The 68,915-nt window shown below is 55.0% G+C and overlaps 2 protein-coding genes across 5 annotated transcripts; both read right to left on the bottom strand.

The window, feature by feature from the left end:
• Positions 1 to 17,922: 17,922 nt before the first annotated feature.
• Positions 17,923 to 31,860, bottom strand: SLC35C2 (solute carrier family 35 member C2). The gene is made up of 10 exons (XM_054573654.1): positions 31,803 to 31,860; positions 26,821 to 27,209; positions 26,044 to 26,194; positions 24,778 to 24,841; positions 24,004 to 24,076; positions 23,283 to 23,451; positions 23,115 to 23,198; positions 20,463 to 20,638; positions 19,186 to 19,315; positions 17,923 to 18,842 (listed from the first exon to the last, which is right to left on the bottom strand). Exons 2-10 carry the CDS (start codon positions 26,938 to 26,940, stop codon positions 18,709 to 18,711), a joined length of 1,101 nt encoding a protein of 366 aa, XP_054429629.1. The 5' UTR covers positions 26,941 to 27,209; positions 31,803 to 31,860; the 3' UTR covers positions 17,923 to 18,708.
• Positions 31,861 to 33,472: 1,612 nt separating this feature from the next.
• Positions 33,473 to 68,171, bottom strand: ELMO2 (engulfment and cell motility 2). Of its 4 annotated transcripts, XM_054573653.1 has the most exons (22): positions 59,028 to 59,143; positions 57,736 to 57,863; positions 57,410 to 57,450; positions 56,874 to 56,946; positions 56,447 to 56,497; positions 53,139 to 53,320; positions 51,465 to 51,564; positions 50,217 to 50,368; positions 49,534 to 49,612; positions 48,341 to 48,376; positions 46,371 to 46,421; positions 41,741 to 41,863; positions 41,275 to 41,409; positions 40,622 to 40,726; positions 40,402 to 40,510; positions 39,831 to 39,967; positions 39,168 to 39,331; positions 38,898 to 39,010; positions 38,642 to 38,749; positions 37,820 to 37,902; positions 36,143 to 36,220; positions 33,473 to 34,997 (listed from the first exon to the last, which is right to left on the bottom strand). In XM_054573653.1, the coding sequence occupies exons 2-22, from the start codon at positions 57,811 to 57,813 to the stop codon at positions 34,797 to 34,799; spliced, it is 2,199 nt and encodes a 732-aa protein (XP_054429628.1). In that variant the 5' UTR covers positions 57,814 to 57,863; positions 59,028 to 59,143; the 3' UTR covers positions 33,473 to 34,796. The 4 variants fall into 4 exon arrangements, with proteins under 4 accessions (XP_054429628.1, XP_054429624.1, XP_054429623.1 ...); XM_054573649.1 differs by lacking the exons at positions 48,341 to 48,376; positions 59,028 to 59,143 and adding an exon at positions 68,096 to 68,171; XM_054573648.1 differs by lacking the exon at positions 48,341 to 48,376.
• Positions 68,172 to 68,915: the final 744 nt, after the last annotated feature.

Below are 68,915 nucleotides of genomic sequence, written 5' to 3'. Positions count from 1 at the left end.
GCTCCAGCCCAGGTCGCCAGCATCCCCTCCCCGAGTTAGGGCTTCCCTGACCACCCTCCCCTCCTTGCCCCGCCTACCCCCCCCACCCCCACCTTGCCCAGGAGTGAGAGGGGATCCAAATCCAATTAGCCTGGGAGCCAACTGTGGAGCATTGGCCCTTTAATGTCGCTGGAGAAGCTGCAGAGAAAAATGGGACATTAGAATTCTGCTGGGGTCTTCGAGACCAGCCTGCCGGCCTGCCCTGAGCTGGGGCTGCAGCAGTTCTCCTGGGGACAGGCAGGGCTGTCTGAGCCATAATGGAGAGGCTGGCCCTTGAGAGGTGCCGGCGGGGGTTCTGGTCCACGCCCAGCATCTCCCACTACCCACCTTCTCACCAGACCACCCACCCTCCCCACTGCCTAATCCATCCCCTCACTCCCCCCTGCACAGAATTAACCTCTCCCCTCTTGATCCCCGCCCCGTCCAGCATCTGGGGACGGGGCGTTTGGGGAGAGTTGGGGAGGGCGTCAGGCAGGGGCTAACCCTCCGTCCCTGGTGTCCCTCTGTCCCTGGCATCCCCTTCCCCTCCCCCTCCCCACAGCCAGGAGCTTCCCATCCTTGCCTTTCCCGGACCCTGGGAGGGGCAGGGCCTGGGCCGGGGCTCACGCTGGGACTGTGGGCTTGGGCACTGGTGGGTTTGGGACTGGGCCTGCTGGGACCTCGCCAGCCATCCTCAAGGAAGAAAGGTCTGCAACAGGGGCTCCTTCTGAGGGTCTCAGAATGGGCACACAAGTGCGGCATCGTCAGCTCCTCCTCTAGAGGAAGTCCAAGGTCACCACCGTGGTCTCTGTGATTTCCCACAGCCCCCTGCCTGACCCAGGACTGACGGTACAGCAGGGAAGACGTTGACATCTAGTAGGGACCTGCGAGGCGCCAGGACACCTCAGGCCCAGCCCCCGGGAGGTAAGCCGGCCCCCCCAGCATCAACCCAGCCCTGCCCCTGCCTCCCTAACTTCCTCGGGGGACACATTTGCTGCTGGGAAAGTTAATCCATTACAGTTTAAAGGCTCCCTTCCTGGCTGGCAGTAAATTACCTGCTTTGCATTTTGCAACAACAACTTAACGGTATTAATTTATTGTGCTCTGTCTTTAACAAACATCATTATCATATTGCCAGCCAGGATTATGCAAATGGGAGGGACAAGGGAAAAAGAGGCCAATTCTTGTCCCTAAAGTCACCTTGATTTATTAACTTTGGGGCCTTGTGATTGGCCAGGTCCGGGCGGCACAGGTGAGCGGGGCGGCCAGGAGAACCTGGAAAGCCTGGGAAGAGTCTTGAAGCCAGTTGGGGCTCCGGCGGGAGGTCCCCCTGGGAGGGAAGGACTGGCTGGGCTTAGAGGCACTTCCTCTCAAGCGACTTTGGACAAGTCCATTTCCTCCCTGGACCTCGGTTTCCCCATCTGGAAAATGGGGGTTGGATTAAGAGGTCTCCGGAGCTGATAATATGTGAACCTGAGATTCACCGACACATTCTGAATGATCCAAAAGAAGGTGGGGTGTGTGTGCGTGAGCCTGTGTGTGTGCGCGAGCCTGTGTGTGTGTTTGAGGAGATGTGGGCTGGGTGGAGAAACGTCTGGAGCCACGATAGGGTCCTGAGCCAAGGTCCTCCCCCTGGGTCCCCTGGGTCCCCTGGCTCCTGTGACTGACTGCCCACCCCAAGATTGCACTAGGCTAGTGATGGGCAGATACAAGGAGGGGAGATGGGTGAGCAGGGGCTGAGGAGAGCGGGGTGTAAGGGCAGGGGCTACTGCTTGGTTAGGGGCCAGGTGCCAGTTCACCACAGAGTCCTAGACTTTCAGGCTAGAGATGGAGATGCTGGCTGGGGAAGGGGGAGCCCGGACCAGCTCCGCCTGGAAAGCTGCAGCATTTAGCTTATTCTATCAGACCTGGGGGCTGGGCTGGGCTGCACCAGGGGCCGCAGCCTCAGTCTCCTGCTACTCCTGCTACTCCTGCAGCCCCTCCTGAGTCTGCTGGGTGATGAGCCTCATGTCTGCATGGGGAGCTGCAGGCAGGTGGGGCCTGGCCCTCCCTCTCTCACCCCGCCCCTACGCGTCCGCGGACTGGGACTGGCCGAGGCAGGAGCTGCCTGATTACACAGCCGGCTGCCCCTGACCGCCCGAGGCCCATTCCTCACCACCTGCAGCCCGGCTCTGCCAGGAACTCGCTGGGGCTGCTTCCAAGCACCCGTGGGCTCCAGCCCAGGTTTCTGCCCCAGCCATCAGGGCCCGGCCCGGGCCCTGCAGAGGCGCCAAGGTGGGGGCTGGAGAAGGGCCAGCAGGGAGAAGGCACCAACTGGCCAGCTGGGTGCAGGGGCAGGTGGGGAACAAGCAAGGAAGGGGCATCCTCCTTTCTGCTGAAGCCTCATGTCACCCAGGTGTCCCCCATCCCTGCCTTGTTTCTACCTTCGACTCCTGGTCTCCCGCTCCGCTCTCTACCTTGCTTGTCTCCTACATCTCAGTCTCCTGGTCTCTCCGAGCAGGGCTTTCAGAGAGGGGGCTGAGGGCTGGGGTGGGGGGGAACTAGGAGCAGAGGGAAGGGGGCAGTGGAGGGCAGGCAGGAGGGCAGGAGACAATTCAATTTCCAGAGTTGGTCCTGGCAGTTCGGGTCGTGCGGTGATAAGAAAGCCATTTCTGTGATGGGCTTCTAATCCACACCCTCCTGCCTTCGCATTCTAAGGCTCTCTCCTCCCCCTGCCCACCTCCTTCCACCTGCCCCACCGCCCCTGCCCGGGCCCAAAGTTCCCCGGGCGTGGGCGGGGCGGGTAGGGCCGGGGCTGGGACCAGGACCTCCGTGCTGAGGGAGCTCAGCGGAAGGAACAGCTGGTGGCGGCACAGGGCTGTGGGTGGCGGGGAGTGGGGACTTGCTTTAGCAGGCAAGCTAATCTCATTTGGTTGCTGCAGCCTGCACAACCGGGCTGCATGCTAAGTGGCCCGAGGCAGCAACAGGACTCAGGACAGACCAGAGAGAGAGGACTGAGCCCATGTGCACCCTGAGAGCCCAGGCACCGGCCCTGACTTTGCTGAGGGGCCACCCTGGGCAGTGGCAGGGGGACACTAAGGGGACCAGGCACCTTTAGGGTCAGAGGTTACTCCTGAGGGGAGGGGTGGCTGCCAGGAGATTCGGGCAACGATGTTACCCAGCTCCTTTGTCCGTTCCCCGTCCTCCCCACAACCAGCCCTTCTCCTGTGGGGTCCCCAGGGTGGGGTCGGTGGAGATCCGCGAGCGCACGCCACGGGGCAGGAGACATCTAAGGGCCAACTGTATCCAGCTCTTGGAGGTCAGGGGAGGGGGGCCCACGGAGCTGATGAGGTGGGCAGCATAGGGAAAGTGCTGGAACAGAGGAGGAAAAGCGACACTGGGGCGGGTGGGAGGGAGGCGTTGGGCCACAGGGCTCTGCTCAGTCAGCTACTGCCCTGAGCCTCCGGGGTATTGTTTGGAGGAAGGCCCAGTGAGGTCTGCAGAGAGCCCCGGCTGTTAAAAGATGACTGAGGTCACAGCCCTTGGGAAGTGGTCTGAAACCATCTCTAGCTCAGGCCGGAGGATGGAAGTGCTGGGGATGCAGGGCCTGGGCTGGCGCCAGGCTGCGAGTCAGGACCTCCTGACGACATCCTCCCTCCCTCCCTCCGCCCGCCAGCCGCCACCCCTGGGGGGCGGCCAGCTCCCTCTGCAGCCTGGGAGCCTCCCAGGCTCACACAGGTAGCGCCAGCCTTTGGGCAGAGATCTGCAGCTCTTTCGTGGGGGGGGGCACCCACTTTGCATCCCCGTGAGAGATGGAGACAGGTTGAGGAGCAAACCCTGCCACTCGCAAGCTGGAGAGTAGGGGGCCATTCATGGAATGCTCTGTGACTCGGTTTCCCCATGTGCGCCCAAGGGGTTGCTGAGGAAATGAGATGATGCATGTCCAGAGTCTGGCCCAGTGTCCAGTGTTGAGGAAGCTGTTCCCGTTTTTCCGCATCACGTCCAGCTCAGTGCTGGGCGCCCAGAAGGCGCCCGAAAGTACTCAGAGCACCACGATGCTCCGTCATTGAGGTCTGATGGGCCTCTAAAGACAGCTCTGTCCTCACTTGCTGTGTGGCTGTGGGCAAACCGCTTTGCCTCTCTGACGCTCAGAGTTGCCATCTGGAAATGGGAACAAAAATACTTACCTTACAGAAATGTTTTGAGGAGCTAAATAGGAACATAAACATATACATGAATAAGACAAAAAACGTAAATGGAGACAGTGTCCAACATGCAATAGGTGCTCAAAAAACATTCGTCCACTCCCGGAGAAGCCCCCTGTCTAACTCACTCTCAGGAGATACACTGGGTTCAGAGGTGTCAAGGGCTTTTCCCCCGATCCAGGGCTGGAACAAAGGTCCCCCGACACCTGCCAGGGGCACAAGGGAGACAAAACCGCTGGCCCTCTAGATTGCCACCTATAAAAGGAGAGGGCTGGGTGGATCTCTGGTTTACAGCTTGGCTCTGGGTTCTCGGGGGGCCGCCATTGGGGTCACTGCCACGCCCACAGGGCTCCAGGGTCGCTTTTTCTAAGTCCCCCAGACCGCCTCCCTTGTGCTCATCGAGGGCTACAGAAGACTTGAGTGGAAAGCGTCTTAGCTGCTGTGAAGGCTCAGAGCGGCGACAGCCCCTGACTTGTTTACGTTCCAGGGTCCTGGCAGTGGAGACAGCGTGGGATGGGGCCCCTCACCACACCCCTGCCCGTGTGGACCCTCCTTGTCCCTGCCTGGGTCCGCGTTGGTGGGCCTGCCCAGCGGGGCTGAGCGAACTGAGGAGCGACCCCACCCACCCCCAGCCAGCTGGAGCCGGAGCCTCGGATGCCAGCTCCATTGGCAGTTAAAGTCCCCCTGGTCGTCTAATTTAATCACAGCTGTGTGCACCGTGACTCTATAAATAATTTTTAGTGCGACATAACCATTATTTCACTAATTGCTTCACGCACACCCCTGGCCTGTGAGATAAATTAAAGTTTGCTGAGTCAGCACCTCTGGCCGGTGCCGCTTGGGGGCTTGGGAGGTGCAGTCCCACAACTGGGCTTTTCCCAGGCCAGCTCTGCCCGGGACCCCGAGGGGAGGTGCCACTCCTGTGATGGGGATGGGGATGGAAGGAGCGAGGAGGAAGGAGGAGAAGCGGGTTAGGAGGGGTTGCCATGCACAGTTGCACAAGTCGTATTCTGCACACGGAGGCTTGGCCAAGGGGCCAAGGCCCGGGGGCCGGAGCCAGCCCATGCTTTACCCACCTGTGTGCCCTGCCAAGGGGTTTGTTGACCCAGGAAAAGGAGGCACCTTGCTGTAATCTGCTCAAAGATGCTGTGCAAAGGGTGCCTCTCACATCAAAGGGGAAGCAAAGGGTGCCTCTCACATCAACAATAGCGTGGAGACCTGGGTTCTAGGCCTGAAGCTGAGTGACCTTGGGCAAGTCTCTTCCCCTGCTCTGGGTTATCATTTTTTTAAAGTTCTTACCTAAGGGTACGCATTTAAAAAATTTATTTGAGAGCGAGGGGAAGGGAGTGAGGGAGAGAAACATCAATGTGAGAGAGAAACATCGATTGGTTGCCTCCCGTATGCTCCCTGATCAGCAATCAAACCCACAACCTAGGTATGTGCCCCAAATGGGGATCAAACCTGCAACATTTTGGTGGAGGGACGACACTCCAGCAGGGCTGGGTTAGGATGTTTTGACAGTTTATCAAGTGAAAATCGCATCTAAGGCTGGGCTTCGAATCCAAGCCGCTGGCCCTCGGCCCTGTGTCCTTTCCACTGTGCCGACCCACTCTGCAGTCAGTAGATATGGCTTGAAACAAAGGTTCACGTGGTCAAGCACGTGTGGGAAGCATCAGGTGAAACAGGTGTCTTTCCTGCCCAACTCTCCACAGAGCCTGTCACATGTGCCAAAGCAGCGTGGCTCTCCAAGAGGGTGAGAGGTGGGGTAGCTTTTCCTGAATGCTTGTGACCACGGAATTCTTTATTTTAGGATACTTGTTCATGCTGGGATAGTGTCTGTCTCTGGATTTATTAATCATTTAACTCCAAGGGCAGAGGGCTTTTCTGTTCCTGACCTGCTTGCTGCCCAAGGTGGGACAGGGAGCGTGACTCTGAACTCAGGGCACTTCCTGATCTGCTACCCCGAGCAGACGTGGGCCTTCCTGTGATCAGTGCAGAGTGGGGAGAGGCCTCTGGGCTCTCAGTCCGCCAGCCTCCAAGTTCCTCGAGAGCAGCGTCATGCCTGCCCAGTTATTGCCATAGCCCTGGGGCTCAGCTCAGGGAATCCGTGCTGAATGAATGAATATCCAAGTGGCTGATCTGGAAAGAGCTGGCAGCTGAGATACCTGATACCTGGCTTCGTATCCCGCCTGAAATTTTACTGCCGTGTGATCTCTGAGCAGATTGCTTCTGTGAGTCCATCACCTCCTGAGCTCCCATGTCTGGTTGTCACACGCAAATCAAACTCTCCGTCCCGTCCATCCTGAAGTGCGGCAGTGAGGTTCCAGCATAATGATGGATGTGAGGGAGGGCTTTCTAGAGTGTGAACTGCTGGGTAAAACGGGGACATCAGTACCATTCCCTCCTCCTCCTCCCTGGCTCGCTGCCCAGGGCTGGGACTGCGACAACGTATTCACGGGATGAGTGACTGAGCACGTACCGAGGTCGGCCCCCTCCCTGCGGCCTTGCACACACCATTCCTGTTCAGTAATCCCCACGCCACCATGAGAAGAAGTCACCCTCCTTTTTCTGAAATGGGAAGCGGAGGTTCAGAGCAGTAACACAACTTACTCAAGGTCACACAGCTAGACTTGAACCCAGATCTGTCTCACTCCAGAGCTCGTTTTTTTTCTCTCTGCTCTGCTCTTACTGGCTCCTGTGCTACCACCCTCCCCTCCCATCTCCAGAGTGATGAAGTGGACTATTATTAGTGCCAGCTAGCAGTAGAGGGACTGTTGGCCCCAGTCATTTGCTATATGTTAACAGTGACAAGGGCAACCGTTTGTTGAGTGTCGACCACGCACCTGACATTGAGCTGGCTGCTTTAGATTCATTACGTTCCCCATTGAACCTTCACGCATCCTCACTCACGGATGTAGAGTCGGGTACGGAGCGGTTATGCGACCTGCTCAAGAGCATGCAATTAAAGAACAAGTGGCCGATCCGGAATTTCACCCAAGTCGGTCTGATTCCAAGAGTTTGCTATTTCCTCGGATTCCAGGTTCCTGTGAAACCCATGGCCCCAAATAGCCAGCCTCGGACTGGGAGGGGTGACCCATCTCCTCCCGGGCTTCAGGGTCTGACACCCCAGGTCCCTCTGCAGTAGCTGCCATTGAGATGTCCCCAAGGCGAGTCATGAGCCTCTGGGCCTCCCCTTCCCTTCCTGCCCCGGAGCCTGCCCCTGCAGCCGCGCGGCTGCTGTCCTCGCTGCCTGGCACACCGCTATTGCCTGGGAAACACCGACGGATGATGTCAGCGCTTTGGACCCGGCCTCTCCAAGGTCCCTGTTTAACACCCAGGGAGGCTGGAAGGAGGAGACGGGCCGGCAGGGAGTGAAGTGGTTGCGGACATTTCCGATGGACGCAGTTGTTGCCCAACACTCTCTTGGAACGCTGCCTCCGAAGACAGGCTCAGTCTCCTCACATCCCTGTCAGCCTCTCAGCCTGGCTGCCACAGGGCCCGTGACCTCCCCCAGGCCCATCCCCCTTCCCGGGGTCCCAGTCGCGCTCCTGAGTGCGGCATCAAGACCCTTCACATCCAGCTCCAGCCTCTGTGTCTCTCTAGGCTTATCTCTTGCTTGTTCATTAATTTAAAAAGAAAAATGTATTGATTGCTTATGTGCCTGGCAGTGTTCTAGGTCCTGAAGAGACAGCAGAGAACAGAACAGATCAAATCTCTGCTCTCCTGGGAAGATCTGACAGAAAGCAAGTTAACAAATAAATGTATAATGTCAGGCAAAGAAAGAGACTTTAAAAAAAATAACCCAGACTCCCCCCAGGGGATCTATACACAAAATTCAGGGAGTTGGTGAAATTAGAGGTGGGGTGGGGGGAGGAATTACCTCTTCATTTCATTAACCTCTAACTGAAATATAGCATTTCTCTCCAATGATAAACGTTGGCCACACACCTTGATCGTATTAACAATGCCTGTGACTGTCTCCAGCAGAAAGCAGATATTTCCTATCACGTTAGAGTTGTTGCAGATATTTCAAAATATCATTGGCACTCATCATTGCTTCAAAATTGCGGTAGTTAATAGGGCTGCCTCTACATCGTGTTATTTAGTGCATTAATAAAGAAGCACTGTAGTACTATATCACATTTGTTTTGCAAATATTTTGAAAACTGTATTTCAATATAATTGATTTCCTTTGTAATTCTACATATTTTCTTCTGCGCCGTCTGGGAAGGTGTCTCTAGGCTTCACCATTGGCCTGGGAGCCTGTGGCTGCAGGTGGGTTAAATGCAGGGGGAGGGACGGAGGGCGAGGAGCGGGTAGGTAGGATGGTCAGGGGGCCTCTCTGGGGAATTGACATTTGAGCAACGACATAGAGGAGACAGAGGAGTTTGAGACCACGTGAGGGTTTGAGTGACATTGATTCTGGGCGGCGGGAACAGCAAGTGTGAGGGCTCTAGAGCGGGAAGGAGCCAGAAGGCCAGTGTGGCTGGAGCAAAGTGACAGACGGGGACAGGAGGGAGGAAGCAAGGTTTCCATCAAGGCAGTCCATCAAGCGAGGACTCGGGGTCTCACTCTGAGTGATATGGACACTCCTGTGGGGTGCTGGGCAGGGAGACAGGCTTTCCGATATATCTATCGAGGGTCACTGTAAACACTGGGTGGAGAACAGGGCTAGAGCAGTGGGTCAGGAGGGGGCAGGGAAGCCAGGTCCCAGGCTGCTCCTAGGTCCAGGTGAAGATGATGGTAGCTTGGACCCGAGCAGGACAGGGAGAAGGGGTCCCATTCTGGAGATGCCTGGGAGCTGGGGCCGAAGGGTTGACTGTGCCGGCGGAATGCACCCTGCGCTCCCCTACCTCTGTGCCCCAGCGTATGCTCTTCCCTGGGTGCACCTTGCTGCCGTGTAGCTCCTCAGCCAGGTGAGTGATGAGTCCCCACTCTTGTGGCAGAGGCCACTGGTTGCCTACTCTTCATCCAGTTCCTCTTTCCTCCTTACTAATAGATCCCCAATATTATCTGTGGGAGTAAAGTCCCTACCTTTAAAGCCACATATCCCAGTCCCCTGTGCATCTAGGGGTTGCCAGGGAGATATAATGAAAAGCCACGGGTTAGGGCTTCCAAGAACAGGCTTTCCATAGGAGGCTGGCTCATCCTTTTGCCCCTCTTCTTCCCCTTTCTCCCTCCCTGGAACGTGCACATGATGGGTGAGGCTCCTTCCCCCAGCAGCTCTTTTGAGACCATGAAGGAAATGTCAAGGGCATCACAGTGACCTTAACCCTGATATCCTCGAGGGCTGTACCTCTACTGGAACTTCTCCTCATGAGAAAAATGAAACCTTTATGGATTCAAGCCTTTGGAGTTGGGTCTCTATTAGCAGCACAGTAAAACTCTTCCCTGATACAACCACAATCCAGCTGCCTTTTGGATGTCTCCACCTAAAAAACATAGGCCCTTGAGATTCAGCATGTCTAAAGCTGGGTCTGCCATCTTCCTCTGAAGGGATCTGTGATTGCAGAACACAGACATCTGGGAAAAAAAGAACTGGCACTTATGTGAGCTGCACCTATGTGCCCACCCACCTACACATCCTCTCATCAACACATCCATCCATCCACCCATCCACCCATCCATCCACCCATCCACCCATCCACCCATCCATCCACCCACCCACCCATCCATCCACCCATCCATCCACCCATCCACCCATCCATCCATCCACCCATCCACCCACCCATCCACCCATCCACCCACCACCCATCCATCCATCCATCCACCCACCCATCCACCCATCCATCCACCCATCCACCCACCCACCCATCCATCCATCCATCCACCCACCCATCCACCCATCCATCCACCCATCCACCCATCCACCCACCCACCCATCCATCCATCCATCCACCCACCCATCCACCCACCCATCCATCCACCCACCCATCCACCCACCCACCCATCCATCCACCCACCCATCCATCCATCCATCCACCCATCCACCCATCCATCCATCCATCCATCCATATATCCCCCAAACATCCATCTCTCTATCCACCATCCATCAATCCATCCAACATGTTTGTGTGTCCATCTATTTGACAGAGTTTTATAAAGTATCTACTACTCTGTGCTGGACCCTGTGCTAGATGCGGGAGCTGGAGATGTGACTAACGTATCTCATTTGAAGCCCATTTGCTTCTGTCTCAGCAGACTATCTCTGGAAGGATACACTGGAAGCTGGAAACCATGGCTATCATGGTTGGGCACCAGAAGTCACAGGTATTTATTCCTTTTAAACTCTGAATTTTGTATCATGTGTATGTATTCACTAAACATTTCTAAATTAAAAAATATATATATACATTTCACCTGGAGTTTCAGAATTTCCCTGGCTTCTAAGAAGATTTGAGGCAGCTGACAGGAACACGCGGAGACAAATAGACGCAGCCTGCTGGCAGGGGGTTGACGGTCTCCTGGGGAAAAGGAACGTGTAAGCAATTCCAATGCAGTGTCACCCGAGGGGCAGAGGGACACGGGATACTACTTGGCGAGGCCTTGAATGATCTCAGCAGTTGCACTCTGCCATTGCCCCTAAACAGCGACCATGCCACCTTCACCCCATTCCTGGCTGGGCTGAAAAACCAAGACGCCCTCCTCTAAATTATATGGCCAAGACTTCCCCTGTCCCCCCAGGTTCAGGTTCCTATGAGCTGATCCCTAAGTCACAGGGCCACACTGATGTCCATACGCCCAAGTCAGGGATGGCTGGAGAGGCAGCCCAGACCTCAGGGAGCACCGCGCGCCAGGCGTGTTGGTGGTGTGTTTATTCTGCATGAGCCCCGCTGGGCCTGGGGGTGAATGCGCAGCACGCAGGGAGGAGCTTCTCCGTGGCTCCCTGGTGCCCAGTGGGGCCGAGGGCTGAGGGAAAGCGGGGCCGGGAACGCGCAGTGGGCCGGGAGAGAGCGCGGCCCCGCCGGGCTGCTTGGACAATGCAGCCCTTTTCAGAACAGCCCTTTGAAATCGAGCAAGAATAACTTTAAACAATAAGATGCTCTCTCTCCCCCTCGGCTGTTGCCCAGGCAACACCAGAGTGCTTTACAACTGTTTAGTTTTTTAAGAAACCAAATCTCCCTTCCTTTGGTCAGCTACTGCCAAGAAGATGAAGAGACAGCCGAGGCGCCCCTCGGGGCCCATTGTGTGGGGACCCGGGTCAGCCGCCTGCAGCAGTGACATTTAAATCTGACGTTACATATTATATATGAACCCGGAATCGCACTCCTCAGCGACTTGTGCTCCCTCACAGGGGAGGCGTCAATCTCCCACCCCGGACTCCTCGCCCCAGCGCGGCGTGTGGCTCTGGCAGTTTGGGGGGACAGGGTGGTCACAGCAGAGAGGCTGACCTCGGCCTCGCTGGTGGCCGGTATGGGTGTCTGAAGGTGCTCTGTCCCCAACGCACCGCACCACCTGATGCAGGAGAGCCCTTGTCCAGGGGTTATTGTGTCCACCCATGGGCAGTGCTCACCCCCCGGGGGTCCCCGAAAATCCCTGCCTTTGAGGGGCCCTGGCCAGGAGCAGCGGCAGCTCGCCCGGGTTGCACTTCCCTGCTGGCCAGGCGGAGTGACCATTATCTCCGCAGGGACCCAACAGCCCAGCGAGGGAGGCTTTTATGTGTAATCCCCGGGTTACATACAAAGAAACCCAGGTGCAAGGTTCTGAAACAAGGCGCTAGATGTTGGGCACTTTCAAACAGAAGCCCTGTCATTGCGCAAGGAGGTGCGTGTTCCCAGGAGGCCACTTTGTCAGAGCGGCAGCTGAGGCTCCAGGGTGCATGTGACAGGTAGAGGCTGTGGTATTATTTGGGCTCTGCTGGACTGATCACCGACCACAGAGTCTGGGTAAACTGGCGTCTCACCCAAGGCTGCCGAGGTGAGGCTCGGTGACCTGGGGACAGAGGGCCGAGCTTTCCTGGGTCCTGGGACTTGGCCACCATGCTCTTCTGGAGGGGTGATCGACCCCCGATTTTGCCCCAGGGGAATAAAGTGATGAGCCTTGGCAACTGATATTCTGGGTTCTGTGCCCTTAGGCAAAAGGAGATATTTAAAACCTCATTTTGTTTATCTGTAAAATGGCAGCATGGCTGTGGAGATCGTGGCAGCTGCCACTTAAGGGGAACTTGAGGTGTGATAGGCACTGGCCCAAGCGCTTTACCTGGATTAATTCATTTAACCGTTGCCATTGCTCCACATACAGGCATCACTATTATCTCCCTTTCCAGGTGAGGAAGTGGCGCCCCGGGGCGGGGGGTCAGTGGCCCAAGATCACGCCGCTAAAAACGGGAGCTAATGACCATGAGCCAGAGGGACAGGTCCTGGCACACGGCCAGTCCGGGGCAGGTGCGGGTCCTCGTGTCCCAGGAAGATGAACAGAGGGGGCCCCTGTCTTCCAGGAAGCAAAACACAGGAGGAAGTTAAATTTAGAAAAGTCAGACCAGGTGAGAGCAAGTCCCTTCTCCAGCTCAGCTGCAAAAGAAATCAGGATGGGAGGGTGGTTTCAGCCACAACAAAACCCGGGGAGGGGACAGGGGATGGCTCAGCAGGGGCCAAATGAGAAAGGCCCTGGTAGCGGCGAGAGGCCTGAGGCTGCAGGCAGGGCGCCTTAGCTTTGCTGCTGTCCCCTGCGCTGAGGGAGGGAGCCCCCCACTTGAGACAGGTGGCCTTGCCCTGCGTGGGAAACCCCTGGAGGCCATGCTGGGTCCCTGGCCGTGAAAGGGAGCGCAGGCTGATGACAGGACGCAGGAATAACGTCTCCAGCCGACACTTCCGCTCTGCCTCTCGGGACCTTCCTTTCCCGCGAAGCTTGTGGTGTCCATTCCCTGCGTCCCAGCTCCACCCTGAGAAGGTGCCTGTCCCCTGTGCCCCCCCACCCCATCTCGTTTAGCGCTGCTAAATGGCAAGCTCAGAGACAGGCGGCGAGGAGGGGCTGGGGTAATGAACTCCCGTTGGCTTCCTTCACAAGATCACTGTCTTAATTTACGAGGCCTGAGTGAGTCTCATTTCCCCAGTGCGTGTTGAGTAATTAACTATTAATAAAAGCATTACTGAGCTAACCACGGGGGCATGTTTAATTCATGGGACAGCCCTACAACAGGACAGAGGCTCCGGCTCAACGGGGGATTCCTCCCAGAGCAAAATGTGGCCAGCGGGATGCTGCCCCTCGGCCCCCTGCGGGGGGCCATTCTTTATGTCCCTCACCAGAGGAGCCCAGTCCCGGAGGGTGTCCTGGCTGCAGGCACCCCAGCCGGAAGGCCACACTGCGGCGATGTGCAGTATGCGGGGCAGCACCGGAAGTGGGAGCCAGGGAGGTGAGTGACCTCGGGCCATCCACCCAGCCTCTCCAAGCCTCTGGACAGTGGGGCAGCTCACAGAACCAGCTTCCCAGGGCCAGGCTGCAGGAGTGAAGCCAAGGATGGGACAGGGTGTGGTGAACAACCTGATGCTCCCCACTTATGTGGCATTATATTTAGGGCCCCCGCTCTCCTCACCCGGAGACACAGGCAGTTGGTGAGTGTTGGGGAGAGAGGGAGAAGAGACCTGCTTGTTCAAGAGCCACCTGGGAGGACACCTCTTTGCAAAGGAGGGGCTTTGCGCTTTGCAAAGGAGGGGCCCCCTCCTCTTACCCGGTGAACTAATCCCTCCAGTACCCAACACGCCATCCTTGTGCCCCTGTGTCTTCACATCCGCCACCCTCCCCCGCCCCCCAACTGCTATGCCTTTACTCCTATGTCAGCTTGGCAACTCACATTCAGTCTTCAAGACTCAATTCAACATGGTCAGCTCCTCCTGAACATCTTTGCTCTCCTCCTTCCCTGGGGAGAATTGGTTGCTCCTTTGTCTGTGCCTCCCATCCATTCTTCTCAAATGGATCTATCCATCCATCCGCCTATCCACACACCATCCATCTACCCATCACCCATCCATCTGTCCATCACACATCCATCCATCATCCATATTGAGGACCTATAGTGTGATTCTCTGATCATGTTGTTTGGAAGTTTTCGCAAGTTTGGCTTTCCCTAGACCAGTGGTTCTTAATCTTTCAGGGACCAGGCACCTTTTCCCTGAACAAATGCCTATGTGCACGTCCTTGTCAGATGTTCTTTTCCGCTCTTTAGGGACCCCTGGTCATCCTGGAAGCCAGGCTGCGACCACTGGACGTGGTGGAGGCTGCGATGAGCGGCTCAGGTGCCCCTTTGGGAATGGAAGACTGATTCTCCAGCAGCCGGGAGTGGGGCGGGAGTCAGCCCCCTGGAGAGTCTCTGGGTTGGAAGAAAACAGCCTCCCCCAAAGTCAGACCTCCGTCCGGGGGTAGGTCCACTTCCAGTGACGGTTCAGTGTGGACGTGCCAAGGCCTTGGGAAGGTCTGAAGGGTGGTCTCACCTCAAGGGGTGGCTCCCCACGAGGTCCTGAGCCTGTGGTCGGGACTCAGCCTCTCCCACTCCCACAACCTGCGTCCTTCTGTGTCCTGTGTGTGCTTTCCCTACCACCCTTGCTAAACATTCTACACTCTAATCTCCATCCCTGAGGCCACTTCCCAGGGAACCTACTGGATTAAAAAGGTCCTGCAGAAGTTCCTCGAGGACAGCGACAGTGTTTTAATGACTTCTGTTATCTCCAGCGGCTCCCACGGGGCAGGGCGTGTGGTAGATGCGCCAGGAAAATTTATCAAATGCATGTTAATGCATTTCCCCCTGGTTCTCTGTTCCCTCGCTGTCGTCCGGGTGGGAGAGTGCTCATCAGATATCCAGGGGAAGGGGAGAGCCCTGCCAGCAGGGGACTGGCAGAACCACGGCTGCGGGTCTGTTTCCGGGAAATGAACTAGTTGCCAATGAAACTGCAGATAACCATGGGAACAGAAGTCAAGGTAACTGGTTACCACATGGCAGGGGCAAAGGGCCAGGTGGATGTCAGGGCTGTGTGGTGAGGGCCAAGGTTCAGGGTGTGGCTGGCGGGGTGAGGCCGGCAGAATGGGCGATGGTGCTGGCGAACAGTTCTTTCTTGCAGGGCCAGCCTTTTAGAGGTGAGGATGGTCCCTGAGACCGGGAAAATTCCCACATTAGTTCCCATGGTTGGCAATTCCTTCACAGAACAAATATCTAGTAAGTGTCTCCCCTGTGCCACCTACTGTAACAAGGAGGGTGGCCCTGAAAATCCCGGGACTGCAATGCTTGTCCTTCTCTCACTGGCTTTGTCACCTGGGCAAGGTGTGACTTATGCTCGTTGCTGTCACTGAATGGCTATTACTGCATGCCCAGCCCTGTGCTACTGCTCTACAGGTATTATTTGGTCTTTACAATAGCTTCATTAGGGGCTAAGTATCAGGATTCCTGCTTTACAGACAATGAAACAGGCTAAGGGGCGTCAGCAACATGCCTGAGACACACCCCTAATCACAGGGCAGAGCTGTGGACCCAAGTCTGGTGGAGTCCCTGAGACATGCCGTCGGCCACTATTGTGCTTAACCTCCATGGGCTCAGTCCACAGCTATGAGATGGGTGCCGTCAGCGCCTGCCGCACTGGGGTTTGGGGATTACGTAGCCTGCGTGAGAGGCCCCGAGAGTGTCCAGTGACCGGTCCATTCTGGTCTTCTTCCCCCTTCCCTGGTCCTCTGCCTCAACACATCCCTGGGCTAGAAGGAAGGATGAGCCCATTCGCCATCTCTCCAAGAACAGAGGTCTCTATCCCAAGTTCAGCACACTGTCTGGCATGAGATCGGCACTCACTGAATGTGGTCAGCCCCAACGGGTGATCGGAGGCCCCGCCCTCAGTTCTCTGCAAATCGGGGCCGGCTCAGGCCCTCATTAGTCTCTAAGGCAGAAAGCTGTGGCAAGTGCCATGAAGACCATTCTCTTGGACCATGTAACTCCACTCTCAAGCCCCTGGGATTTCCCTTTTTTCTCAGCAGAATGGAACAGAAACAGACGGGGGTGAGGCCCTGAGTGCTCGTGGCAGGAAAGGGCACTGGAGCGAGGATGAAGGTAAGGTGAAGGCATTCCTGGCCCTGCCTGCCGCTGCGCCTCTCCCACAGGCGACCCACAGCTTGTTCGCATCCCCACCACGACCTCAGCTGCAGGCATCCTCCTATATTGGGGGCAGGAACCTTCCTTCCATGGTAGGCTCCCGCGAGAGTCGGTGGGCATGTAAGCACTTAAAACTCGAGCCTGTAGGTCAGCCCTCATTCCCTCCTCCCTCCTCTGCAGAAGCCCTGGAGCTGTAGGCTTCGTGGGGACAGACACCACAGCCTTGGAGAGACAAGTCACATCCTCAGCCTCCTGAAACCTGTGCAAGCACCGAGTTACCATGGCAACACTGCAGCCCTGAGATGCAATGGCTGCAGACAACATAGGTGCTTCTAGGGCTCAAAGCTGAGGGTGAACACAGTCTGGCCTGGGAGGCCAGGCAATTGGGTGGGCAGGGAGGGGGAGGAGGGAAGAGAGCCCTCCTCTAGGATTGCTGGTAATTGCTGCTAAGTGAGGGGCTGTCACTGAACCCAACATGCGGGCGGCAGGGCCCCTGCTCTGTACCTTGTAATTACTGCACCAGACAGCAGCTCTTGCTCCCTGTGCGGGAAGATGGGGACAGTGTGGGGGGGAGGTGCAGGCAAGAAGCTCTCATCCACCTGAGCCAGAGGGGCTCTGGCAGGCTCTCCCGCAGGCCCAGTGCCCTGCGACCCGAGCTGCTTCTCATGCAGCGGCAAAGGTGTGGGGGTCCTGGCTCCACCTTTCTGCTGGCTCTCCCCACATCACCTCGCGTGGAGCCCAAACTTCCTTTAATCCTGGCCTCTGAGCTTGCAGACTCCAAGGGGCCCAGGGGTGTAGGGACCGGGTAAGGCACCACCCCGTCGCCAAGTCTGCACTGGGAAGCTGAACTCCTAAGCCTGGAGGCTCTGAGGACTTCCGGCTCGCCGCTGTGTCTTCACCCCCCACCTCAGTTTCCCTTGCTGTGAGGCTGGGAGGACTCAACAGTTCTTAAAGTTTCATATACAGCAGGGGTTGGCAAACTAGAGCCAACAAGTCAAATCCCGTTTCTGTAAATAAGGATTTAGTGGGACACAGCCACGCTGTCGGCTTCTGTCAGTGGCGGCTCTCCCACTGCAAGGTAGGCCCGAGTAGCTGCAACAGGGACCGTATGGCCCCCAAACGGGAAATATGTACTCCCTGGCCCTTTACAAAAAGTTGGCCGGCCCTGTGTCTGTAGCACTCATGTTCTCCTAGGCTTAACAATGAGCTTTCCTGATTAAAACAATGCATACCAAGCACGGTCCAAGTCACCACCTGGGGATGCCCACTGTCCTCTTCCAAGGACCCTCCCCTGGACCTGGTTAGTGGTGGTAGGTTGGGTAGTTCAGAGTCCCCTCGTGGTGCAACGGCGCCACCTGCTGTGAGTGCCTAAGAGCACTTCTGCTTAGGAGGACGTGGTCCCCGGGCCCCTCCAACCCAGGCAACCTGGTCCCTGGCCATTTTGTAAAGACTACAGCCTAGAGGGGCGGTGTGACTTGTCCTGGGTAGGGGACCAGAAGGCCCAGAGGCCTGCACACCCATCCACGCATGTTCTGCGGACACACATGCGGGCATGCAGGCCTGGCCGTGAACCCTAGGTCGGCCACTCACTCAGGGTCCTGGTCCAATGGTGGTCAAGAGGATTTTCAAAACAAACACACAACATTTAAACTGTTTCCAACCTCCAGACAACTCTCAATTATTCTCCCCATCTCACAGGTGAGAAAAGCGTGGTACAGAGCAGTTAAGTAATTGGTTAAGGTCACACAGCCAGTGACACAGTCAGGATTCGAATCCAGGCTGTGAAAGCGTGAAGGTCCCAGCATACGGTGCTCAGTGCACATCGTTGTTTCCCGCATGCAGGTGTGATCGGGCCACCAGAGGGTCCCGGGCTCCATCAGGAGCCCAAGTGATGGGGGGCCTGAGGCGTGGCCAGTTGCCCACAGGAGGCTCTGGGCAGAGAAGCTGCAAAGGCCAGGCCTGGACTGCCCCTCCCTGCCCCCACCCCTCTGAGCAACACCATGCAGCCAGAAGGCTGTAAACCCTTTATTTCCAAACTATAAATAGGTCTGCTCTCTGAGGAACGGCTGTCCAGGTGAGAAGTCCCCAGCCGCTCCATCTCCCCTTCCCAGCTGCTCTGCAGTCCAAATGAGTCTCCGCAAACGCCCCTGGAATCGCGATCCTGGCAGCCTGCGGAGAAAAAGCCCTCCCTTCCTCTGCAGCGACTCCAGCACAGCTTGGGCCCTGCTCCGGCCAGGCCTGAGGCTGGCCTGGTGCTCCACCCTGTCCGACCAGCTCCCTGACCAGCCCCACCACGTGGCCGTGTGCTATGGAGGCCCAGCCCGGGACACTCCTGGCCGCTCCCAGCTGCTGTGAGGGGCCACCGGGTCCCCGAGCCGCCGCAGTTTGGTGCGAAGGTTGGGCGAGGCCTGCTTCCAAGCTGCACCCTGCAGGCCGCTGCTATCCCTGGGCCACAAAGTACTCTTCCTCCTCCGCCTCCTCGTTGCCATCTTCTTCTGGCTGGCTGCTCCGAAGCAGCAGCTCGAGGTCAGGGTTGGAACCCAGCCCCTTGGAGGGTTTGGGGCCGCCATCCCCTGGGGACAGAGAGACAAGTTACAGACCCAGCGCTAGCTTCTTGGTGTGCCACAAAGTGACTGTGCACTTCGTCACCCAGGCCCCCCACCCCACCCCTTAGAAATGACTCTGGTGTCTTCCCAGTGGAGTGGCTGGTGGCAGCAGGGCCACCAGGCACATTTTGTGAATTACAGAGTATCAGGCAACGCAGAGGCGGCTGAACCGCACAGACCAGAGCTACTCCGGAGAAGCAGAGGGCCTCCTGCCTGTTCCCAGCAGGGCTGGGATGTGAAATCAGAGAGGCTGAGAGGTCACGGGGGACAGCGTCACCAGAACTCAGGCTTCCAAAGGGACTCTGGTTACCTCTGGAGGGCAGGGCCTTGAGGGCCACATGCAGGGATATTCCCGAGAGGCAGAGGGCAAAGCCCAGCCAGTTCAGGAGGCTGATCTGATCACCCAGCAGATGAGCTGCCAACAGCAAAGTGCAGACTTCCTGTGGGGAGAGACGCAGGAAGGGGAAGTGATCAGCAGGATGAGTCGGTCCCCTTGCACGGAGGGCCACGGCTCCGAGCACGCCCACAGAGCGCGCCAGACTTGCCCAAGCTCCCGGGCCAGGGCAGGCTGGCCTGCGGAGCCAAGGGCGTCTCCGCAGGGCTTGGCGGGCCAGGCCGGCAGGCAATGCTTTCTTCCTTTGTTACTGAGGCAACAGAAGCGGTGCTTTTCACAGAATTGCAGGATGAAAACAGACAAACCAAATGCCGCAGTGCTCGTGGGGATAATGGACAGCCACCCTTCCTGAGGCCACCTACACACAGGGCGCCCTTGGCCGCTACAGGAGAATGCTGTGTCATCCTGGGCTCCACGGGACCCTCACTGGTCCCGGAGTTCTTCATGTGCAGTGGCTGCAAATGGCACCGTGGCAGGATGCGTTCTGAGAACCAGTGTGCACCTCATCACTTGGCTGGCAACAGAAGACCCGCAGGGAGCCCTGCGTTTCTGCTTTTGCACAGCGCTCATCCACCTGAGCCAGTGGGCAGGGGTGTGGGAGGGGTTCAGCCCTCTCCAGGGTTCTGGGAGGAAGGAGGGAGATGGGTGGTGGAGGAAATGGGGAGAGGAGAGGGGAGAGTGCTGCCAGGCAGCAGTAAAGGCAGGCTCGGCCTGCACAGGGCACTCATGACGTCACTGTCCCTGTACGTGCCTGGGGAGACACCACCAACCAATCAGAATTGTTACTGATGAGTCTGGACAAGGGTTGGGGTCTTCTCAACCCGTGGCTCCAGCCCACTGCGGAACTGGCGACCGCCGCTGGCGTTCCTGGTGAGGTGCAAATGGGCCTCAAGCCTGGTGGAGCCCAACCTGGTTCTGCTCTGTGTCCCAGCCCGGCCACCCCGCTGTGCGGCTTGGGTAGCAGCCGCTCTTCCTGCCTGATGACCATCCCCACTCCCCGGGCTGCAGCATGGATGAGGGGTATAGATGGGGGCACGGCGCTCAGCGCCCAGAGGTACTTCTGTCCCTTCTCTGTAGGCTGGTGGCGGGGGAGGGGGGGCAGCAGGGGGAGGCAGGGACAGGCGCTGCTGGTGAGGATTGCCTTCAGGGGGCTCCTCTCTAAGACACGACTGGGGTCACCTTCAAGTCTGTACCTTAAAAATGCCTGCAATGGAGAGAGTGAGGCTGGAGGTTCTGGAAACCAGGAGGAACTCGGAGAAACCCAAACCAAAGGCAAGAATCCCGCCAAGGAAGAGGCTCCCAAGCACCCACAGGAGCAGCCCCGTGTCCTGGAAACGGAAGATTTTCTCAGATGTGGACAAATGGAGACCTGAAAGCAACGGGGGAGAGAGGGGCGACCAGGTCCTGGGTGAGCCTGCTGGGTGGCCTCAGCCTCCCCGCAGCCCGCTGTGAGGCCTGCCGCTGTCGCGGGGCCTGCTCCCTGAGCACCCAGGGCCCAGGCCGGGAGAAGCCTGCGCAGACGGCCGAGGCCTGGGGAGACCAGGGAAGCAGGGAAGGCTGCCAGTGCGTCCGGGCCAGTGGGAGCCGGAGACCCTCACAGGGCAAGGTGGGGAAGGCTCCGGGATCCCGGGCTAAGTGCAGGGACAGCGCCGCAGAGAGAACCCATGGGGCACCCTGCTCTTTCACAGGGCACTGCCCTCCCACCCGTGGAAGGGGCGGGAGGGTGGGCACTGCACGCGGCCTTTGCAGCCACAGTAGCTAATGGGCCAAAGAGAGGCGGGGCAGCCCTTCGGGCGAGGACTGCAGACATCCTCCCTGGTCCACTGGGGGGGCCCCTCGTTCTCAGTCTCAGGCAGGCCGTCTAAAACTGCGACAAAACCGTCCTTACCGATCTTGGCCATTTTAATCCAGGCCTCACTACTGCACAGCCGTGGGACTTGGCTGAGACACACGCCCTTTCTGGAGCCCATTTCCCCGCTAATAAAACAAAAGGGTTGGGACTAGACCAGGGTTTCTCAAACAGATGGTGTAATTTGATGAACAGTTCTCAAAAACCAAACACTGCATATAAATATACTACAAAAGCCATGGTCCCTCATTCCAGAGCCACCCACACAGGCATCCAGGCACGGAATTTTGCGTAGGCTTCCGGGGCTTGTCGGTCCTCCAACGCCGTCCCCAAGAGGGCGATTCCCGGGGTCCCTCCCAGAAGGAAGGCCCCTGGGAGCACTAGCAGGGTGGGTACAAGCCCAGAACTAGGCTCAAAGGACACACCTGTGGGAGCAGGAGGCTGGCCTGGGGCTTTGAGATTTGTGGAGAGAAGCAGCAAAGAAATGCAGAGTGACAGCCTCCCCCCTGCAGGCACACAGCCTGGCAACGTAGGACGTCTTGTCTGGGGCCGGGCTCAGCAGTACTGCAGAGGCATGGGCGAATTGAAGGAATTCGGGGAAAGCAACATAAGTAATGAAGGCGCTTGGGGGATTAATTTACAGAAAAGATTAAAGGAGCTAAATCCACGCAGCTTTGCTAAGTGACGACTACTAGGGGCTTTCGGATGAGGGTTTGCAGAGACGGAGAATGGTGTAAACATGCAGGGAGCGGGGAGAGCGTGGCGTTTGGTGCAGGGGGCGCAATGGAGGAATGCGGAGAGATTTGAAAAAGGAAGAGAAACGGGGCTGCAGGACAGAAGAGAAGTCTCCTGGGCAACAGGGCTGCAGGACAATTTTCTCAGGAGGTTCGAGATGCTTCACTGCTTGAAACTTAAATGGACCTAGGACAGAATTTTCTGTAATGACCCCGAAGACAGAAGGGACTCCGGGACAAAGAGTAATCCCAAGACATCAGAGGGAGGAGCATGGCGCTGGACCTCCTCCCTCCTCTGGGAGAAGACAGTGGAGGGGGCTGCTCACCTGCGCAGGCTCCGTGCACCGGACCCTGGCACCTTGCCCCGCCGCCCCCCGAAACCCACACTCCCCCAGCACACACGCCACTGCTCTGAACCTACTGTTCCCCCTTCCTGGGACGCGCCACCCCCATCAGCCTGTCCAAGTCCAGGTCATTCCCCCCAAATACACTGTCCGGGATGTCTTTTTGACTTGGCTTTCCACCCTGCCATCCCGAGACAACTCGGGACCCTGGCTTCTCTGAAGAGGCAGAACACAGCATGGCGGTTACGAGGAGGGACCCTGGAGGCAGCTCCAGGATCCACATTCAGGCTCGTGTATGAGCTGCGGGACTGGGACCAAGGCAAGGTTACCATTACGTCTCTCTGCCTCAGTTTCTTCACCAGCAAGAGGGGATATTAATAGTCCTGCCCCACAGGGATTTGGGGACTATTAAAAGCATTAACGTACAGAAAATGGTAAGAACAGCCCTGGCATACCTTTTGGGCTGGACACATTCACTGTCATCATTGTCCGCTGGATTTTGAACACTTTCTATGTTAACATTCATTGCGTTGGGCCCTGGCTGGTGTGGCTCAGTGGCCTGAGTGCCAGCCTGCAAACTGAACGGTTGCAGGTCACCTGGGCTGTGGGCTAGGTGTCCAGGTCGAGGTGTGCAAGAGGCAACAGGTCAACATACCTCTCGCACATTGACGTCTCTCTCTCTCTTTCTCCCTACCTTCCCCTCTCTCTCAAAATAAGTAAAATCTTAAAAACAAAACATTTGTCATACTGGACCCCAGCCACTTGGCTGAAGTGTCTGCCCAGACCAGGCACTGCTGGGGGGTGGGGTGGGGGGGCCCATCCTTGATCTCTGCATCCTCTCAGCTATCACAGTGCTGGGCTGGGAGCAGGGACAGTGACCTGCCATACCCAGGGACCTCTGGCGCTGGCCCGACCTACCTTCAAATATGGCAAAGAGAGGGAAGAGCCCGAGAAACATGAGCGGCTGCAGGTGGAACATGGTGTCAATGGGGTTCTGGAGCCCTACGGAACGGGGGCACGGGTGAGCCGCCAGGCCCGGCTGGCCTGCCTCTGCCCGGCCCGCCTGGTGCCCAGGCCCCCTCTCACCAAGTTCCGCCTTCTGCAGGAGTATCTGGGTGAGGGTCCAGCGAATGCCGCCGATGAATGAGGCCCCCAGCACCAAGGCAAAGCCCTCCATGTTGAACTGCGTGGACTTGTAGGTGAACATGAAGAGGCCCCCGGCGATGAGGATGACCACCAGGACCAGCGCCGCACGCTGTCAGGACGAAGAGCAGGCAGGTGGCGGCTGACCTGGGGGTCTCGAGGCCATCACACCTGGGTGTGGGGCCCGCAGCCGCCTTCACTGCCTCGCCCCTGCCGCGGCCCACTCCTTCCCGCGGGCGTGTACAGGGCTGAGGTTCAGCTGGCATGTCCCCAACACCCCTGCCTGCCCTCAAATGCTGACATGCTTTGCTACGGCTGTCCTAGACCCCCACGGGGCCTCACTCCTCCCCCGCACCAGGACACAGAGGGCTCCATCTCACACAGCAGGGAGCCTCTGACCCAGCTTGACCGGACCTGGACCCTCTTCCTTGAATCCTCCTGCCTCTGGCCAGCACCCCCTGCCATGCTTTCTAGCCATTTTCAGCAGTGCCCAGGCCCACGTCCTTCCTCAGCAATGGGGGTTCCTGCCGCCTGGCCAGGCTTGTCTCACCTTTCGCGTAGTGACAAGCCATAAGCCACAAGCCACTAGCTACTGCTCAGATCCCCCCTTTGATTCTTAGCATCTGCGGGGGCAGGAGGGATAGAAGGGGGGCTGGGATCTCACCAGCTCCTCCAGCTTGAAGATCAGAGAGAAGATCAAGATGAAGAGGACGGCTGAGGATTTGGTCATTGTGTACCTGGAAGCGAAATCACCACAATGCATGGATGGGGCCCAGGACGCAGACCCATTGAGAGCGGAGCTCACGGCACCATTGGTGGGTTGAAGCGGGGAGGGGGGACGGAGCTCCCTGACTCCCCTGAGGGCGACTGGCTCTGCTCCGGGGAGCAGTGCAATCTGGGTACAAAGACCGACAGACGGTGGCCTGAGTCATCTGGGCTGATACATGACCTTTAATTGAAAGAAACCTCTAGGAAGCCTCTCATTATCACCAGGGAGAAAAGGCTGCAGGTCTGACAAGGAGCTCACGAGGCCTATTATTACCTATCCCTCAGTGGAGACCGGGAGGAGGAAGAAAGGACGAGAGGAGAAGAGTCAAGGCAGCGACTGTGCTCCTGAAGCACAAAGTCGCAGACGAGAAGCCACCGTCGTGCCTCCCCGCGTGCGGCTCTGCACACCGCACACCATCACACCCCCTTCCCGCGCCACGCCTGCCCCGGTTCTGTCTGAGCCCCGGCCCCCCCAGACCAGGCAGGCGCCACGTCCTCTGTGTGCCCAGCTTAAGGGCGGGGCCGCGGAGCTGGGGTGTCAGGGAGCTGCTGCGAGAGGAGGGCTGGCCCCAGAGCGCGGGGGCTGGCTGGTCGGCCAAGCGTGCACACAGCCAGCCGGACAGAGAGGACCGGGGCCTGCGGGGAAGCGGCGGGTGTGGCAGGTACTCACAGTGAGACGGTGATGTAGAGGAAGCTCCAGTTGGACAAGCCCACGTCAAGTGCCGTTGCCAGTGCTGTGGAGACAAGGGGCGCCCATGGGGCACGTGGGGGAGAAGGGCAGGCGCAACGAGGGCACCAGTTATTAGAACATTTCCGCGAGGCACCTGAGTGCCCCCTGCTTTGCCCCACTCACGCTGGCTTTCTGGGGGGGCCCTTGGGCCTTCCTTTCTACCCAGCAACTACAAGGCTAACTCCTGGCCCTGGCCGCTGGGGTCCAGTGGGTTGGAGCTGGAGCGCAGTTATCTGGTAAACCCAAAGGTCAGGTCAAGGGCTCAGGGCACATACCTAGGCTGTTCTTTTGGTCTCCAGTAGGGGCTCATATGAGATGTTTCTTTCTTGCATTGATGTATTGATGTTCCCTTCCCTCCCTCTCCCTCCCTTCCTCTCTCTCTCTAAAATCAGTGAGCATTTCCTCAGGTGAAGATTCAAAAAAAAAAAAAGAAAGAAAGAAAGAAAGAAAGAAAGAAAGAAAGAAAGTAAAATGTGAAAAACTTAACTCCTGGCCAAAACCCAGGGGAACGGGTCTGCTCCAGCATTCAGGCTGGGCCCTCCCTGGCTGGCTGGGGCCTGCGTTCCCACTGCTCACCGCTCACTGTCCTGGATGCCCCCCGACAACAACTGTTAACCTGACCCTGAGCGCTCTGCAGAGTGGTCGCCGAGCAGGATCTGGCCCTCCAGGACCAGACCCCTCCAACCCTCTCATTTTTCCACTACCTCTCCCTAAGGCTGCTTCTCAGCATCCTGAGACACTGTTTCCTTTCAGACCGACATACACACCAACCCTCTCCCGGGCACACGGTGCCCTCCTCTCCCAGGACCGGCTGGTCCCGCTCACCCTCGAGGTCTCAGCCAACTCCTCCCTGCTCTGGGGAACCTGCCCCGCCCAGCCTTCCCCTCGGCTCAGATCCACGACTAGACTACACGCCCTAGCTCCAGGCCTGAGAACACAGCTCAGTGTGCGTGTACAAGGGCAAGGGAACTGGGAGGCTGCTGCTACACTGGGGCTTTTCCCGGGAGAGGAGGGGGAAGTGGGAGGGTGGGGAGCGTGTAAGAGGCAGAAGTGAGAGTGGGCAGGGCAGGAAGAGCAGAGTGAGGAAATATGGGGCAGGGCAGGGAATCCGGGGCCTAAGCCTCAAGCCTCTGGAAGGTGTCCTTTCCTTCTGGGTCTATGGCTTCCCAAGCAACTCTCCCTGGCCGGGTCCCCCCACAGGCACACCTGTCGGAGCCACTCTCTTGAGGTAGTCGGTCCAGCTCAGCACCACGCGGGCCCTGTGGCTGGAGCACTGAACCAGTGCCCGGGACAGGGCGGAGAACAGGAAGATCACAGCCAGGTGCAGCATCGTCATGAAGAGGGGGAAGTGGAAGCTCTGCAGGAGCCCAAGCACAGCGGGCAGCCCAGCTTAGCCAGCTGGCCCTCGCCTACCACCCCCCCCCCGCCCCCCTCCTGTCTTGGCCTGCTGGCCCTGGGGCCAATTTGGTGTTTCCTGGGGGCTTTTGCCTACATTACAATGGCTTGGCAAGCGAGGCTGAGCCTGTTTTGGAGGTCGCCCCAGAAGGGAGGTAGAAGAATAGGGCTCTACGTTAGCTCAGTGCTGTCGCCGCCCTTCACCCACCTGTTAGCTCCCCGCTCCTGCCCCTCTCAGGCCCGCACACAGGCAGCAGCCAGGGTGGGCCGGGATGGCGGTGCCAATTATCAGAGTATTGAATGACTTTTCTACCTGTTGGTCAGCAGCTGCTGCCTGATTCCCCCAAGTCTCCCCAGCTCATCCCTGTGCACCACCCCCAGCCCAATTTGCCCTCGATACAAACATTTTGGGGGACCCTTGGGTGGCAGGGCTGGGGGTTGGACCCTGTCCCACCACCAGTGCGACTGGCCTCCGGTCTGACTGGCTGAAGCCCACACCTTCCTGTTGTTAAATATTAGGGAAACTGTGGCCCAGGCTCCTCCTCCCAGCCCCACTCCCCCCGTTCCACAGGCCTTCCTCCAAGATACCTTGGTCAGCCATTTGTTGTAGAAAGTGATGCCGATGGAGAAGCAGTAGTAGAGAAGGACCAGCCCCAGAGTCAACACCGCCTTCCACACAAAGGCCACGTCGAGGGCCCACCTCCCCATCCGTGGAAGTGGCAACTCCCTAGCCGGGTGGGTGGGGGCCGGCACCTCTCCCGAACACAGGCTGCAGGAAGAGCCGCTCGGTCGGGGCCACGACTTCACCAAGAAGGACTTTCAACAAGAATGTCACCTGATTAGAGTTCTCTTCACCTCCATCATTCAGGGCGGTCAGCAGGGCCTCAGGCAGAGTCCTCACCCAAGGGGCTGGTGGCCCAGGCCACGCCTCGCCATGGTTAACTGTTCGCAGGGCTCGGGGGCCCCCAGGTCGGAGGCTGGAAGGATGAAGAGGCAGCTCTGAGCGGACAGGACGGCAGGGAGGAGCCCGCCCCCAGCACCGGGGCTCGGTGCAGGGCTCCCTGTCACATCCGCTCTCCCGTCACCTCACGCTGCTCTCCATGGATTGCTACCAAAGTGACCTTTTTAAAACGTAAATCTGATCATGTCAGACCACTGCTTAAAGCCCTTCCGTGGCTCCCAGTGCTCTCAAGATAAAGATCAAAACCCTTCCCGTGGCTACAAAGGCCTGACCAGGCGGCCTCTCGGGAGGGGACGAGGGCGCACACTTGTGCTCTAGTCCAAGCAGCCAGGCTCCTCTGCTGCCTCAAGGGACCTAATGCTCAGTCCTCCTCCCTGACTTTCTCAGCTGCTTTACTCCTCTTCAGCTCAGATGTTTGTTGCTTCATCAGGAAACCCCCTGCCCCCGCCCCCGCCCCCCGCAACGGGGTGGGTGCTTCCTCAGCTCCCCTGTGACCCTGTCATCGAACTTGTGCAGGGCATGCTGTGAGTGATGTCGGTGTCCCCTGGGAGACCCACCATGTCCCGTCTAGCCTTACCCCCCCGCCCCCAGCACACTCTAAGTTCTCCGTACAGTGTGCCTCACTGCGAGAGCGGCCTGTGGTTTTCAGGGGACTGATCTGGTCTCTCAGGTGTTATAAATGGGCCAGGAAACCCACACCTGCTTTGCCCGGCCCCTAACTGCCACTCCCACAGATAAGGAGCCTGCCTTAGGTTATTGCCAAACTAAACCACTCCCTGGCCCCCTATCAGCCCAGCCAACCCCAGGGAATGCCCAGAGCATGCCAGGCCCCAGGAGACCCCGTGGACCCCAGTCCAGCACTTTCCCACCTACTGCTTCATCTGTACCCCTCCTGCCCCTGGCTTCCTCCTTTCAGACGGTCCCGCCCTGCTGGAATGCCGCCTCCTTGATGCCTTCCTAGAGCCATCTGATCAGACATACCCTCACTCTCCTCTCCCCAGTCCTTTCCAAAGGGACTATTTACACTTGGACTATACATTGGAACCTGGGTTATCATTTCCCCTCCCCCAAGGCAAACTGGGAGCTCACGCAAAGCTCATGTCTCAGAGGACAGCCCAGGGCTCTGGCTGTCTTCAAGGGAACTTTGGTAACCCCATGGAGGTGTTCTGGGGGGACACCTCTAGCTTTTAGAGAGTGGGGACTATGAGGGGGACAGTCCACATAACTCAGAATTGTTCTGCATCCTGCTTGACTGCGAGAGTCCTGTAGGTGAAAGAGTTTATAATTCCCTGAGCCTAGAACCAGCTCTGTTTCACAGGTAACACAGCACAGTGTTTTCCATAGTTCTCCCAGGCACTAACATTTCCAAGAACACATTTACCAGGTGCACTGAGGGGGAGACCGAACTGTTTTCAATAAAAGGGTGCCAGGAGCTCCCTGTTTGGAGAAACCCCCGTTCCAGGGGGTCCAGCGGCCTCCTGCTCAGCTGGGACTGAGAAGTTCTGCAGTATTGCAGCTGCTTCATTGTAGCTTCTAGCATCCTGTGCCCAGGAACTTACATATTGAAACATTTTATTAACGATTACTTTTATTTCTCTTACATTACGGTCAGGGCACAGCCAACTTTGATAAAATTATGTGTAGGGAGTGTTTTGAACCCCAAGTTTCATCTTAAGATAGTAAGAGAGGGATGGGAAACGCTGTTAATAAAACATTTGTCATTAAAAAGGGCGCTGCCTCCACGATGTTAAGAACCACTGTGCTCCTTTGCCCGGGTGGGCCCACCCCCTGAAGTGCCTCCTGTAAGCTGACCTCCCCGTCCATGCAGGCGGGGCAGCTGCCCGCCTGTCTCCTCGCTTGGGTGTCTAGCATTAGGCATCTCTCACGCAGCCTGTCCCGGACGGACTCCTGTTTTCCGGGACTCGCCTACCCTCTGTCCAAACCCGCTCCACTTCCCACCTCGGCCAGGGGGACCTCCATTCACCCATTTGCTTAGGCCAGTAACGTGGTTCTCATCCTTGATTCCTCTGTTACCCTCAGCCCACATCCAATCAACAAATACCGTCAGCTCTGCCTCCCCAAAGCATCCCAAATACCACCCCATCTCCTGTCCTGCACCACTACCATCCGAGCCACCATGCCTTCTCTCCCCAAATGACACCTCAGGCTTCTATGTGGTTCCCTCTGCTTCTCTCTGCTCCTCCAGTCAGTGTCCTCAAGAGCAGCGTCTAACAGGCCTCAAGGCCCACATTGTCCTCCAGACCCAGCCTCCTCCACCTTGGGTGACTGCGGCTGGAGCCAGGGACTGCTTTGTGGGGACAAGGCCTGTCCTGTGCACTGTGGGACATTCAGCAGCATCTCTGGTCTCTACCCTGCTAGTGCCTGGGGCACCCCTGCCCCTCATCCCAGTGACAAGCAAGAATGTCTCCAGGCGTTGCCAAATGTCACCTGGAGGCAAAACAGCTCCCTGTTGAGGACTGCTAACACTACCAGGGTGACCACGGGGCATGCTGGCACTAAGAGACCTTCCTTCAAGCACTCTCTCCTGTGGTTCCCACCCACGGCTTCCCAGCCAGGGCGGTCTGTACCCTTCTGTGAACCAGCGTTTCATACCTTCTGCTCTTGCTGCTGCTATTCCTGCCCCAACACAGCAATGCCCTCTGCCTTCCCCTCACTGTTCAAAGCCTGCCCTTCCTTCGAAGAGCCAGGCCGGGCCCCCTACCTCGAGGAAGTCCCCACGTCTGACCCAGCCCCCAGGGACCATCGTCTCAAGGTTAGCGCTTCTTCTCTTACTGTTTGGAAGGTCACCCAACCCCAATACAAAATCAGACCTCTGCTGATAGAGCTCTTGGAAACCATCTCACCACTTACTCAGAGTGCTTTTATTAAGCAGGTCTATCCTGTATATCTAGCGCTGGAGATACAGACCCTAGCTGATAAGGTCTCCACCCTTATTTCATGATAAGGGAAACTAGGCTTAAAGGAGCAAGTGCTCTTTTTCAAATCTCACTTGCCCAAGAATGGAATTCAGCGCTCTGCCTCATTTTCCTCAGGAGGCAGCACAGCTTGGAGCAGCAGCCATCCACTGGTGCGTCCCCACGGCACCGGCTCCCCTAAGTCACCCCAAGTGTAACACGGGCCAGGCAGCTTAGTGCTCAGAAGGGTGGGCCCGGGGCAGGAAAAGCCTGGGATCAAGTCATGGCTTCCCTCCTTCTTCAGGACTCTTAAGTTCTCTGACTGTGGACCTCAGTCTCCTCAACTGCAAAGGAGGATAAAGTCAGGAGCCTCCCGGGAGGGCAGTCAGTGGCATCAGGTAAAGCCTGTGCTGCTGGCTCACAGTAGAGGGTCGCTCCCCTCCTGGTCCCCTTCCAGTGGAACTTCCCCAGCCCATCCCCACTGAGTCACCAGGCCCTCCTTCTGGTTGCTCCTTCTGGGGCCAAGTCGCTGGTCTCATCAGCATCTTAAAACAACGATCCCTTCCTCTTCCTGGGAAAACCTCTTGGATGCCTCTCTTCTGCTTTTCTGGACCCCTTCTCGGTCAACCCAGCTGGCGCCTGTGGGTTGGACCCTGGCCTCTCTTATCTGCCTTAATTCTCAGCCTGCGTAATCTCCTCCCAGGTGACTGACATGCCAATGATTGCTAAATTCCTTACATAAGCCCAAACCTTTCCTACGAGCTCCAGGCTAGTATATCTAACTTGAACCTGAAACTTTACGGTGCCCCAAGCTGATTCCTTGACTCATGCCCCCAACATCATTAGTAAATGCCAGCACAATACATCTGGGTACTTCAGCCTACACCCCCTAATCAATGACGCTTCCCCTCTTCCCTCAAATCCTGTCCTGCCAGGTCCATCCCAATGTCCTCCTCCTCACCCATCGACGCTCTTCGCCTCTTCTCCACCACCACAGTCTTAGCCACAATTACCTTTCACGTACTGACTTGAACAGTTTCCTAACCAGTATCCCTGCACCGCCCTCCCCCGCCCCCGCCCATGGCTTAAGCACAGAAAGCAGACCATCAGCCATTTCAGGCGAACTCCAGTTCCTCAGAAGGCCCACCGGAACCCACCACCACCTGGCCCCCGCAGGCGTCTGTGACCTCTGCTTCCACTGCTCCCACCACTCCCCCGGCCCCCGGCCCCCAGCTCCCAGCACCCAGCGCGCGGGGCCTGGTGGCTGGTCAAACCCAACAAGCCGGGGCCCTTCGCACCTACTGTTCCCTCTCTGGAACACTGTTCCACACACCCTTGCGTGGCTGAACTCTCCTCGTGGGCCCCCTCCTCATCTTCGTAGCACCTCCCATCACCTGACGTTTCTTTGTTTACCCTCGAGGTTACCGCCGGCCCCCCATTCCCGTGCCACCGCGGGATGCAGCCTCTCCGCGGGCAGAGCCGTGCAGACGTGATTCCCGTCTGCATCCAGGCCCGGCTGGTCGCGGAGGCTCAGGGAATGCCCGGGGCAGCGCGCGCGGAAGCCGGCCGAGGGCGGGCTCGTGGAGACCCGGGCCCCCTCCACGGCGGGGCGGGAGCCCAGGCGCGCCCCATGCCGCGGCGCGCGGAGCCCGGCCGGGCCGCGGCTCCCCGGGTCCAGCCGCAATCCCACTCACCTCGGCCGCGGGTGCTCCTGCCGAGATCCTCCCGCCGAGATCCTCCCGCCGGAAGTGCGAGGCCCAGCGCTGCGTGGTCGGGAAGAGCATTTCCGCCAAAAGCCGCTGGGGGCGGGGCCGGCTGCTCGCCGGGGCGGGGCAGGGGGGCGGAGGTGCGTTCTCACCCTACAGTCCGCGGAGACCGCGCGTCGCGTACCCGCCCCGGGGAGCGTCCATCGAGCTCGTCACCCGCACTCCCTCGTGCTGCCGGTGTCCGTTTCTCCTGCGCTCGATCGGGCCTCGTTCCGAAGCCCGGTGCCTGCTGCCGAGCCCTGCGCACCACGGGGACCCAGAAAACAGTCACCTATTTACTTCTCTTGAACAAATTGTTTTACCTTATTCCAACCCAGTGCTGGGCAACCGTGGAAAGGACCGCAGAGAGAAATCTGTCATGGGCTTTTTCTTCTGGTTGCTCAAGCCAGCTGGGGAGTGCTAAGTCAGAGCATTACGTTTCAGGATTTGAAAGATCCATGGGAGGTAGTAACTAGTAAGTAAACATTTGTGAACAATTTTCTATGTGCCTGAAACTTTTTAAGAATGATCTCAATAGGTCGGGTAAGGGGAGAGCGTCTGTCTCTGAGTAAATAGGAGGGGAGAAGGAGAACAAAAACTATGGTTGGGAAAGTGGCCAAGGGGCAGGATGCAGGGGTCCCCAAAATGCCAGCTAGGGCATCTTACTCATCTTGCAGGATGGATTAAAAGGCAGACAGCCTGCAGACAGGGAGACCCATTAGGGCGTGAGGGCAGGCCAGGGGTGCGGACAGAGGCCCCCTTTGGGGCTTTTCGTCCCCCTCCCACCTCAAGCCCCTCCTGGGCTCTCTAAGACTGGCTACAAACATGGACCCTTGCAAGTGACTTAACTGGGCTCCCAGCCCCTCTGAACAGAAGGCTCAAGGCCAGAGTGTAAAAGCTGTTTATTATGCAAACTGCTGTTGCCCTCACCACCAGCAGCTGGCATTTCACAAGCATTAGTTCATTATGTGCTTACCAGTCACTTACAGTTGCACCCATTGCTGCCCAAGGTCTCAGCTTTATTCAGTCCTCAAGGCCTGTACCGCGTGCACTTTCTATGCCTTTTGAAAGAGCTTGTCCTTGCCCCCTTCTCTCTCTGAGGCAAGAGAAAGTATCTATTTTCATCATGGCCCTCATTCAAGCCTCCCAGCTACCAAGGCTGAGGTTTGAAGCAACAGCCTAGCACACCAGCTGGAAGGCTGGGCACTAAGCTCGGCAACACAAAGGGTGAAGAGCGTGTCTTCTTTGTAAGGTACAAGGACTCGAGCTGTTCCCTGGCTGTGTCCCTGGCAGGAAGAAGCAGGAGGGCGTGTTCACAGGGGTGTGCAGTATGCCTTTCCCTGATGTACCCAGCAGGCCTGAGCAGAAAGCTCTTGGTCCTGGTATGACAGCTGTGAGCAGGTGCACATGTGTGTGTGTGTGTGCAGGGTGGAGGCAGGGTGGCTGAGGGGGAGAAAGCGGCCCTTGGAAGGAGGCTGAGGACTCCAGCTGGAGCTCTCCAAAGTCTCCCAGGCACAATGAAATGAAGGCTTGTCAAGGTGAAAGTTCCGTTTGGCAGAAAGCCAGTAACAGAGAAAGAGCCTGTTAGTAGGAACCACAATTTGTACATGAAAGAGTATTTATTGAAAACACGGTTACTAACAGGAAGCTCCTGGCTGCTCTCAGGTTACAGTCTTGGCTCACAACTGGAAGTGTTACTTTTTGTTTTGTTTTGTTTTTGTTTTTGCCTCCAATTTTATTTCCCCTCACACAGTCCATCCTAGGATAGGTAGAGCTTATATATAAATATATATACATGTCTGTATAAGTATGGCCTATAGTAAAGAAAATATATAGTACACTCTTCATTGGGTAGTACCTACCATGCCAGGCTACCACTACTGAATGCCATGTTCACATATGTCCAAGCAGAGGCTGTGCGTGTGGTTTACGAGTGCAGCAGCACCAAGGATGCCCCGTTGGCACAGCTGTGGCCTCAGCCAGCGCCCTGAAATCACGGCCCGAGGGAGGAACCACAGCGCTGGGTGGGGAGGAAGGGAAGGCAAGTTTCCTGAGGTCTGGAAGGCCAAAGGAAAGCCAACTGGAGGGGGATGCTCTTCCGGTTCAGTGGGTGATCTCTCCCAGAGGAAGGGAAAGGTGTAAGTGTGGGGGCAGGACAGTGGGATCTAGCGACCTCGCCAGTCTAGGCCCAGCCTCACCCAGGCTCTCTGGGCAGAGTTCCTTGAGGCCAAGAGGGAGGGACTCAGCCTCCCTGACTCTGGCTTGCCAGGATGAGAGACTGAGGGCTTGTAGGTAGAAATTTCCATCTGCTCAGACAACTGCGTGGGCGAGAGATCTGGTGGCTCCGGAGACCAGAGCCTCAGAGCCGACCTAGGCGGCGGCGGCGGCGGCGGCAGCGGCAGGTGGGCCCTGTGTGAGGCCGGAGTAAGCCCTCACAAAGACGACACAGGCAAGGGCAAGGCCTCGGCTCAGATCTAAGACACAGGCACGGGTCGGCCAAAGGCAGTCTCTCCAAGGCTCTCAGCACGCCCAGCTCGTCGGTCCTCTGCAGCAGCCTTCCTGGGCCAGCCCCTGCCCACACGGGGAGCCGGCTGACCGCCAGGGAGCAGGCTCCGGAAGAAAAGGTAAGTGGCTTTTGTTAAATCCAGCTCAAGGAGCAGTTTCTCGGCCCGGAAGGCAAGGGCATCTGCTGCTCGCTCCTCGTGGCCTGAACCCAGGCTCCACAGTGACGGGGAGGCCAGAGCACCTGCCCTTATGACTCACAGGAGATGGGGACCAAGAGGAAGCTCTGGGTGGTCTGAGGTGGGTTGGAGCAATGGTTGGCATTTCCTGGCCACCATGGTCACTACAGATTCTGTACAAGCAAAAGACAAGGCACCAGACTGTGAGTGTTTCCTCTGGGCCCCAATCCCTTCCTGGGTGCCGTCACCTGCGGCGTCAGGCTCAGCTGTAGTGATAGACGAAGTCGTAGCTGCTGGGCTCCTTGGGCACCGGCGGGGGAGCTTCAGGGATCTGGATGTTCTCCAGGTCCAGGAGCCGCAGCTTCATCTCCATGCTCAGCAGGGTGTCCAGGTCACTCTTAGTCAGCTCGCTGGACATGTCCTTCCCCAGAAGGGCACTGAGGCCGTCGATCCAGATGCAGTACTGGGGAGAGCAAGTTGCAAAACATCACACGGTGGCCCCCAGTCAGCAGGAGGACCTGCCAAGGTCCCTTTTCTAGGATTCGCGCCTGGGTCTCTTGGCACTACTCAGTAGAAGCAATTCTGATCTGGGATAATAGCAAAGAGAAGTTGGGAGCTGACCATTCACCTTCTCAAAAGGCCTCTTGGTTTTTATGACAGATTGACATTTAAATTCCCAAAGATATTATAAAGTATGATTTTTTAAAATGCAATTAAAGAATACAGCAAAAGAAGACCTGAGCACCCGGGCAGCAAGTTCCTGAAACTGCCCCTGAAATTAGTAATAGGGGAAGGGAGAATACATACTAGGTGGCAAAGGTGGGACACAAAAGGAACCACTGTGGGACCTCAAACAAAGTAAACTGAAAAAAACACCCAGTCAATAAATGTTAAAGTTAAGCGCTAGAGAAACGAAACGTGAAGGTCTCATGGTAACAGGGAATAACAGGGACTTCTCAGCCCACCCCTCCCTAACTGCTCTGGTTCCATCTTTCTCCGTGCCTTTCCTTGCCTGTCCCCCCACCTGCTAGTGCTTCGCGCCCCCCTCCCCCCCAATAAAACTTCGGCCCTGCCGAAGTGTCTCTTCCTCCAGAAGCCCCGCCCCTTGTTTCCTCTGATGGCTCTCAGAGCTCCCCAGACACGTAAGGTCCCGACCGCAACGACTCATGTCACACCTAGTATCTTCAGTGCTGCGGTGAAACTGTGGGCCCGTGTCAGCAGGACCAGTGCCATTTGGTTTCAAAGCCCAGGCCAGATCTCCTACATATGGCCAGGAGCCCTGAGGAGGGGGCATCTGTCAGGTTCACTTGGGCAAGTGCCACACAGAAACAGAGGAGAGGAAAATTCTCCTACTGCCAGGCAAAGAAGTTACTCCCAGCTGGCCCGTCTTTCTAATGATACCCTACAGTTGCTGCTGAAGAGTAGCCTAAAGGGCCTGGCCCTAGGGAAAAGGACCTCCCGCTGGCAGATTCTCAGTGTCACACAGCCTTTGTGACAGGCTACAGCCTCCTGCCTGCAGGGGACCGGATGCTCCTGTTCTGCCCACTCCTCCCCTGCAGCGGGGCAATCAGAGGGCTGGGCTGTGCAAGGCAGGGCCACACCGCTCACCTCGTACTTATTGGGCGCGATGAAGTTTAAGGTCTCGTCGGGGTCATACAGGATGGAGAAAGCCAACTCCAGCACCTCCTGAAGGAGAAAGATTTCAGTTGGTTGGAGCAATGGGCCGGCCTGGGCTTTGCACACCAGGATCTTGGCCAAAGTCCGAGTACCTTGGCACCGTCACCAAGTGTGCTGATTCAGATGCGACGCCATCACGGCCCCAGGGCACATGCACAAGAGTGGCCGGAGAGGAGGCCCAGCGGTGGCTGAGCGACCTCACCTCACTCTCCCCACCCAAGTCACGCCTAAGATGTGGTGATACTTTGAAGACTGGAGAGAAGTCATTACTCAGTAAGTACTCAGAGGCTTCTGAATGTCAGAGTAATACTGACAGTGTATTTCCTTAGATATCTGTCTTGGTAACTAAACGGAAAGGTCTTAACGGTTTAAAACCACAACAATGAAGACAAATTGTGGCCAAAGATGGGTAAATTTGAGCACTGACAACAGGGCTGAAACTGATATAATCTGCTTACTAAATCCTGAGCCCAGAGTAATACTAAAAAACAAAACACAGACACAGAACTGGTCACTGTTGGATGATATCAGGGAACTCTTTGTTTTAAAAGTAGGCACCTAATGGTAAAGAATCAAGCATTTAATCTCCTCTCTTACACAAACTGTAACACCGGGACACTAACAGCAGATGACGGCAAGTTTCTCTTTCGAGAAGTAATTCAGCTAATAAATGAAAAGGACAGACTGCTTTAGAATATCACTAGTTAGCGAGCCTGAATTTACTCACAGATGAGGCACTGAGCAGCCAGTGTACTGACATCACAAAAAGAGACGGCCACACTTACGTGTCTCTTGATAGAACGTAATACCATCTAGGAAGGAGTCTTATCAAAAAAAAAAAAAAAAAAAAAAAAAAAGTCAAACCTGAAGTAGATCAAGCCTCTAGATCTCTCTACCAATTACAGATCTGGGACAGAGGAACGAGTTAAACTGCACCGTGGGGAGACAATCAGCAAGTTTCAGACTCTGGGAAACTACCAAACAAGCAACCTGGTTTCTCCAACTAATAAACTGCAAAGAGGAAAAAAAGACGAAAAAGATGGATGGGGAACTTATGAACTAAGAAACTTCAAAGACTAAACACAAAATGTAGCCCTTATTTAGATTTTGACTTTGCAAACAAAATGGGAATGAGTGTATGTGTATTTGTGTGTATATACATATAAACATTTACAGAATTTATAGAGAAATTATGTTATTTATACGATAACTAGAAATTCAAACATCCATGGAATATTTGACATTAAATAACTTTTTAGTTCTTTTTAGGGGTGATAATAGTATTGTGACTATGTTAAAGGAGTCCTTATAATCTAGAGATACATGCCAAATATTTACAGATGAAATGATGTAATACCGGAGGTTTTCAAAGTGATAAGGGAGAGAGAGGTACGTGCAGACTTTGCTGTGGCTGCTGAGGCTGGGTGACGAGTATAGGGGAGTTCCATCCACTGTTGTGTACGTGCAACACTGTTCTTAACAAAACACTCCGGCATAAGTTAGAGACAAAACGAGGGCACGAGCCCGTGCACCTAAACCCCGACCCACTGACTGCATCTGGGGGTCGCTGTGGCAGCGACTCAGACTCAGGCCTGCCTCTCCACTCACCTTGTTCTGTTTCAGAGCACTTTTCTCCTTCATGTGGGGACAATCTTTCCCAGTGACAATGGCCTTAATGTCTGCAACAGGAACTGTTAAATGAAGGGAATTAGTCTCTGGAAACTTCATGCTACAAGCTGGTTCTTGCTTCGGGTCTAGAAGGGAAGCCCCCACTCCGACACTCAAAGGGCTGTTATCAGCTCAGGGAGTGTGGCCTTCTATTGTTCCCTCCTCCGTGGTCACTCCCCACGGACCATGGCCTGCTGGGCTGTGTCAAATCTGATAGGAGGTCAGTTCAGGGCATTTGGATTGTCTCCCCAAGGCATGGAGCCGCCAACACCCACCTCACTTACACATCACAATAATGATGATGGCAATGCCACCAAAGCCAACAGCAGTGGCAACAGCTAACAGTTTTCCTTGTTACCTGCTTGCTACACACACTACTCATTCATTCCTGTTGTGAGGGACATGTGGCTATTATTTTGACAGAAGAAACCAAGGCAGAAGGGAGAACTTGCAACTGATTAGAATTAGAATTGGGAGCCAAGCCAGCACGTGAATCCAGGCAGCGTGCTCTTAACCACCACCTTTCAACTTCGTTTTGTATCACCCGTTACAATCTGCAACACCCACTCCCCTCTGGATCTCACTGAAGCCTCCAGATAGCCCTGTGAGGTAGGCCGAAGGGAGCGACCTCCGACAGTGAGCCAACGCATCCAGAGAGAGAACTGGCCCCAGACCAGATCATCAGTGGGAAACACCCAGGACCAGAACTCTCCTGACATCAAGGCCAGCTACCAGGACACAGCAACAGAGAAATGAACCTACTTTTCTCCTGCAGGGATTCAAATGTCACCTCCCCTTGAGGGTTGTCATCCAGATCGCCATAGTGCAGGACCTTGTGGTTCAGTGCCAAGCGGCAGTACCAGAAACGTTCTGGAACACAAGGGAAGCAAAGCAGGTGAGCGAGGACAGCGCCGGGGAAGGCCTGAGCACACGAGGGCAGCGGGCACTGTGCTCCCTGCCTGCTCCCTGCGGGGTCCACCCAGGCAGGCTCCTTCCCCAGGGCCCCGGCCCCCCTTACCTTGCCTCCGGCGGTTCCCAATCTTCCGGAAGCTGCTGCCCTCACAGAGCCGGTTCAGGCGCTGCTGCTTGATCAGCTCCAGGATCTCGGGCTGGATCTTCTCCCTCAGCTCCCTGGGGTGGGAGGAGGAAGGGAGGGAGGGAGACATCCAGCAGGGTGAGGAGAAGGTCCCAGCGAAGCTTTGGAAGGAAGGCCGAGCTGGGGCTGCCCCCTGCCCGCCCCTCTGGCCCCACCCCCCGCCCCCCGCCGCACTCCAGGGACGGCGCTCACACAATGGGCGGGGACTGGAAGTCGTCCTGACTCATCCTCTCTGACTGGCGCAGTCGCAGAATCTCCGAGTAGCTCAGGCTGCGCAGTTTGCTCTTGAACTGATCCAGGGAGTTGGGTTTGGAGGGCAGAGCACGAGTGATCTGCTCTCGGACAACCTGCATGACCTACGGCGACAGGAAGAAGGCGGCCCCTTCGCTCCAAGTTTTCTACAACAAGATGAGCAGGATCGAAATACTCCAGTCCTAGGTTACCAGCTACCGAGGGCCTCGTGTGCTCCGCAGAGACGGGGCGCTCAGAAAGCGCCGGGGAAGGGCTCCCGAGCACACGTCAGACTCATCTGCTCCGGCTCCTCCCCGACATTTCCAGGTTGCAAAAGGGCAGCCGACAGCACCTGCCCATGGTCAGTGCTCAGCAACCACAGCTCTTAGTATTGTGCTCGCCCTCCTGTCCACTAAGGAAGACAGGAGGGGCAAGACACCTGCTCAAGGTGACAGAGGAAGCACACCGGAGGGGACCGAGGCTCTCCACTGCATCGGGCCTGTGAGTCGGCGCTGCGGACCAAGCTGGTTTTCCAGCTCAGGGATTTCCCTGGCTCTGGCCAGCTGCCGCTGGCCGTCATGTGATGGTCTCAGCCCACAGACCTCAGAGCTCTGCTTCACTGACCTTGTTGAAGTCCTCAGCTGTTGCCCTCATCTCCTTCCAGGTCTTGTTCAATAGCTGGATGCAGATTCCAAAGAGCTCTTCAAAAGCTCGGTCGTGGGTAAAGAACATCGGGTGGTAGTCGTTGCGTCCTTCGTTTGCTGCAGAAGAAAAGGGGGAGGGAAAGGCTGAGCTGGGGGCTCACGCCCAGAATCTTTGGACCCTCCGCACCCAAGTCCTGAGGAACAGAACCAGAGCGGGGACCGGGGCTGACGAGGAGTGTGGGATGGGCCGTTCCCCACCCCGAGCCTCCTTCTCCAGGGCATCTCTCTTGGCCCACCTCTGCTCTGTGACAGTCAGCTAGTCCTTACACAGGGGAGTGAGCAGACAGGGGTGTAGCTCTCGAACACGTTTAAATTAGGAGCTTGAGCACAGCGTTAGTCAAGAGTCTCATTAGCAAGGATAGAACGGATTACAGCTCAGGAGGTGGCTGAGGTTGCCCAGCCCGACTGACACCTAACCTTACAGCCCCCGCCTCCCCAGGTCCTGATGACAAGGGCTGGCCAAAGGAGGCGAGGCCCCGGCGCAGACTTACGTAGCTCCCCAACCTGGAGGATCTCACAGAGCATTTTGGTAAGCTCGATGGCACTGCGGCCAAAGGGGCATTCGTGTTTGTCTTCGCGACTGCTGTTCTCCAGGACAATCTGTGGGCACAGAGGGAAGGCTAGTGAGGGGGGAGAGGGGAGGGCGGTGAGGGAGGGAGGGGGCCCCGAGGTGCGGCGCCAGGACTGAGGAAGCAGGCCTCCAGCCTTTACCCGGATGTAGGTGTCCTGGTGGACCTTGGCCAAGTACAGCATGTTGTCCAAGGCCAGCATTCCCGGAGGAGTCTGCGTAAAGTCCATCGCTGGGTTGATGTGGTTCTGGGGGAACAGAGAGACCCAGTTCCGTGGGGCGTCACCAAGGGCAGCCCTGCTGCCCCTCCTCCGAGTGCCGCTGCCGTAGCTTGTTCACACGCCCCTCCCTACTGTGTGACTCGGAGCCCTGGCCACCGGGCTGTGGCTGACGCACCCGTGTGCCCAGCACACAGCATCCCGCTGCGCCCTGAGGTGCGTACAAGCATTTCACTGAATTAACTTCAAGCTGTATCCTATTACAAAATAGCCACGCCAGCTTGTCAAAGAACCTCGCTGCTGTGATGAGAGGTGCCCTAGGTCCCTTCTCCACCCGCCTGGCACCCGCTCCCGGGCCTGCCCACAGATGGCTCTGTTTCACAGGCCCAAGGCTGACATAAACTTGGGAATCTGCCATCACAGAGGCAAACCAAGCAGCAAGGCCCTCCAGCTTCTTAGCGTCATCTATTCCAGGCCACCGATGTGGAGGCCGCGTGCCCTGGGCTCTGGCCGCGTGGGCCCTCTGACTTCCTGCCAGGGGAGAAGGCTTGCTGAGGCCCATGCTCCGGGAAACTTACAGTAAATCCCAGCATTTTATAGTCCTTGGTATACATGGCTTTGCGCTTCTCAGTCCCACTCCCAGGGACATTGCTGGGGTCAGATTCTGCGTCAAATGCAATCCTCCTCAGTTCGAATATTATGTCTCTCTGGGCCTGAGAGGAGAAGCAGAGAGTCAGCAGGCAAGCCAGCTACCCAAGGAGGGCAGGGAAAGCAGGCGCGGGCTGGGCCCGGGCAGGGCTCTGCCCCGGTGGACCTTTGAAGAGAGGGCATCCCCTCTGCCTTAGCAGGACAGAGGTGGGCTTGGCCCCAGGGTGCACCCACAGGGAGCGATCTCGGTGAGGCCCACGGCTAGGCTTCTCAGAGCAGACGCAGCGGTTTCCGCACGCAGCAGGCAGGCGCTCCGTACACAGCCTGGGGGTGGACTGCACCGCAGCAAGCAGCACACAGTTGAAGCCAGGACAGCTCTGCCCACCTGGCCCCTACCTGGTCATTGGGGTCCATCTTGGTCATCATCCTTTCTTCCAGAAGGTTAAAGGTCAGGACTTGCAAGACATACAGCTGATGGGCCATCTCGGTTTTGATTGGGCGGTTCCCTCGGATCACGTGCTGGAAAAAGCAAAGGCAGGGAACAGGGGTCTGAACCGATTTTCTCTCACTGAGGAGTCACGTCCGCGCTGGTGAAAAAGAAAGTACGCTGGGCAGGAAACAGGGCTTTCCTCCCCCACACAGGACTCCATGTTCTGGAAGGGGATGGAGCAGGAATGGGCTTGATTCGGCAGAGGTGAGTCACTACAGGCCCAACGGGCACCTTCCTTCTCCCTGCAGTCCCCTGGGCAGCAGAGGTGGGCTGAAGGGTGGAGGCTGCACCCGCCACCCCAAAGAGGAGGGAGGCTACCCCGTTAAGATTATGAAACGGGAAATCAGCGGCTGGACCTTATTCCAATGGGCATGGTAGTGATGCTGACAATTGGCGATCACTAATCTCAATTCGGACTAGCCACATTCCAAGTGTTCAACAGCGACACGTGGCTAGCGGCGACCAAGCTGGGACTGCACAGGGCTACAGAGATTGATTACGCAATCCAAGACAACAGCCAGTGGGACAGAGACCTGCCTGCCGAATTGGGCAGTATTGTTCTTCTGTTTTCCCTTAGACAAATAGAATGTTTTAAATGGCCTCACCAAGCAGAGAGGTTTTAGAACAGGTCGTTTTCTTTCAATGATACAGACACCTACCCAAAGGGGGGGCCTCTAACACTCCTTGCCCAACCCCCCTCACGGCCCCTCCCTCCTTTCTCTCCTATACCTGTCCCTTCCCCTCAGAGCAGTGTACGCCCCCCTCCCTGCGGCCCCTGCCCCGTGCTCCCACTATGTCCCTCTCCCCCCTCTAACTCCGTCCGGCCCACTCTCCTTCCACCTCCCCTCTCAGGTCGCCGCCCCGGTCCCTCTGCTGCCCACCCTCCCCTGCCCTCACGCCCAGCCCCGCCTCTTCCTTGCGCACTCCATCGCCCACCATCCCTCGGGCCATCCCTCGGGCCGATCAAGCTCGGTTCCGTTCTTGTCTCACGCTGCCCCATTCTCACTCCCACAAGGGCCTGCTCTTTCCTGCTTGCTCCCCTGCACTCCCTGCTCCCCGCTTTGTTTCCCTGCCATCTTGAATCCTGTTACTCTTGGTCTTTTCTTGTCCAAATGAGACTCTTGCCCCGTCTCCCACACGAACCACCCCTGCGTCCTTCGTGTTCTCTTACTCAGTCTGGCTGAGTCTCTAGGCCTGTGCTGTCCCATATGCTCACCACGGACCACATGCAGCCCTTTGCATTTAAGTCACTTGCAATTAAGTTAAAAATCCAGGTCCTCGGGAGCACTAGCCACATTTTAAACTCACCAGGCACATATGGCCAGTGGCTGCTGCCTGGTGATAGATATGGAATATTTTCATTATCACAGAAAGTTCTAGCAGACAGCTCCGCTCTAGAACTTCTAACTCTAAGCCAGTATCTTTTTCGAGCTCCCTCTAACTTCAGATTGGCTCTCTCCGTGCGCGCTCTGGCTCCCGGTCGCGCTCGTTAGGCCTGTGCAGTCCAGTCTGGTGGCCACGAGCCACGTGTGGCTGTTGAGCATTTGAAATGTGGCCAAAATGAGGTGTGCTCTAAGTGAAAAATGCACGCCAGACCTCAGAGCCTTCGTGTGAAAAAACAAAAGGTACAGAATCTCATTAATGATTTTTTTCTTCTATTGATTACATGTTGAAATCAGCATTTTGGTTATATTGGGTTAAATGAAATGTTATTTTTTTTCTTTTATTGATTCCAGAGGGGGGCGGGGAGGGAGAGAGAGAGAGAAACATCAATGTGAGAGATATTGACTAGCTGCCTCTTGCATGCACCCTGAATGGGGACGGAACCCACACCTGGGCACGCGCCCTAACTGGGACTCGAACCTGCGGCCTTGCAGTTTGCGGGACGATGCCCAAATTGAGCTATGCTAGCCAGGGCTCCTCCATTTGTTTTTCAATGTTGCTGCTAGAACATTAAAAATAAAATAAGTCATTCCCATTATATGTCTGCAGGATGGCGCAGCTCTAGACCTTGTCTCCCCACCATGTGATGCCACAGCGCTTTCTCCTTCTGTCTCTTTCTTTCTCTAGCTCTATACAGACCAAAGAGTAGCTGCCAGCCACATGTGGGCATTTAAATTGCAACTAAAACTTTTTTAAAACGACAAATTAAGATGCATTTCGAGTGCTCACCAGCCACGCGGGGCTAGTGGCTGCCATCCTGGGCAGCGCCCCCAGAGCCACAGACACTTCTACCGGACAAAGCCGCTCTGCTCTTTCGCTAGAGGGTGTGCTGAGGCCCTCCCCCTCCCCCTCCCCATCCCTGTCCCGCGCAATCCCTCTTGGCCTCTCCAGCAAGCCATCTGTCCTCTTAGCTCAGACTCAGCATCTAGTCTCTGGCTCCCCGAACCTGTTTTCCACTCTCTGCTCCGCGCGTCCCGCCCCGCCCCACCGCTTCCTTTCCCTGCTCCAGGCTCCTTCCTCTGCCACGGCTCTGCTGTCCTCCCCACATCTCCTCTTTGCCTCACTCCGAGCCTCTTCCTTCCCCTGTGTGCCCTCCTGCTGCTACTCCATCCAGTGTCTCCCTACCTGCCTATCTCCATTCCTTCCTCCTCGCCTTTCCAGATTTCATAAAGCCACTTTAAAGAGAGGTTCAGGTTCACGTGATGTTGATGTTCATCAGACACACCACAGTGGGAAGGTGACTGCTGTAGCCGTCAATGGCTTGAAGTATGGCTGCAGTTGGGTCGGTTATTGTCTCAGAGGCTTTACCTGGCGTCTTATTTGACTGTCAGATACCTCGAGGCCTGTGCTCTTTGGCTGGACTCAGTTACCCTCCAGGACTGAAGTGAGCGTGCACTAGCCGTTTCCTAGCAGACTACTGAAGTCCTGAGTCCTGACACGGAACTGTCTTCGGTAGCGGAATCTTAGCTTGTCACAAGGTTTGCCCAGTAATGGGCTGAACTTCTAACCCCACTGAAATAAATAACAAGCCTCAAAACTCATTAAATTTCCCTCCGAAGGGCACCCTCACTCCCACACACACAAGGAGGGCGGCGCGGAGGACGGCCGGTCAGGAATGTGGACGAGAATGCGTGGGAACCCGCGTGCTCTCCGTGGCTTGCAGGCGGCGTGCTTGAGCGTTTGCTCAGGCCCCTCCTGCCAGGCTGGCCACGGGGCTGTGAGCAGGGACAAGGCCAGAGGCACGGGCTAGTTCTGCAGGGCAAGGTCTGGCGGGCTCTGCATGGGTAGGCCAGCTGACCGTTGGACTTCAGCACTCAGAGCTCACTGCTGGAGTTCCATCCCCTTCTGCCTTGTTCACGAAGAACTGCCAACAGGAGCACCGTGCTCGCTATGTGCCTGGCACTCTGCTAAGCACTGAAAATATATTAGCTCATTTAGCCCTCCCGTCCAGAGGAGCAAATCGAAGCCCACAGGAGTTAAGGGAATTGCTCAAGATCAAAGAGTGGTTAACGGCAGAGTGGGGGCTGGCTGCTCCAAGAGTTCACGTACAGAATTATTAAGCCTTGCACGCCTGACTCCAAATGTCTCCCTGTGGCCCCTTGTTTCTGACAACAGATAAAATGGCCTCCTCTTAATCCACACCCTTGGCTCTCTTTCCCAGCTCCCACCACTTCCCACCCCACATTATCGCCTTGGTAACAAGGAAGTAGACCTCTTTCCAGATGCTCCCCCCAACCCCTACTCTACCTTCCTCCCTCACACCCCCCTCGGGAAACATACACATCTTGGAGTGGGGTCCTCAGGAAATGCAAGTCTGGTTATTTCACGACCTGCTGAAATCCCCTCAAATTGCCCGTGGGCCAAAGACCACGATCCCACTCGGTCTGGTCTTTGCTAGCTCTGCAGCCTCACCACAGGCCTGCTCCTCGCTCCGCCCTCTGCCCAGGTGCATGCTCTGTCCAGGTTCCAGCCGCGCCTTCTGGAAAGCCTTTTCCTCTTGGTCTGCTCACTTGACCTCAGCCTCGCCTGAAGCCAGTCCTCTAAGGGCTTCCTGACACCTCTCCTTCGACACAGGACTGCCCGCCCCTCCTCTGAAACCTCCCAGGCCATGAATCTCTGCGGACCTGACCACGCGGCGCTGTGACCACCTGCCTGTCCTACGAGACAGGAAGTTCTTAGAGAGCAAACACAGTCTTATTCACGCCTGCGATTGCCCCCCAATGACTCGGGCTTTTGACCGGTGTTAGTTCAATGAACCACTTTCCTCTTCTGTGTCTATTTTAATACATTCCGCCCCAGATACAAATTTTGGGATTTGCAGGACAACAAGCAGTGCAGTTGGCCTTAACGCCTCCTTTGAGGCTCTGCAATTCCTGGTGGACTAGTGGGCCTCCTAGAGATAGCGCCACAGATTTTTTGAGGATTACCAAAAAAAAAAGCTTTTCACCGTAAGAAGTGTTTAGTACCTATTGGTAAGTTCCCTCTGAGTGCCCTCCCAGCTCAATAGTAATTTCCATAATAACAGAACTATAATAATAGTAATAATTGTTACTAATGGTAACGCAACAATGGTAACAAGATACGGAAACTTACATTTAGGATTATGGATCGAAGGTGCTTCTGTGCAAATGCATTGGCCATATCCTATTGAGAAAAATAAGCCAACATAAGGCATGGTGGCAGGCACACAGTTGTGACAGCTATGAAGAGGAAGGTGATGTCATAGCTCTGGGGCTTTTTCTCTTACATTTTTATTCCTTTCAAACAAAAAGTGGACAAACAGAAAAAAAATTCCATGGACCACCAAATGGATTTTATACTTTAACAAATTCCCTCACATTTTCCTTTGTGAGCACAAATGAACTTAAATAGGGTTTCCCTTCCCACTGGCACAATCGACCGCGTCATCTTCAGAGAGGGACAAAGACTGCGTCAGGACAAGACACTGTGGTACAGGACGCGGGCAATGGACAATGCACACAGAGCACAGAGCAGCATGATGGTCCCCACACCGCACCCCCTGGTCATGTCCCAGGCAGACGCCGCTGCCCGGGCTGGAAGGGGCTCTGAGGAAACAACTCCAACCCGGCCGAGGGCAGGGCTTTGGCCTGCACCCCGCCCACCCCGTGGGCCCTCACCAGCAGAGGGGGCTGGGCGTGGCCGCTCTGGCGCAGCAGGGAGTTCCCAGCTCACTTCTGACTTGTCGCGGAGAACGTGTTGGGTGCTTTGGGGTAATTTTTCCTAATAGGGTCACTTTTAAAATTATATTTGGTTCCGATTTTAACGGTGACACTTTACCTATTTAACTCTCAGGAAAGTATCCTACTTAAGTGAATCTTCCAGGGACTGAAGCTTTAAGGGTCCTCTCAGGACCATTACTTGGACCATTCTTATGCAAATCTTCTAAAAATACACTATATTCACGTGTTTATTTCGGAAGAGACTGCAGTGATTATATTTTAATCACTGTCAAGGACTTGGGGTCGCCGGAAGGACCATCCTTTATTCTCCTGGGTTGTGGCAGTGTAACGCCCTAGAGGAAGGGCTGAAGCGTGGAGCCCTTTTCCCCTAACCAAACCGCTCCCGGATCGCCAAGCTTTTAATTTTCCTGACAGCTTTTCACAATTCTCTGACTCTGCCTTTCAATGTCAGCCATTGCTTCTTATAATGTTAATTAGTATGACTTCACTTTCCAAACTGCTGCCTTAATTTAATTTACAGAGAACTGCAGGTCCATTGGCCTGAGGGAGCTGCCACGTCTCTCATGGAGCAATATCCACAAGTCCTGTCCTTTTCTCGCTCACGTCTGGATTTCTGGCCACACGCCAAATGGCCAATGCTGCCAGGAACACTAAGTTTTACTCCACACGCCCTGAGCGCAGGGCGGCTGGAGGAGGAGGGGGTGGCCCAGAAACCTCTTTGGTAGCTACAGGAGGTCAGCTTGAGATGATGTCTTGCTGTGGACAAGTAACAAAGCAGGCAACACAGTGGTCTATGGCTGGAGTATAAAGGCCTTAACCCAAAAGCTTCTCTGTGGGGCAGGTGGGGGGGGGGGCACTCATCCTTTTTCAGATCCTTGCAGAGCTGGCCTTCCTCTAAGCTCCCTCTCACAGGAAACGAGCAGCCAAATCCTCTCTTGTCAACTGTCTAAACCTTTTCAAATTCCCACGGTCCCGTCGGCGTCCAAAAAGGCATGGATTCACCTTTACACTTCGCTGTATCAGGTTGGGAGGTGATACGTCATGGTATCACTTAGCTGGAAGCCACAGGCTGTTTCTGAATGTGGCCTTCCCGGGATGACCCACAGATACGGCCACGTAAAGGCAAGTTACAAAGGGAAGACTGGGTCACATCCCCTAGGACAGGCATCACCTTAATCCTTTATGTGACTCTCATCTGCACTATGGCCTCGCGGGTCCAGGCAAATGAGATTTACAGCACACAGCCTTCTCCTGTGTCTTGCGTGCCCCGAACATCTAGATGAGAGCTGAGGTCCTTGCCCAGCTGTGACCTCCCCGCCCGGATGGGAGTGGGGGCCCTTTCCACACAGCAGTGCTACTTACAGTGACAGGCAGGTCTAGAGGATTAAGGTGCTTGTCCTGCCGGCAGAAAGCAAAAAGCACAGAGAGAAGCAGATGGACGAATGAGCTTCCGGCTTACATTCAAAACAGGACCAGGAAGGAAGAGATTAACGGAGCAAAGCCATCCAAGAAAGACAGACAGACAGAACCACAGAAGCTCCAGGTCCTCCCACTAGACACCGCCAAGAAGTTGGTACGTGATCCCCCACGATTTTCACCTGCCTGAGCCCACGGCACGGACAGGCCACTAAAAAGTCTTTCTTTTGTACACAACTTGGGCTTTCAGCAGAGAAATCTGGAAAGTTAGTGTTGGAAGGGTCCTTAGAGATCTTTTAATCTGGCCCTTTCGTTTGACAGAAAGGAACTGAGACCCAGAGAGGTTAAGGCACGTGTGCTGCCAGTGGCAGGGCACCTTGAGGCCCGGGACTCTTAGGTCGGTGCTCCTCCCCCTGCCCAGGCGATTCACTTGTAAAACCGGGTCTGGGTGGCCTCATGACATCCTTACGAGGTAAACGAGGCAGAAGTGGCTGCTCCCATGTTACAGGGGAGGAAACGGGTTCAGAGTGGAATCATTTGCACAATGTCACACAGCTAATTCACAGGGGAAGAAAGAAGCGTGGAACCTGGACCAGCAGATCTTTATACATGAAACTTCAGGCCAAGTCCCTCTCCTCTTGCTTCCCATTTGTCTCGGTCTCCTTGGGCTCAATAGTGATGCCCAGAGGATCTCCTCTCACATCCTGATCTTCTAACCTAGGGGTTGGCAAACTAAGGCCAAATGAGGCGCGTTGCCTGCTTGTGTAAATAAGGTCTTGTCAGACACAGCCACACTCCTTCATTTATCTGTCTGAGGAGACGTTCGGCTACAACGGCAAGGCTAAACAGTTGCCATGTGGACCGTGTGGCCCACAAAACGAAACATATTTACCCTCTGGCCCTTAGAAGAGCAAGTTTGTAGGCCCCTGCTCTAGCCTAGGACCGCAGCTGGTTTTCCTGTAAGCTCCCCTCGGCCTTCCTTAGCAAAGCCGCTCTGATGGGCTCAGGCCTGAGGGACAGGAGAAAGGACTCTTGGGAAAATGGCTGGCTTTCTGCTCTCTGCAAGGGATAGGGTGGGTGGGTGAAAATTCTTCTCTTGGAAGAGCCCAGATGGAAAGCTTGAAAAGGCAGCCACAGACCTGTCTCTTGTCCTCAGGAGCCTTCAGAAAAAGTGCGTTGATCAAAGCAATGGCGTAGGTCTGAATTTCCTGGTTGGAGCTGTGCCAACGGAGAAAGAAGGCAGAGGAGATGAGAAGAGTGACCAGCAAGACGATGCTTAGAGATGGTGCATAACATCACTCACAGGTGATAATCAAGTAATAATCCGAGGCTGCATCTCAACAGCCTTAAAAGCGTTCATTCAACAGGTGTCAACTGAGCTTTTACTTAAATCTAAGCAGGGGATATGAAAACAATTGGTCCCTGTTCCCAGAGAGCTCTGTCTAAAATGAGAGACAGATAATAAAATATAGAGAGTTTTACGTAAATATAATTATCAGAGGTACAAGCAGAGCCTATTTGGCCCAGAGAGGGGGAAGTATCGGATTCTGCCTGGCATCGCGATGGTACAGGAAGATTGGAATAAACTTCGCCTCATCCGAAGGGGCAAGGAGAGTTCCGGAGCATTTTGCGCAGGGGCCTGACACCATCAGGTCTGTGTTATGAGAGGAGGCTGGTCGGAGTGTGGAAGAGGTGATGGCTGATTGAACAAGCAGACCGGCAGCCTGGAATACCAGCAGGGCGGAAGGGGGGCTGGAAGACTTGGCAGCCTGAGAGAGGAGACGAGACAGGGGAGGAAGGCGGGGGAGGGCCCCTTACTCACACCTGCAGGTGACCGATGAGCTGCCCCACGGTGATTTCCTCCGCTATCTTCTGGTACAGGCTCTGGCTGTTCAGGACCATGCTCTCCAGGATGGCCAGGGACCTCTGCAGGATGGACACGTCCACCATGGGCTGGCTCACGTACCCTGCAATCTAAAGCCAGAGGGGCCGGTCCGTCGGGGGCGCAGGGCCCCCTGGGAAGCCGGCCGGCCGAGGTCCCTGATGCTAGCCCACGAAGGCTCTCGCCGCCCAGGACTGCTGCCCGCACTGGGGCAGCTGTCCCTAGTGGAGGGCGGTGTCTGGGGTACGCTACCTCGGCCGGCCTGCCAGGGAGTCCGTCGGCATGGCTAACTCAATGCCAAATTACAGTATCCAGCCAACTCTTTCCTCAAAACCTAAGGGCTTAATTCTTTGTTTTCAAAATAAGGTTCAGGTGTGGCCAAGCTGACTCCAGGAGGCAGAGGATCTCGCTGATACCAGGGTATCGCTGATACCTCCAGGAGCTCTTCTCCTGCCGCACACACTGCGGCCCTGCACGCGCGCAGGACAGCAGCGCTTTGGAGAGGCACAAAGGCCATTCAGAGCCTTATCATCTAATCTCCCTTCTCTCTCCCCGTGGTAATATCCTGACACCTGTCATGTCCCTTTTGCCAAAACAGCTCCGGCACCAGGAGGTTCCCAAAGTCCCACGCCGATGATAGGTGTAATTCTAGGTCAGGACACAGTATCCACTGGTGTTAGCTCAGTTTTCTGAACCAACGTTGCCCCTTCTTGTAAAAGAAAAGAAGGCAAAACCAGAAGTCTCCACTCCTATCGACTGAGTCTAATCTGACGGTCTAAACAGGCTGCCAGCTGATTTGTAAACGGGAAGCAGGCTTGTTAATTTAAGGCAAATGCAATGAACACTTTTTATCAAAGAGAAGGGAGAGCTAGGAGGCAGGTCAGAAGACTCAGGGATGATCCTGCTGGCTGATGGCTGGTGCGCTCCCAAGTCTCACCGACAGTCAGTGCCTCTTTGGCCCACGTCGGCTCCCAGAGCCCAGTTCCATCGTCCCAGAGCAGGCCCTGGGGGCACCGCAGAGTAAGCCTTTCTGGAGCCCCCAGAAGACCAAAGCTTAAGGATGAAAAACCTGGCCTCGGGGTAGAAAGCCGACCCTCACAACAAGCAGTGTTGCCTGCAGCTCTGCTTGGCCTGGAGCACAGCGGGCGGCGGAGGGAGGAGAGAAAGAGGGAACGTGGAAAGCCTCACCTGCTTAATGAAGGTGATGGAAACCATGTCCCAGGAGACAATGCCGTGGTCCATGAGCTCTAAGAAGGCAGTCAGGGTGAATGCCAGCATCTCACTGTAGCTGAGACATGTGCAAAACACACACACAACAATACAAAGATTCAAAACCGGGAACAGGTGGGAAGAAAGCCACAATGGGATGGATTTCAGTGTTAGCACCACAAGAGCGATCAGTCGACGCAGCTCTGAGCCAGCGCCCGCACGCACACCTAGGCAGATGGGGAGCAGGTTCTGCCCAAGTGTCCATCACTGAAAACACAAGGCTGCTGCGTGATTAGGCTTCCCTTCTCTGTGTTGCCTCATCTCGGAAAACAGACCCACTTAACCATTTCCGGAGAATAAGAAAAATACTAGACCTCTGTCAAACGTAACACTTGGTGGACGTACTAGGAAGCTTACATTCCATGTTCACTGTTAGGACCCAGAGGCAGCAGAGTGCAGGAGAGAGTACAAGCTTTGGGCATGGGTACAATTTCTGCCCAGGTGTTTACTAACTGTGCAAATTTTACCTTCTCAAACTTCATTTTCTTCCTCTATAAAACCATGTTAATCTCACAGGGTTGTCGGGGGAGCAAGGCGACAATGTATGCAAAGCCCTTAGCCTCATGTTGATGGAAAATAAGGATGAAAATGTTCTCTTTCCTTTGTCTCTCCTCTTTATACATTAAATCCTTTCTATTTCTGTAGAGTGCTTCATAATTAACAAATTATATTCCCACATACAGAGCATGTTCAGATCCATTCTCATTAACAGGGCTCCTCACGACAGTCCTGCAAGGTAGGTATCACCCCCATTTCAAAGGGGAGGAAACGAAGGCCCCTCTAATCCTGCACTCTTGGGAGACTGCAGAGCTCTTGGGCCAATGCTGTTGACAGTGAAAACGTTAGGATTTTCTAGGACTTAAACAAATACCCATGATTAGCTGCTTGGTTTGGCTGAAAATTTCAATAGCTGATCCAGTGGCTGAAAGATTTCTGACTCCCTGTTTGCTAGCTTGGGCTCCAGAGGCTCCGAAGGAACACTAAACATCTGCCTACTCATTGCTGATCCCAACAACACACAGTTTCCCACCATGTTCGTCTAAGCACGGGCGTGGTGAAAGGACGGTCGTGGTGCATCGCAAAGCCCTGGATCTCCTCCAGTCTGTGAAAAGTGGGGGTAGGGAGACAGCGAATGGGTAGGGGGCAACCTATGGTGAACACAGAAGGGCCTGTGCGTGTGTGCGGAGTGGGGGTGATTGGCAAGAGAGGGGGGCAGGGGGAGGTTAAGAATAGACAGATACCTGTTCTAGTCAATAACAGATAGTCTGCTCACTAACCTCCATCAGGCCAATCGTTTTCCATTAATCTACAGGTCTGTTGTGAGCAGACCTCTCTCTTCCTGAGTTCTGTGGCCCCTATTTTTACTACTCACCTGGCACAGTACTGTTTTGTGTGAGAGCCCAGTTAGATGATAAGATTTAGGACCACAAGGATGAGCTATATCCCTCCGCGTGGACTCTAGTGCTTGGCACACTGCTCTGTGTACAGATGGTGTTCGAAAAACTTGTTTGACTCAACAGGAATGAGAATAGGGCGCTCTGCAGAGAGCAGCAAACCTCCGAAAGCCCCAAATGAGACCCCCGTAACACTCACTGGGACAAGAGCTTGGTTCCACTTTCCACAAGCCGCGTGAGCACCACGATGCCATCCATGTTGATGAACTCAGTGGCGAAGGTCACATCGGCAGACAGCTTAGCCAGCTCCTTCATGGCGTCCAGCCGGGTCTCCATGCTGGACGACTGGGTCCGCTCCATCAGCTGCCGCGCAGCCCGGGACTGCGAGGGCAGAACAAGACATGTGCCATTGGCTCTGTGTGGCAGGTGACTGCTTTGCGGAGAGCTCTGAGGGGCCCGTTCTGGGAACATCCAAGCCTGGGGCAGAACCAGTTTCTCCACTGCTTAGGAGCTGCTCAGTAAATGTTTCTGGATCGGTCAGGAATTACCAGTGTGCCAAGAGCAATCCTGTAGTATCTGTATCCTTACTCTACTCCTCTGGTCTATGTATTAAAAAAATTCCCACCAGGGGAATACAGACTGATCTGGGAGATGACAGTCCACTAACTATGGCAAGATCAACAGAAAAACAGATACTGGTTCCATATGGGGCAGTCTTCTATGAATTAAAGCCGTCAGACAGTGGAAGTGGCTGTCCCTTGAAGTAATGAGCTCTCCACCACTGGAAGCAGTCAAGGGGAATCTAGACAACGTCTGTCCAAGATACTACAGAGAGGATGTCTGCACAGGGTAGAGAATTTAATGAAGACCCTGAAGATCCCTTTCTATCTGAAAATGTGATAAGCCTCACAATTTTTTGTTTAACTTTCTCTCAAATTCTCCATCATTGCTCCTCAAAGAAATAGTCCTGGGGAAACTTTCAGAATATCAAGGAGCGGGAAGTAGCTAATTTCAAAATAGCTTTTTGAAGATGAGGACTGGTGACAAAGCCTCCTCCCAGCACAGGAGTTTTCCTGGCAGAATGCTTGCCTCGGCGCTGCAAGCTCCAGCTACAATCCCTCCTCTATGATCACTGATCTTTCCTTTTGCTGAACTTATTAACTTTACAGTCAGTGCCTCACAATTTACCGTTTCATCATTCTCTATTTCTGGTGTGTTCGTTTAATGTTCTCAGTTGGAATGGAAGTCTTGAGAGCAAAAATGCTCCACGGTTTTTAATTCTTCTTGCAGAGCTAAGCAAGTGACTGACGCCCAGCCTTGCTGCCGGCAAGGAGTCGGGGCTGTTCGCTTCGCTCCCCGCCGCCTGCCCTCCATGACCACCCGGGAGGGCCCTGTCACAGCACACTCGCTGCTCTCGGTGATACAGAAACCCTTCACGATCTCCGCGGAGGAGAAAACGTCCTCCAGGAGGGAAAGTCACAGGAGAGAACAATTTGAAGAGCGCTGGTCTGCATCACACTCAGAAACTTCCAACTCCAAATGTTAATGTTCCTCCCGAGACAGGGTTTCTGGGCGGCTGCCTCCCGCGTCAGAGAGACGTGCCTCTGGGAGAGCCAACTGCTCCACGAGGGAGGTCTGTGAGATGCTCCAGCGCGTCTATAAAAGCGAGTGACTCCCAGGCTGTGACAGTGAAGCAGCAGAGCTAAGGGGGGATAGCGCAGCCCCTAAGACGAGGTTGGGAGAGGGGAGCGGAACGTGTCGGTGAGAGTACTGGCCTAGAGTCAGACAGGCCTGGGTAGGAGAGCAGACCCTGCCATTTTTAGCTGGCGGGCAAGTTATTTCACCTCTCGGTTTCCCTGTCCGCCAAATGGGGCTGTCAGGAGTACCCGTCCCATCGGGTGTCCGTCAGGATTAAAGGGTACAGCAGACGCAAAGTGTTTAGCAAAATACAAGTGGTCAGGAAGGAGTGGCTGTTACTACTCCAAGGCTCCCTTCCTCCCAGTCAAACCAGCCTCTCTTGTCAAGAAAACAAGTGCCATCACGCCCTTCATTTCCGGCAGCTCTTCTGCACGTGCACCTCCACGTTCCCTGAGCCTAGTCTCCTCTCCCGGGGCCGAGCAGCCAGGGTGCGTCCCTCCGCCTGGGCTTTGGGTTCCCCGTCCTGGCCCAGGAGGGTCCTGTTCCATCGACTGCCCTCTCTTTCCTGCACGGCCAGCCTGCCCCTCGTCCACCTTCACATACTTCCGAGGACACGTTAAAAACTGCAACAGGAGTTTAAAAACTGCACAGAGTTGGAGGCGGCGAGGAACTGGGGAGCCGAGGGACGGCGGCGGGGGACGGAGACCTTTCATTGTATCTTTGTCAAAATTTGATTTCTGAAACACTTGAACATTTTACCTTTTTCTGAAAAGCCCATCTTTTGGACTTTTCTGAGTTACTACTGTCTCCACCTTCCTTCCTTTATAACCAAGCTTCTTGGTAACGTGGTAAACTCAAGGTTCTCGTTTTTTCACTCCTTTTTACTCACGACGATCCGGCTCACCCCACCAAAATGGTTTACAGGAAGCTCGCTCGCCAGTGGCCGAGTGGCCTCCCATGCCAGCAGTGGCCTGTCCCCAGCTTACCTTCTCTCCCTGCCCCTGCAGGCCTCACCGCCTTCCCTCTCGACACTGCCCGCCCGCAGCGCATCAGCCATTTCCGCATCAACCACTTCTCCCTCCTGGCTCCCTTCCTGCCCTTCTGGCTGCTTCCTTAGCTACCTTTAAAGGCAGGATTCTCCCCTTTCCTTCCACAACCAGCATGTCGCCATAGTCATCCACTTGACCTCTAACTATTCTTCATGACCATTCTTTTGTCTCCATTGCCATTTGCCTCTGCGGACTGTTAACATTCCTTATTGGTTTCTTCAAAGACTCTTCCTGCCACCCGTCTTCCTTTTCTTGGCGCATCTTCCACCTTATCACTAAAGTGATCTTTCTAAAATATAAATCTAAACAGAATATACCTTCCCGCTCAAAGTCTTCCAGTGTTTCCACGTTCTCTTCTAGGTAAGATCCAAACCCACGCACAGGCCACCGGGAACTCCAGTGTCTGGCTTCTCACTGACTGCCACAGACCCTTGGCCACCGGGACCCCCGCCTTCTCCAGACAAAGCCCCTCTCTCTGCCGGGAACACTTCATTTTCTTGTCTCTTCAGCTATTCTTCTTGCTCTGCCCTTAACATCTGAGCTACATGTTCCCTTCTCTGGGAAGCCTTTCTGGGAATCCTTAGGCTGAGCCAGACGGTCCCTTTTCTGAGTCCCTACAGCTCCCTAAGCAACTTTCCGTCAAGACCCTTGAGAAAGACCATATATTGTACTTGTTTGTTTACTCCCAGCCAGGCTGTGAGAGCAAAGAATGACGTGTTAATCGCCACCATCTCAGTTTCTAGAACAGAGGCTGACCCAGGGGAGATGCTTATATATGTTTGTTAGATAAATGAACTCCTCAGGAAAGCAGAGTACCTACCGGGGAGACAGCCAGCTGTAAGATTGTCCCATTCTTAATGTCACTGCGAGTCTGGGGAACAGAGAGAAAAAAGAGTAACTGAGATAAAATATTAAAAGCATGTAAGCAAGCTGAATCAACAAGAATTTTCTGCCATTTTTAAAGGGGCTGTAACTGAGACTCTTCGGTTGGGCCCTCTCCTCCTGGGGCTTGCTTCTTGGCACAGGACTCCTAAGCCCTCTTCATGGGCCCTGGGCTTGCAGGGAGTAAGGCCACGGTGTTCCAGCCAGTGGTGGAGAACAAGGGCTGGTGCTCCTGGTCTGCCCAGCAGGCAGCCAGTCCCCGGCGAGGGGAGCTACCTGGAAGTAACTAAGGCAAACAGCGTGCCCTCCTTGGGTCATTCGCTGCACAGCAAGGCCTGTGCTGGTCTGCCGTTCCCGGGACTGACCTGCTCGGTGATGTAGAGCTGAGGCCCATCCGCGTACCGAAGGGTGTAATACTCTGGGTTTGGCAGCGACCACCTGTGCAAGAGAAAAATCGGTCAGCCCGTTTGGCCACCCCTCTGGGCCTACCTAGAAGCTGCAAATAAATAATTTCAGCAGAGCTGCTCAAGGGAATCGGGCGGCACGTTTGGAGGACCGGAGGACAAAAATCAAAGCTTCAGGTTGAGGTGTTGATAAAATAACCTCAAGGTTACCAATAACCTTGTAAGACTGGCATCACCAAAAGAGGCACACACAATGCAGCGTGGGTCCACCAGGACCTCAGGCAGGGCACTCCAGGACTTAAAGGGAAAACTAACTGTTCTCAGAGGTCAGAGGGAAAACCTCATTAGCTAAACTCCCTTTGTAAGACAATGGTCACAAAAGCCCCCTCCTGAGGACCTGACTGACAGGAGGCCCTTCAGCAGAAGCAGTTCAAAGCCTGGCGGCGCCCTTCAGTCTGTAGCTTGCCGTCACCCACAGCAAGGGAGTTACAGCTTACCCGTCGCAAACTTCCCTGATGATGGACGCCAGGGGCCGTTTCTGAAAGAGAGAGACAGATCCTTCAACCACAGCCTCCTCATGCCACGAGGGGCTGCCGAGCTGCGTCGACAGGGGCGCCTGGACTGCCTCCCTGAGGGCTCGGCCGAAGAGGCGGCCTCTCGCAAGCCAAGGCGCCCAACCTCCCCCAGCGGGGGACGGGCCTCAGCTCTCCTGTTGCTGGTTCTTACTCCCCACGCCAGGGGTCCCCGCCGCCAAGGACATCCTCTGCCACGTACTTCCCAGATCCCCGTCCTTGCATCAGTGTTTCTCATTTCAGGAGCTCACCTGGTCGATTTCAAGGAGCTGAGCGTTAGCACCTGGCCACTCAATGGCCACTTTGACAATATCTGATGGCGGTGGCATCGTTCCCAACGGGCCCTGCTTGTCCAAGATGCACACACAGACACAGCTGCCTGGGGAGGAAGAAGCAGAAAGGAGGAAAACGTCACCGAGTTTGCCTTCACCTTTCACCCCTGTCAGATATCTTGGAGAACGGAAAGACGGCCAGCGTCCAAAGGCCCAACACATGAAACTACTTAGTCTGAATTTTTCTAGATCACACCACAATCTCTCCTTGGGCTTTTTGTCTCTTTAGATTAAATCAGCAAGTAGAAATGGGACAAACCTATCTGACAGCTGCAGCTCAGCCCCTAGCAAGACCTGCATACGCTTCAGTGCAAGAGGCAGGGGGACTCCGGCAGAAGCGCGTGTTCACTGCAAATTCCTGTCTTGGGACCTTGAGAGGGAGAAGCATATGCTCTGAGGCGGGTAAGGACAGATGCAGCCACCTCTCGGTCGAGCAGTCAGCTAAAGGAGCCAGCCTGCCTCTGTCTGTAGTCCACCCAGGGAGAGCCCAGCGCCAGCAGGGCCCGGCCACATGCTCTCGTGCCTCCTCCCTAGCCGTTGCTGCCACCCCGTCCCCTTCAAAGAACACAATGTGGGGCCTCCTCCGTGTGGGATGATGCAGAGTTCAGAAGATGGGGAAGAGAACGGGGACAGGAAATGTTATTTTAGTAGCTACTGTCAAGGGCAAGAGTTCTGAGAGCTCAAGTGTAGGGAGGTGAGGATCCCCTCACATAAAGACCTCTGTGGAGAAGGACAAGGCTTTGGACAAGGCTCTGATCCCCTCCCCCACTTCTCTCCAAGATAAAGGGAACTAAATCATTTTGAGCAAGTCTGGAAGGTGGGCCCACGTGACCGATATCCTAGGCAACTCCGCTAGCTTAGTGGTATTCCAAGCAGTAGCTAAAGCAACCTCTCTCCAAGTCTGATGGAGTGAAGTCGCGCGACTGATGGGTTATTTCGTGTGTACGTACACTCCTTGCCTGCAGGTTCAGGAGAGACCTCTCTTAATGAAAAAGACCTTTCTCCTGCCCCTCCCAGGTTCAGCCCTTTGCCTGCAATTCAAGCTTCGCTGGCGGAGAGGGCCTGCCTCCCCCGAAACGCGCAGCAGCGCTGCGAGGAGCTGTAGTCCCCGTTCCCTTTCCATTTTCCAGCCCAAACACAAAGGTCACTTCTCACAGCCTTGTCAGCAAGGGGGAAAGCAATAAAAGTCCCGTCGCCCGTCCCCTACAAACCTGAAAGAGGGAAGCTTTCGCGACCACTTCCCGATCAGGACGGGCTGCTTCAGAAGTCAACAGTCAAAAATGCAAGCATTTCAAGAACATGACAACGTAAAAGAGATGGTTTTCAAAGGCTCCCACTTAGTTTGTGGAATCCTCCACGCAGCCTTATGAAGTAGACAGAATAGATCACCTCCATGTGAAGGTGACAAAACGAAGCTCAGAGTCTTGGTAAGTTGCCTGGGTTCATCCAGCTCCTAAGCAGAGTAAAGGGGACAGAACTTGGAGCTGACTTTGGCCAGCGCTCTTCCTGCCGCCCCCTCCCCAAGCCTCAATTTCTGTTCATGGCAACTAAATCAACCCTGAACGGAGGGAGGAGGCCTGGCCTGACAGCCCCGAAGGCTTCCACAACGCCTGTATCTCCAAGCCGAATTTTTCCTGTGTAATTGCTACGTGCCTACACACACCACAAACCCCTGTGCAGAAACTGGCCCCAGGTTGGACCGCTCTGCTCCAGTGACACAGCAAAGCAGGGGCGGAAGCAGGAACCTCCCAGCACTAGGGCGGGTGTCCTCACCCTGGTCAGTAAATCTGCCGTAATCAGGGGTATGCCTGTCAGTTGTGAGGTATCCTTTACATACGATAAAATGCACAGAGCTTTTATATATATATATATATATACACACATACATACATACATATTTCAATTAGATACACAAAAGAAATACACACGTCTCCCTGTAACCACCGCCCAAGGCAAGAAAACTCCCTCCTGCTCCCTTCCAGTCAACCCCTGCCTCCCAACCCTCCAAGAGGCGACTTCTCTCTGAACTCTACCACTCACCTGCCCGTTTGTGTGCTTTATATATACGGAACTGAACATTACAGCTTCCTAGATCATTTGATATTTAGAGCAGTTCTCCTTGTTTGTAAAGTAAGCAGACAGCACAGGCACAAGAGAAAGAGCAGGAGGCTGGAATGATCCCCCCGCGAAGCAGCAACTGGATTTCGGGCCAAAGGACTCGGGACCCAGTCCCAGTCCCTTCACTAAGTGTCTGGGTGATGTGTACGCGTCTCTTTTACCCAAGTGCCAGTTTTCTCCTCCTGTGCCATGTGAGTGTTAAACCATGGCCCATAAGATGTGTTCTAAGACTAAAAGTCCATGCTAAAGTAGAACTTAAAATTCAAAGGCAGAGTGCCCGTTGCAAAGTCCTCACTGAAAGAAGCTACACTCTTATTTCAATGGCGCTGCTAAGAATCAAATCTTATTTTCTGGAACTCCTTTCTGGATACTGTCTTTGGAGATAAACAAGCTAAAGCTCATGAAGTTACAGTTCCACTTTACTTTGACCCCATATGGCATCTCCTAGGTTGATTGTTTCTTTCTTTATCGAATAAGTTAGCCCTGAGTCATTCCTGGCTGTTCCAAAAATTTATATCCATTTTAAAGCTTGGAGATTTGCAACCACTGAGACTATTCCCGAGACACTGTAAACCCCAATCTCAGCAACTCTGCCCTTTCCCACAAAGCCCAGGCAGCCCACGGGTGTTGAGTGGCCTCTTCCCTACCGTGCCACAGCTGATGGACCGAGGTGACCACTCAGTCTTAGCTGGAGCAGACTCTGGAACTTAGAGACAAAGTCCAAAAGTTGGATGGCAATGGGCCCTGGCACAGAAAGGGGGTGGTCAGCCTCAGAGCAGGCACCATGGCAGGCCAAGGTCATTCCTAAGCCAAACATATGGAGACGCAAAAACCAAGAGCCTTGCAGAGGAAGCTGCTCTGCAGAAGGAGCCCAGAAATGTACAGACGGGCAGAGGCTAGAAACCAGAAACCACCAAGTCCCAGAAAGAGATGGAAGAAGCCACTGCCTGATGCCTTTCCAACTCCATGGCCACACATCTCTTACGCTTGTAGCACCTGAATTCCCCAGTTTCGCGCCAGTAAAACTCCTTTAAGTTAAACTAGGCTGCATTTCCATTCCCTGCGACTAAAACGCCTAAGACTAAGATTGACCCCAAGCTTTGAAGGAACCCTGAAATGGAGGACTGAACACACAGCGGCGTAACAGGCGTAAGATGATGCACCGAGCAGGCCCTTAATTAATGCTGGCTGAATGAATGAAGAGCAGAACCCACTTAGGTAAGTCTGGCTTGTTTAACACACAGAAGTTACGTGGTGACTTTATAGCACTCATCTTGTATAGAATAGTTATGTGTAGATGCCTCTTTAGAGTTGATCACGCACATCAACAGCATTATTGTAGCTGATGCTTCCAAGAACCCTGAAAATCATCCCTGTTTTACAGGCGAGGCAACTGAAGTTCGCATGGGTTGAGGAACTTCTCCACATGCCTCCACCTCAGGGCTGGGTCACAAGGCTAGGTCTTAGGGCCTCAGTGCTAGTTCTCTTCCCTCTGTGTAAGAATTCCTTTGATGACATTAGCTAACAATTACATAGTGCCATGGTCCTGTTCTAAGGGCTTTGCATACATTAATTCATTTAATCCCCACAGCAACCCTGGGCGATATGTTATGGTTCTCATTTACAGATAAGAAATTAGAGGCAGGCGAAAATTCAGTTCCACGCTCAGTGTCACACAGCTAGGGAGTGGCATGGCCAGAATTTGATCCCAGGCAGCCTCGTGCTGTTGGAAAGCCAGGTGAAAGCTGGCAACACTGTGCCTGGCCCACAGCAAGTGCTCCGGGGAGAACTTTGGTTTGCTGTACAGGAAGCTAGAGTACACCGAAGCTAAGAGACCCACAAACAGCAGCTCACTATTTGAACAGATAATGCTACTTCACTGTCTGAAGTATTCAGTCCTTCACTACCTAGCCAGCTCTCCCTGGACTACCGGCTATTTCTGCAAGGCAAGGACTTGTTCCTTCCTTTCTTCTGTACTTTTGCATATTCTCTTCCTTCCTGTGACTGTCAAGAGCTCCTATTCAAGCTTCAAAGTCCAGTTCAAATGCCACTTCCTCTCTGTACCATTCTTAGCTTTCCCTAGCAAAATAAAATAGGATGTACACAGCTCTCATTTCAGTAGCTCCTCCTCCCGGGCAGGCGGCACTCCCCTCGAGTCTCCAGACCTAGCAGAGCACCAGGTTCAGGGAGCACTGGCGTCTGCGCAAATCCCCCGGCTCTGACTTCCTCAGCGCCTATGGGCCAGGCCTGCTCTACGTGCAAAGGGACTGCTATGAATTGTCCTAGTTGCCTGATGTTCCCTTCATGTCCCACCACCTCCCAACTACACAGGATTTCCCCTGTGTAAAGCTTTGTTTTCATATTGAACATGAGAATGTGTTTCACTGGAAAATCTGATTTAGTACCTGTGACTCTAGCGACAAGAAAGGGGGAAATATTCCTCTGCCTTTCTCCCTGTAGAAACATCAGGAGGCGGAGGCAAGAAGTAATGTTCTCCAGGCGACCTGCCCAGGATTAGGGACCTCCTTCTGGGGAACTCTTCCAGCGCTTATTTGCTTACCCTTTTCATTTTCATCTTAGAAAGGAAGTGGAAATTGGGTGGATGCGAGTCAATAACATTGCAAAATTCTCAGGGTTATAAACAGCCTCTTGCCCCACCACTCAGCAATCCCGTAGCGTTCACTGGCAACAGGGCAAGGGGGCTGTAGCCCCACACCCAGGCCCGGGAGGCAAGGAAGTAAAAGGCCCCTTCCTGACACAGCAGCTCTCCATCCCTCGCCCACCCACCGGCTGAAATTCTTATGGGTAGAATGCTGACTTGGAAAACTCAAAAGGACACAGAACAGGAGGCAGGTAGACACATTGATCTGAAGAAGATAATCCTATAATTTGGGAATTTAAAGCCCCAGTTTTCAAAGGCAGAGCTGGGGCAACAAGAGAGAAGTAGCAGAGCTACTGTCTCCAATGACACATTCTCCAAGAGGCTTCCGGAAGGCGCGCTTATCCAGTCAGAGCCAGGGAGCTTTCTCAATCAATCACCCAGGAGTCAGGGACTCCCCGTGGAGCTGGATTCCGACAGCCCATCTTTAAGAAAGGAAGTGAAAGTCAATCCCTTCCCATTAGTAAGGAATTCAGAATGAAGGATGCCAGGGATCCCAAGGCTCCCCTCCCCCCTTCCCTTTTAGGGTAGGATTGCTGACTTTTTGCTTTCTTTTGCTTTTGAGTCAGTGACGAAGGCACTGGTGAGTTGGTTTATGCTTCCTGCAGCAGAATCTGCCACACCAGGAAGGCAACTAGAGGTCACACCATCATCCTCATCAAGAACACAACCTTAACAGAGGCTTCTCCCTGAAACCCTCTCATCTGAGAAGTGACTCAACTCCCCTTAGTTGCAACCACTGAACTACAAGGAGGCTCTGAGGAACAGAAGAGGGTAGTCTGGCTGGCATAGAGGCGAGCATTCCTGCCCTGACATTCCCTGCTGGAAGGGCTGAGGAGGACCATCACACCAAAGGCGGCTGAGGTTTCTCCTTTTAGTTTAAATTTCTCGGACACAGGACTCATTTAAACATGTGGTTAAAAGCCACTAAGTTAGATAGAGCCAAAGTGTGGTGAGGAAGGGCGTGGAAACAGGGTGACAGTGTGGGCTTCTTCCGCTTAACATCTACCCTGCGAGTGGCCTAGGTCTCCTCTTACCCTGTGTAGAACCTTCTGCAGGGCTCCCGTCCCAATAGAACAGCGCTTACACAGCTCCACAGAGCTCTCGGCTTTCCCCAGTTCCACGTGGCTCTCATACTCTCCCTTGTAGGTGCTCCGTCCATGACACCAGGCCGCCTTGTTCCCTCAAACATCATGCTCCTCTAAGCCTGTACTTTTGCTGGTGCCATTGTCCCTTTCACCACGTTCGGCTGATACACTCCTACTCACCCTTCAAGGTCCAGCTCAGATAATCACTCTCTTAAATGGATTTCCTTGTCCTGTCACCGAAGGCAAAATGAATGGGCCTTTGTTGCGCGCCCTGTCTTTTATACACACCTTCCCGATCCCGCTGACTGAAAATTCTCTGCGGGCAGTGTCTTCTCCTGCCACTCAAAGTGTGATCTGCACCCTGGGAGCCCGCAGGAATGCAGAATCACCCACTGAACCAGAATCTGCCTTCAAACAAGGTCCCCTGGGCTGGTTCACATGCCCCTCAAAGTCTGAGAAGCAGCTCTAGACCAGGGGTTCTCAACTCTGGTTGTGCATCATCAATGCACACCCCACAGTCACTGAAAAGCTCTCCCAGGATTCTAACAGGTGGCCAGGGCTGAGAGCCACAGCTCCAGGATGGCCAACAATCTGAGGACAGGGCCTCCTCAAGCCTGACTACTCCCCGATCTACCCGTCCCCGAAGTTTGCAGCACAGGGGCCGGTACACAGCTGTGCCCACCGAACTCCACACCAAAAATACCCTGTAGGGAGGCCCCAGACCTCACCGTCTATTTAGAGTAGAATAAAAACACTAACGACAAAGGACCATCCATTCCCTAGAACGAGGCAAATTCCTAACTATGATAGAAGAAATGGATTTAGAAGGGCCGGCGTTGACAGATCGCTTGCTTTAGTTTTTGGAAATCAAAGGAAACAGAAACTGAGATAGAAAAGACAGATGAACTTTAAGGGAACGTTACCCTGCAACAGACTACCATGCTTGAACCAGGGAGGCAGAGCTGGGCAGGGAGGGAGCGTGGTGAGCTAACAGTGCTGGCTCATGACGGAAATCCTGGGCTGTGGGCCTGACTCCTTCAATACCGACCATAACAACACAGCATTGTTTTTGTAAAATCAGGCCAAGCCCTGCCGTTTTATGAATAAGAGAGCTGAGGTCCAGAGAAGTTGGCAAAGCCACACCACCAGTTAGGAACAAAAGATGGCGCAGGCCCCCACTTCTGGCTTAGTCCTTTCCCCTGGAGCACAGGAGACCTGACTGCCTACAAGCACGAGCCTCCCCGGACCTTAGGCCCTGATCTGCAGGAGGGGGTCAGACTAGATGTTTTTGAGGACTTTTCCAACCTTGATCCTCGAGTGAGACAGTGTAGCTTCACAATTAGGAGCATGGGTTCTGGAGCCCTCTCTGGGGCTCCAAATCTGGATTTGGGTCCCAGCTCTAACAATTTCTGTATCTATAAAATGGGAATTAGAATCAACCCTACTCTATAAAGTTGTAAACATAAAGTGGGATAATATATATAAACCATTTAAGCATAATTCCTGACACAGAGTGAGCAGAATTCCAACAGTGTGAACTTGAAGAAGTTGCAAAAACACTGTAGCCATGTTTTCCCAGGGGAAAAAAAGCCCTACTTGCCAGGCTGAAGTATGATGTTGACAAAATGAAAGAATGTATGTGAAGGGGAGGTAAATCAATATAAAAGGAAAAGCACTGCTGGTGGTATTGTTCTATTATTATTATTATTATTTTCTTCTGGCAGAATAACCTCGGAGGGTTTTATTATAGTCCGTTCCAGAGCTGTGGCCAATACAATGGCACATAATAGGTGCTCAACAAATCTCTTCAAGTAACTCAAAACCAGAACGTCTAATGGGGATACAAATTCAAACGCCTTAAGCAGCCAGGCAGATAAGTAAATAAGTCAAGCAGCATCTATGTAGGGACAGCGGCCAACTGCAAGGTAGCCACCCTGTCTAAGGAATCAAAATCAAACCCTTCGGTGCACATTACACAGCTTGACTCAGCCCCTCCGCTGTGTCCGCACACCGCTGATTCTGGTTCTTCATCACGCCACACGGCGCCTCGCACAGCGTCTCATCACTCTGCGGTCTGGTCTGTCTTTCCAAGTACATGATAAGCATCCTGAAGATGACGGCTGTGACTGATACTCCCCAGTGACCCTAAACGGCCTAGAACAGCGCTGGCCTCGCTGCGGTGAGGGCCACACTCAGTGAGCAACTACTGAACGGAAAAGCCAGGCTGTTACCTCCAGCCTCATGCTCCCAGCCCCGCTGAGGTGCTGCGGGGTGCATACGTTTTTCTACCCAGACCCTGGGACCAGGCTAAGTTGGTGCAGGCTGCGCTGACGTATGGTGACGGCGCCAGAGAAGGACTTGTTCCTGAGCCGCCTAGGCAGGTAGTACTGAGGTATCCAGACACATTATCTCTGCATGGCACAAGGTAGAATATGCAATGTACCCACAGGTACCATTGTTTTCAAGAGGCACAGTCCCCACTTCCTGCACCCCCAAACTTCCTTGGCACCTCCTAGGGGCAGGATAGGGTATAGAGAGGGTACAGAAAGACTCCATATTAACAGATGGGGGTCCTGGTCCTAATCTTGCCTCCTCCACTTACAAACTCTAGGATGACTGCTGACTGGCAACGGAACTTTCAGGAGCTTCATTATTTTTATTACTAAGGCACAGATAATAATAATTATCACAAAAGACTCTAACAGGGTTTAAATGCCACAGGTATATAAAGCTCCTAGCACTGCACAGCCCAACACAGCAGCCCCTAGCACTTGTGGCTTACCGAGCACGTGCAATATCGTTACCACAAAAAGACATGGGCTGTAAGTGTAAATCACACACCAGATTTCAAGGACTTATTACCACACACACAAAATTCCGAAATATCTCCTTAACAACGTTTTCATACTGACTGCATGTCAAGATAACATTTTGGAATATGTTAGGCTAAGTGAATATATATTACAATGGTTCATTTCACCTGTTTCTTCTCAATGTGGCTACTAAAAAATTTTAAGTTACATACATTGCGCTGTATTCCTACTGGACAGCACTGCCGTGACCCAGGGCCTGGCTCACAGAAAGTATTCTAGTGTTGGTTTCCTTCCCCCGCAGTCGCCAGCGGTGGCATCTCAGGGGCCACACCCTTCATTCATCTTTTTAAAATAAATGTTTACAGTGCCTGGCCCTGAGCAAGATGCTGGAGATACAAGGAGCAAAAGCAGACACTCTCTCCCTCCTTGTGGCCTTACTGTCTGGTGGGAGAGACAGGCATTAATACTGTGCTCCGTTAATGTAAAACTGCAGCTGTGCAAGCCTTGGAGAAGGAGAAGTACACATGGTGATGACAGCGGGGAATTCACTTGGTGGGGGTGTCAGAGACCAAGGATGCCTCTGGAGGAAGTGATACTTGAACGGAGATCTGAAGGATGAAGACTTCACTGGACCGAGTCAGGAGTCAGACCGGAGGAGAGGTCCAAGGAGAAGGAATCCTAAGCATAAAGGCCCGGAAGAGGGCCGGAGCGGGTGTGCGCGCAGCGTGCGGAGAGTACAGAGCCAGAGGGATTCCCAGACTGAGAGGGGGCGGGGAGGTCAGAGGGGCCAGATCTCCAGGGCTCGGGTGAGGATCTGGGGCTGGCCCTGCACGACGCAGGAACCCTGCCAGTTTTAAGTGGCCGAGTATCCGGGTCTGTCCTGCATTTGGAAAAGATGCCTCCGGCCACGGTGCGAGGCCCACAGAAGAGCGGCCCGAGTGCACGTGGGTGGATCAGTTAGGACAGTGGGACAGTCCAGTAAGAGACTAGAGAGGCCAGAAATGAGGGAAGCGGCGGAGATGGAAAGTGCATGGATTGCGGGCTATGGAGCCCGCCGGATCGACGGGGCGGGGTGATGAGCAGTGTCTGTGTGTGTGTGCATGTGTGTACGTATGTGTGTGGCGGGGTGGCGATGTCAAGAAAGCCTCCAAAGCTTCGAAGATGTGCCACCCAGCCCCGAACACTCTCCGGGCTCCTTCTTAGCCCTCTCCCATCTTGTCCTCCGATCTCCACGGTCTGCATCTTCCCGTCGCGCCCCCGGGCTCCATCCCCCCTCCACTCCTCCCTCCGACCCAGCCCCTGCTCCTCGAGGCCAGGCCCGCCCTTTTTCCCACCCGACACCCCTTCCCTGTCAGGTCCTCGGGGCCCTGCCGGGCCGGGCGGACCCAAGCTGGGCCGCGACCCCTCGGGGGCCTGCGGAACCCGCGCGGTGCAGCCCGGGCCCGCCCTCTCCAGCCCCTCAGCCCCCAAGGCAGAAGCACGCAGCAGACCCCGGCCCCTTTCCCAACCCGGCCTCGCCTCTCCTCTCCTCGCTGCGTCCCTCGCGCCAGGCCTTTCTCCGCGGCCTGCTACGACCCGGCCACCAGCGCCCCCTCACTCACCGGGGCGCGGACCAAGGCCCAGCTCCCGCGCCGGGGTCTCGCCGCGGCTGCTCCTCCAGCCTCCGCCCGCCCGGCCTTCCAGGGACCCCGCCCCGCGCAAGCCAGCACGGGCTTCTATTGCTCCGGTCCGCCGTCACGCCGAACTCTCCTTCTTTAATTAGGTTATTTGCCTGTCACTCAAGAAAGGGTGGGCTCAGCTGTCGCGGGAAACGCTGGCGATCCCCGCCCGGCTCGCGGAGGCCTCTTAAAGAAACAGCCTGCCTTCTCCCCCGCGGGTTATGGGATCAGGAGGAACGGATTTCTCAGCAAATGCAAGAGGCAGCCTTTTTTTTTTCCTTCAAACTTTTCTTTTGGTACAGCCCGGAAGTGAAAGAAATGGCTTTGATTCCTTGTGACAAATCAAAGGTGTTGAGGGCTCGGCTTGTCCTTTGGTGGCACTCAGACCCGTGCCCAGCAGTGGGGACAACTGAGTGGGAGGTGACAGTCGTGTCAGAGGCTGTGAGCATGCTCACCACCGAGAGGGAGCTAATTATACCGGCACCCAGGGCTGACCGTGGGCGCTGAGCAGAGGCAGAGGGGTACAGCTCAGCTGTACTGTTGATAGAGACCCGTGGGTGGTGGCATTCGTCACCGCAACTGCGATGGGAACAAGGCCGGCAGGGCGCCAAGGCCTCACTTGTGCTATCGTCTCCCTTTATACTCACAGCAAGTGTGAGGTAGGTAAAATATTGATCCCCTTGTTACAGATAAGGAACCTGGTGCCCCCAGAGGACCAACGTCACACAGCTGGTCATGGGCAGAGCAGGACACCAGCTCGGGC

The sequence above is a fragment of the Pteronotus mesoamericanus genome, unplaced genomic scaffold (assembly GCF_021234165.1).
Source record: "Pteronotus mesoamericanus isolate MK-2021 breed Mesoamerican mustached bat unplaced genomic scaffold, CSHL_Meso_final contig_25, whole genome shotgun sequence".
Classification (NCBI taxonomy): domain Eukaryota; kingdom Metazoa; phylum Chordata; class Mammalia; order Chiroptera; family Mormoopidae; genus Pteronotus; species Pteronotus mesoamericanus.
This window is presented reverse-complemented; position numbering and strand designations above follow the sequence as displayed.

Excerpts from the sequence above, each read along its gene's own strand:
- SLC35C2 (XM_054573654.1), bottom strand. The coding sequence starts at position 26,940 with ATGGGGAGGTGGGCCCTCGACGTGGCCTTTGTGTGGAAGGCGGTGTTG. Across the intron at positions 19,316-20,462 it reads CCATTGCAGGCATTTTTAAG|GAAGTCTGCACTTTGCTGTT; the intron begins GTACAGACTTGA and ends CTCTCCCCACAG. Across the intron at positions 18,843-19,185 it reads CAAGGCCCTGCCCTCCAGAG|GGGATGGCGGCCCCAAACCC; the intron begins GTAACCAGAGTC and ends CTCTGTCCCCAG.
- ELMO2 (XM_054573653.1), bottom strand. The coding sequence starts at position 57,813 with ATGCCACCGCCATCAGATATTGTCAAAGTGGCCATTGAGTGGCCAGGT. Across the intron at positions 51,565-53,138 it reads GGAACCAAGCTCTTGTCCCA|CTACAGTGAGATGCTGGCAT; the intron begins GTGAGTGTTACG and ends CACATGTCTCAG. Across the intron at positions 40,511-40,621 it reads ACCAGGACACCTACATCCGG|ATTGTCCTGGAGAACAGCAG; the intron begins GTAAAGGCTGGA and ends CTGTGCCCACAG.